We start from the raw sequence: 69701 nt of genomic DNA on the forward strand, positions 1-69701 counted from the left end.
ACCCTGGAGACTCCGACGAAAGCCTAGCAGGGGAGGATCCAAAGCGTGAATAAAAGCTACGGGAAATACACGGAGGGACCGACCTAGCAGGGGAGGATCCAAAGAGAAGAAACTCTAAGGGTCCGCCTGCTAGGGCGCCAACTATATACTGGTCGTCCGTAACTGCCGACATAGAGCGCAGAAGGCCTGAGCGGCGTCGCAGGCTCTGTCCCAAGGTGATCGTTGGGAGGGTCTTGACGGATCGGTGATTGTGCGGGCGAAGGAGGCCGTGGACGATGGTCGGGGTGGGTCGGAGCGTCCGAGGGGGCGCCGGTCGGATGCGCCTCGGATGCGTTCGGAGGGTCCGAAGGCCGAAGCGGGGGTTCCCCTGACAATCATATAGTTTCCCCCAGCAGAGTTTCCCCAAAGTTCAAAGTCTTCCTCTTCTTCTCCCTCTCTGGTTGTGCTGTAGCCTTTGGTTGCAGTTAGAGCAGTTTGAAGGGCTCTTGCTTTTCTTGTTCTTTCTCACACCAGTGGGAAAGCTTGTCATTATGTCAGCAGAGTAGCTTGTTCAATCTGGTGCTTCTGTCAGGGGAACCCCCCCTTTCGGCGCCTCAGAGACATGTCCGATTCTGGTCCGATTCCGATGGCGTCTCCGGTCCGGCCCTCCATCTCACCCGCACAATCACCAATCCGTCAGTGCCCTCCCAATGGTTGCCCTGGGACCTCGCCTGCAACACCGCTCAAGCCTTCTGTGCCTGACAGCGGCAGCTACAGACAAGCAGTATATAGTCAGCTACCTAGCAGACGGACCCTCAGAGTTTCTTCTCTTTGGATCCTCCCCTGCTAGGTCAGCCTCCTTTGTATTTGCTTACCAATGTTCACGCTTTGGATCCCCCCCCTGTTCGGCCTTGATCTCAGGCCTCCGGGGTTGCCCTTACAGCTTCAAGTACATATACTCAGTGTTTGTTTATTGCGCTCAGAAACTGAATTTAGGAACTAGAAGGAACCATATAGGAACTAAGGAACACATAAAGGGAGAGATCAGGAACAACTACCAAACATGGACAAACAAGACCAAACAAGCAACAACAAGCCAAAGGCTTATCAGTGTTTGACATCGGATCTGCATATGTAAGTATCTGCACTTCAGGTTATTCTTCTAATATCAGATGGCAGGTAAAACACTAGGCAAATAGTTGGGCAAGGCTCTGGGCAAGTGAATATCTTATTGCTTGCCTAAAATCTTGCCCTAGAAGATAGCATAGTAGGGCAATAATAATAAACTAAATATATTACACCTGTACCTGGATTTATGTTATGCTCATTGCAACAGGTGATATCTAATATATAATTCTTGCCCAACACTCAAATAACCCTTGCCCACTAAGCTTTAGTATGCAAAACCCAGAAATGTTTTTTTTAATATTTTCCTTGTAGTTTGTTTAGCTGTTTGCTCAGCCCACCATAAACCTTCCTATTCTTTTTCTTTTAAAAAAACTTAAAAGTGAGAAGTGGTCATGAAGAGATAGAGAAGTGAAATTCTGATTCATTGAATATGTAGGCATGATTCTTGTCTCTCTATCAGAGAAAAAGTTCTTGCTAATTTAAAATAAATAGATTTATTGATCATGAACCATACTATAGATATAAAACCTTGCTTGATGATGAGCTTTTTGTGGCTCACTGCCTTATCCAGCAAGTATCAAATCTATTATTGAATCCAGTAAGAAGATTACTCTCAAGTACTGTCCATATAATAGGCAAAAGAATTTTCATATATCATTTACAAACTGGGTGTGTCTGGATTTGAACCATGCACCTTATGAGACCATCACATCATTGGCCAAGCACAGCACTACCAAATCGGGACGGCTGAAAAAAATACGGTGGATCAGAGACGTCTAGCACAGCAAATTAAGATGACTGACTAATACACTAATCGAGACGGCTGATCTTCATATTCTTCTAGAGAGACAAACCGAAAGGTTCGTCAATGAATGTTCACTTGCTGATGAATCCCCTCCAGAGAATATACATAAAATAGCAGTATATATATATACTTATAGCTATCATGATTCACAAACCTAGAAATAGGCAAACATTGGTAAAATTACATCTGTATATTTATGGTATCATGTTTTTTTAGTGCAAAACAACAAGTATAAATCTTCACAACAATATCATAATGTAATAGAGTACCTGAGATTGAATCAGAAAGTTCAGATAGTGGAGGATTCTAAATCAAAGAAATCTATTTTAGTGCTTTTCAATTCAAACCTTTTATTGTGGCCCTTGTTGATAAACTAAAACAAGGAGCACAGATGAGATAAATGATAACATAGTGATTGGATCATCAGATGTTGATGCTAATGTTAATTGACAGTGAGGACTTGAAGATATGAGGGAATAATGATGTCACTCCTTCTCATTACAGATAGTAAATCCATATTAGTAAGTAGTGGTATATGTAAATTTAGTAGATTTTGTCTTGTACCCCAGTCTTGAAATTGAATCATCTTTACAACAGCTTTTAACTAGGATACTCTAAGTAGTGATTTGGGCAGTTCAATGCACCACAAGAAAGAGCATGAGAGTGCTCTGCTGCAATTCCAATGAGGACCAGTTGTATAAATACAAAACAAGAAGAAAAAAAGACAATGTCAAGGGAACTTGAACCTCCCTTTTTGACCTTTGGAGACAGAGTCATCTTGGATCCGACTTGGACTCCTAGCATAAGTGTGTTCACTGTTACCCCTGCTGCCTGGCAGTCTTCCGGAAGGTCCCCCCAAGACTTGGCATGCAACACACTGGAGGCATACTGCTCACAGCATTAACAGCAATGATCACTCTTGATGCATCAACAATGACAGTCACCCCCTTTGTGACTCATCTGGGGGACCTGGAAACCTTACAGGAGTTAAATGGTCACTGTTTCAAGCAGAAAAACTAATAGCTGTCTAAAGTAAGTATGATTTCCATGATAATAGTTTTATTTTTGATATGTGTTGGTGCACCAGTAGCTTCTTCCACCTACCATATAAATCTCTGTTAAGATGTTTGGTATTTACAGGATGGGATATGTCACTGGGGGCAATGGTTGTAGCAGTTGGGAAATGGGGCATCTAATGGGATTTGCATAGGAAATGAAGAAATCTTTGTTATGAAAAGGGGAAAAAAAATCCTTTAGGTCTTCCTACAACCTGTCATTTGCCCTCTGCTACAAGCATTGTACCCAGTATGTCTTGACATAGCTACAATAGTTGAAGGAAGCTAAGAGATAGATTTTTAGTCATAAAAAGGAATATTTATCATGATGCAAGCTTTTTTTTGCTAATCATAATGAGCTATCACCAGCTCACCTGAGCTCTGCATTAGCATAATTTGGCTGTATCCATTGCCATCTAATTATATTTTAGAAAGGAACTGAACTATATTTAAACTGATTGATCCTTTTCTTGAGCACTCCAGGGGGCTACAGAGGGCTCCCTGATCCTGTTAGGTATATTAATTGAATTTAACTCATTATAAAATAGGTGACCTAACAGGCCTTATGGCATAACAGTACTTAGTCTGTAAGATTTTTGATACCGCAAAACACTTTCCCCCCTTGACCATTGCTGTAGATACAACCATTTTGAATTTCAAACTAGAGGCGCCGCGGCATTGCCCCGGATGTTATCTGTATACAGAAACATATGCCATCAATGTAAATCTTAGTATTTCCCTAATTTACACATTACTCCCACAAAAATCATTTAGCTACCATAATCCCCAGGACTGAACTGAACTCAAACAAAGAATATTCAAGACAAGGCGGCAAGTAAGTTCAAGGTAGCCTGAAATATCCCGGCTTGCCAGACAAATGATATTATAATCTTCTTCTAGTACTAGTGGTGGGTACTTATATATGTATATCGTGTATCATGTCATAAAATCAAATGCGACTCCTTCAAATGTGACCGCATAAGCATATCCTTGACTACGAAGCATCAGGATACCAAGCTGAAAGTTGAATATTAACGGACTTACTCCCTGCAAGGACCAACGTCGTTGTCTTAGCTTCCTAAGAGTAATGATGGGTGAGTAACTGAGGAAAGGTTGGGAGGGTTGACTGACGATTACATGGGTAAGATGGCAGTAGAATATCCGCGGGACGGGCGACTTCTGCTTCAATATAGCACCTAGCGGGCGATCTCAGTCACCACGATGCGATTCAGTTGTGGACAGCTCACCGAATTGCTTCTTGAGAACTACACGATGACTGTTCAAACCAAAGCTCTGGAATACTGGGATTGAGACGCACATTTACTGGCACTGTCGAAGTCGTTTGGCCGTCGCCCATAGGCCGGGTAGAAATCGGCAAGGCGGACACCTGCGGCGAGCTTCGCCTGCATCAAGTCTATCTTGTTCATGAACAGAATAATATTGGTCTTCGCCAGCAAGGGATGCGTGATGACCTGGGCCCATAGATCGAGCGAGTCCGCCTAGAGAAGATGAGCACGACGGAGGTCCGGGCTCCCGACAGCCACATACCAGGCGGTTCACTCGCCTGTCCTCCACAAGCGCCTGGTCAAAGGCGGATATCGGGGCGAGGAAGATGATGGCGTCCATGTCGTCGAAGTACGGCACCCAGCGTGCTGTCCGTCGAGTTGAGCGTCAGTCACTCAGAAGCAGCCTGATGTCAGGCGTAGACGGGAACGTACGTCGCTAGAAGTGAGAGAAGGAGAAGAAGCGTCAGCTCGACATGCTTAATTAACGGCGGCATACGAGGACGGGGAAAATTCAGCAGGCACGAGGCCCCACCGAATATTAATGGAAAGGGGAGCGAATGAAGCCGGAGCCGGGACGTGACACTCACCATAGATCGCTGCCCACCGACGTCGAAGATCCGAAATTCCCGAGTAATGGCGCCGTCTGTGCAGCACTTCAGTAACTTGAAGTAAATGACAATATTGAGAATGTTCTTACTCGGGTCGTTCAATCTCATACGATGCTCCGAAACACCGAGAGTCTTTAATCTCGCACGCAATATGTGCTCTTACAAAGATTAAGTGGGCTAGAACAGCACATGATGATGACTCACCGTCGGTTGGCACGTATCTTGGAGCAGTAACTTCCTTCAACTCGTCGAGGAAACTTGAGTCAGAGTCAGCTTGTTTTAGACGACATGCGTTGGACACGAACAAACCCGATTCCTCCTGCAATCGCAGTCCTCGTCTTGCTAGCACCTCCTTCACCGCTGGATGAGCCCATAATCTTTGTAAATCGTCGCTTGACGCATGCAACAAGGCCCCGGGCTCATTGGGATCATCCCAATCCACCATGTGTTGCGTGTCCAGACTGGCGCGGTCGGACATTGTGTTGTTCCGTGAGTGGAAGAAGGTGCGCTTGCTCGAATTCAGATTTACGGCCACTTCCCTCTCCTTTTCTTTCCCTGCGCGCCGACGAAAGCCTGAGAACGGAGATGGCGGGCTTAAACTGCGGGCAGTGGATGGCGTTTCGGGTTGCGTCGCGTCCGGGTCTGGGTTGGCAATTTGGCGCGTCAGTTCGTCTTCAAGCGCGAGTAGAGGGACCAGTCTCGCGCGGAGCGACATCAAGTCCATATCTGGCCTGCTGTTGATACTTGATTGATAGCTGTTCCGTCCCTCGGAGCCAGATATCGAACCGGACGCGTAACTTGAGCGTGGGCTGTCGCCGAATGCGGGAATGATTGGGGAGGAGTTGATTTGTGCATGAGCAAGTGCATCGAGGATAATGCGGATGGAGCGAATGACGTTGAGATGTATTATCGCGCGCCATGAGGCTCGTTCGGCGCGAAAGGCCTGTCGATCATGGCAGGTTAGAAGCAGGATGGGTGTCAAAGGCGACCACACACCTTGGGCTCGCACATGAGCTGAAAATCTATCCCCGTGAGTCAAAATGAAGCGCCAACATGTGTGTCGACGTACTTTTGAGGGTGGTCGATTTTCCTGCGCAAAACATGCTCAGTCCGAAAGAGGGGGGATTTGTGAGGACATACCTGATTCGCTCTGGCCTGGCCATCGTGCAGTTGTCAGCATGGCTCCTAACCGCCAGCCCCAAACGGAGACGACTCACCTAGCAACAGGATCTTCACTGGTTTCCCCTGCCTCCGCGCGTCCCTCTTCTCCCGTCCGATCTGCTCGTCGATGTCATCTGAAGTTTGCTTCGCCACCCTTTCCTGCACCATCCGCGCCTGCCGCTGCGCCGGAGATTCGTTTGCCGGAGGCTCGAGCGCAGCCGCAAACGGGTCCATGTCACCGCCAACGGTTCCTCTGAAGACTCTTGCAGCCATAGTCCGAGCTCTGGGGAGAGGGAGAGGGAGGAAGGAGAGCCGACGACGGGGGAAGCGCAGTGAAGGAAGGGAATCAGGCGAGGGGTATATAAGGCGCCGACACGCAACACGACGCGCAGGTCCGACTTTGACGTCGACATCTCCGCTGCCACAGCGTTCTGACAGCAGAAGCACTGGGAAAAGATTAATTAAAACCGCGGCATCGTCCCGACCTCCGGGTCTCGGCCGGCGAAAGGCACTCCCACTTCGAAGTTTCGAAGTGGGGTTAGTGGGGCGTAGTGGGACATGGTTATCTGTCTTCAAAACGGACGGGAAGCAGGCTTGAGGAATGCCCCGGGTCTCGGTGCCGCGGACCGTTTGATGGTTCAGTCGCGAAGCTGGAAGCGATAGGAGCACTAAAGTAATTGTATTGTGCCGTCAGTACTAAACAAGCTTAAGTGTAGAAGCAACCCGCCTTGCCAGGTGTGGCGCAACACCAACACACTGAGGGGGTCGGGAGTCGAATACATCTATATCGGGGAGAATGTCGACTCGTTGCGGATGGCATCGTAAGTAATCAACCCAAGGGAGGGACCTGAGTTCACCTGAGTTCCAGGTGGTGGCGAGAGAAAAGAAGCAATCGAAGCCGATCATTGCGGCTGTCAAAGCATAACGTGATTGTTAGATGACGCGATTTTATTTTGTTTGTGTATAGGAACAGGTAGATGAATAGCAAATTACAAAATGAAAAAAATAAAAGATAAATCTGTGCTTTTATCCAACAGGAAAACCCAGAGTAGAACTGTCAAATAGATGTCACATTTATCTGTTGGTTGAAGCTGACATTTATACAGAGGAAGAATCTGGAGACAAATCTAGAATATAAATTAGTCAATAAATGCTGGAAAAAAGACAGCTGTATCCGAAAAATTTCTTTGTGTCAAAAGCAATAATTTATATAGTAGTTTTATCACAGAAAAAATAGATAGATAAATCTAGGATTTACTTTTGCCTTTATCCTATAACTGTAAGGGCAACCCCGGAGGCCTGAGATCAAGGTCTTAGCAGGGGAGGATCCAAAGAGAAGAAACTCTGAGGGTCCGCCTGCTAGGTAGCTGACTATATACTGCTTGTCCGTAGCTGCCGCTATCGGGCACAGAAGGCTGGGGCAGCGTCGCAGGCAAGGTCCCAGGGCGACCGTCGGGAGGGCGTTGACGGATCGGTGATTGTGCGGGCGAGATGGAGGGCCGGACCGGAGTCGGAACCGGAATCGGACCAGAGTTGGACGCGTCTGGATCCGAGGGGCCGAAAGGGGGGTTCCCCTGACATCACCCCCCCCCCCCTTTGAATGCGGCGTCCCAATGCATATGTCACGGATAAGACCCGGCCCGTCCTCTCTGGCGCTGGTGTAGGGCCACCGCGGGCCTGTAACACATAGCATGTGACAACGGGGAACATGCGTTCCAGTAGGAGGAATGCACACATGAGAAGCACGTGACCGAGAATGACGCGTCGAGCCATTGCCAAGCCCAACTCGACACCAGGGGTTGGGGAGGAGTGCTAGGAGGTTAGGAGTAGCGCCTGGCCCGCAAGGGATGTCCGATCGTCCCCCTCTGCGGCCAGGAACGGGGGAGAGAGGAAGAGGAGGAGAGGCCAGGGTGTCCGATTACCCCTTTGCGGGCCCGCAAATATAAGGCGCGATAGTGTACCATGTACTCTATCGCTTAGATCGTCTGAAGAACCACCTTACTCTGTGCAAGGAGGCGCCAGCGACTTATCGGGCCCGACACAACCCGATTCGAACCTTCGACCACTGCAGACAACAAGGGACCGAGTTCACAGGCCCTTTCAGTTTCGATCTACCCCGCTCGCCATACTCGCGGGCCCGACTATCCCGATAGTAGAGGCGGGCTGCTCCTACCGCATCGACCGTCGTATGACACTCCGAGAAGTGGGCACGCTTTTCGAGGGTGTCGATGACGACCATGATCGCGTCGTACCCATGGGCCTTGGGGAGTTCGACGATGAAGTCAACGGAGACGGTATGCCAGCGCTCTGGGGGCATTTCTGTCGGGTGCAGCTCTCCGTGGGGCAATCTCTGGAGGGCATTGGTGCAACAGCACAGGTCACAGGTCGCGATGTACCGGCCGATATGGCAAGACATCTGGGGCCACCAGTAGTTCTGGGAGACCAACTCCAAGGTCTTAAAGCGACCGGCATGTCCGGTGACTCAAGTGTCATGGCAGAGCTCGATGATGCGTCTCCAAAGGTCCTTGTCCTTTGGTACAACAATCTTCCCTCGGAAATGGAGAAGACCGCCGGAGACGGCCCACTCGTCAGAACGTGATGAGCGGGGGCCTCGAGCTTGACCTTGGACCTTAAGAAGTTGCCGGGCCGCTAGTGCAACGGGCTCCTCCAGGTCAGGCTCACTGGAGAGGGCATTGCGGATGTCACCAAGGAGTTCGGAACCGGGACCGGAAACAGAACGGACATGGAAGAGTTCAGGCCGCAGAAGGACAACATCGGAGTTGTCGGAATCGACTCCATGATCGGGTCTCTGAGAGAGGGCGTCAGGTCGACCCATGTTGCGGCCAGGCTTGTGGTGCAGTGTGAAGTCGAACCGGGAGAGGTAAAGTGACCACTGGGCCTGTCTCCGGTTGAGGTGCTGCGTCTTCCTGAAGTACTCCAAATTCTTATGGTCAGTCCAAATCTTGACGGGATGCGCGGTGCCCTCGAGGAAGTGTCTATACTCCTCGAGTGCGCGGATGATCGCGAGCATCTCCTTGTCGTGGATTTCGTAGTTGCGCTGGACATCATTTAAGCTTTTGGAATAGAATGCTACAGGGTGCCACTTCCCGTCTGGGGCGGATTGTGAAAGAACCGCCCCCGTCGCGTAATCAGAGCTGTCTGCCTTGAGTCGGAAAGGCCGTGCGTCGTCCGGAATCACCAGGACCAGTTCCGAGGTGACCGCGTCCTTGATCGCTTGGAACACGGAGGCCTCCGCGTCGCCCCAAGTCCACCGCTGGTCCTTCTTGGTGAGCACGAAAAGAGGGCGCGCAAGGGTCGAGAAGTCCCGAATGAACCTGCAGTAGAAATTAGCGAACCCAAGGAACTGCTGAATGTCCTTCTTGTTTTCCGGAGTCGGCCAAGCGGAGACGCCTGCGACCTTGACAGGGTCCATTTCGACGTGGTTGTGGGAAATGATGACTCCGAGGTACTCAATTGACGATTTTTTAAAGTTGCACTTCTCCGCTCGAAGGTACAACTTGTGCTCTCGGAGTCGCCATAAGACCTCCTGAACAATCTGCCGGTGTTTCCGGAGGTCGGAATGGGCGATCAGGATGTCGTCAAGGTAGATCATGACGTCTCCAGAGAGGATGACATCCTGGAAAATGTCATTCATCATCGTTTGGAACATCACGGGAGAGTTTGTCAGGCCAAAATATATCACCAAGGGCTCGAACAGGCCTTGGTCAGTCCAGAAAGCCGCTTTCCATTCATCACCTTCCTTGATCCGGACGTTGTTGAAGCCCCAACGAACATCGAGTTTGGTGAAGTAACGAGGTTGATGAGGTCGTTCATCAGCGGAAGGGGTACCGGTTTTTGACGGTCATCGCATTGAGAGCCCAGTAGTCCTGACAAAGTGGAGTCCGCCATCCTTCTTCTTGACAAAGAAGACCGGAGACGCCATCGGAGACTTGGATGAGCAAATCCGGCCCGTCGACAGCCCTTCCTCGATGAACACATTGAGCTCGCGTTGCTCGAGGGGCGAGATGAATTACACCTTGCAGTTGGTGGGCTTAGCGTCGGGGACAAGTTCAATGGCGTGGTCCCAGGTCCTCCGCTCTGGTAGCATGTCAAAGGACTCCTTGTTGAAGATGTCCTGGAACTCCTTAGCCCAGTCCGGGATCTCAGAGGGTGGAGGGGCGGAGTTCCTGGCAAAGGCTTCGGCCAGGCACTATGAGACAGTGCTGCCTGCGTGTCTTGCTTGCCAAGATGAGTGACGGCCAGTTGAACTCATTCGGCATGGCCTTTGTAGCGCAGGACCAAGTCCGCGATCTATTTGATGGAGCCGGCGTCATTGGGGGTGCCATTGACATTGAAAACCGAAATCAGCTGATCGAGGGTGCGGACCGGAATGCCGTTCCGAGCAACATAGTTCGTGTCAATGAAGTCGGAGGTGGCACCACAGTCGACAAGCCCAGAGAGCGAGAGCTTCAGCACGCTGGTGGTGGACTCTAGCTCCAGCGGGAGGTGGAGGGAGTTCACCCCAGGGGAGGTGGCAACAGTATACTACTTGGGTAGTTTCTTTTCCCAGGCAGTGAGGCGGCGAAGGATGATGACCGGAGTCACGGGCGGAGTCGGAGACGGAGTCGAGGCGGGGGCGGGAGAGGGTGTGTCTTTCCTTTTGGGCTCATTGTAGGGCAAAGAACTGCATTCATCATACAAAGAGGCAAAACGATTTATGGACGCGAACGAGGGCACACCAGTCACTCGTCGGGGGGACAAAATCCTCTCCGGCCATTGACTCCACTGCCGTCTCCGGCAGGGCAGCTGTGTCCATGTAGCAGGCAATCAACTCCGCTAACATCTCGTCACCGAGTTGTTGGATTACCTCATCGAGGATGTCCATTGAGCGGACATCGGCGGGGAGGGGGCAATCCCGGGCGAGATAGTTTGGGTCGCCGCACCGGAAGCAGGTGCGGCGAGGGGCACCCCGAGCCCTGGTGCGATCCAACTCTATAGGGACGGGAGCTGGAGGCGCCGGAGCGGGGCCACGGGCCGCGGGTGGCACGACCGGGCCACCGGGCAGAAGGGGGCCGGAGCCGGGATGCAGTTGACCGGAAACGGAGTCCGAATCAGACTGCCAGGCATCTTGGGGGCGGCTGATTTGATCAGCTTGGCCCGGACCAGGGCCTCATATTGACGGAAGGCCCGGGTGCGCCAGCCAAGGTAATCCCGGAGGTCCGGGGGGTTATTTCAAGACATGATTCCGTTGTTGATCAGGGGATCAAGTCCGTGGCAGAACTTGGTCACCTTGGCCAATGCGTCTTCGAATCCAGCGAGGTCCATCAGGTCCTCAAAGTCGTCAGTGTACTGGTAGACATCCTTTGTACCCATGTGATAGGCGGAAGTCTCCAGCTTGGAGAGAGTGTGATCTTGCTCGTTCTCCTCGACGAACCGGAGTCGAAACTTGGAAACGAACAAGCCCCAGGACAGAAGCGGAAATGGGGCTTTGCTTCTGTGGCGCTCTGCCCATTGCTGAGTGGGTTCTTCTGCCATAAATCATTTCCGATCGCCGTTGAAGGTGAACAGGGGGTTTGGTCGCAAGACCGATTTTGAGGCAAGGTTGATGTCGCCAAAAAGGGCTTCGGAGTCGCCCTGGACCGGAGTCAGAGTCGGAATTGACGTCTCCGGCAATGGTATTTGGGGTCCGCCAGCATTGTTAGCGGCAGCAGCAGCGGCAGAAGCCTGGTTAGTAAGTAAAGCAAGGGCCTCAGTTAGGCTATCAATTTTTGCCTCAAGTGAGTCCAGCCGGGCGTCTGCGGTGGGAGTGACTCCGGACGGCATGACGGGTGCGGGGACCACAGGGGTGGAGGAGGAGGGGACAAGTGGCAGGGGCGGTGACAAGGGCAGAACAGACTTGTACTCCAAGCCTGAGTCAGTGCCGAACCTGGCAATCTTGTCTGGTTAATCCCGTAGAGAGTTTCTTCTGCTGTAAGGGCAACCCCGGAGGCCTGAGATCAAGGTCCTAGCAGGGGAGGATCTAAAGAGAAGAAACTCTAAGGGTTGGTCTGCTAGGTAGCTGACTATATACTGCTTGTCCGTAGCTGCCACTATCAGGCACAGAAGGCTTGGCCGGTGTCACAGGCCAGGTCCCAGGGCAACTGTCGGGAGGACATTGACCGATCCGTGATGGCGCGGGCTGAGCGGGGATCAGACCAGAAATAGAATCAGACCAGAAACGTCCCTAAATGAATGGCTCAAGTTAGTGCCAAATATGTATATACATTCATACAATATCTCCTTAATATCAGAGTGATTAGTATACCTAGAATGAATATCTTGTATTCTAGCAGCCATGTGGTCGATTTAAATAATAGTTACAGGTGATTGATAAATAAGTTGCATATCTAAAGCTCCATTTTTGTCATACATTTATTGTGAATAATTAAATCGGAAATCTATACAGAACACTCAGCCAAAAGCAGCAAGTTCTTCAAAGAATTACTCTTACCATCTGGATCTGAGTCCTGTGGCCAACATGTCAGATCATTATATTCACCATATGCTGGTATATGGATTGAGATGCTTGGGACAAGTGACTGCAACTGTACACCCCAGCGTTGGGATGGAAACCAAGATGTGCAGATATAGGCTTCTGTGATCCGACCCTCTATAGAGATGTGGAAATTCTGAATAGAGGCAACAGAGGTATCTGATTGCCGGGCTGAGAGGAATGTGCACATTGCCTTCCAGTCCAATTGCATATTGCCTGCAAGTGCCATGTTGATCTTGGTTCTCAGGACAAGGTGTTGGAGGCCTGGTGATGATTCACAGAGGATACCAAGATTGATTGGGGGAAATGTGAGTATGCCATCATATGAAATGTCTGCATCATCAGCTAGCTCCCATCTGTCCTGTACGTTATCAGAGAGCTCCAATGTGATATCTAGTTTTTGGAGGAGGGGGAATAAGGCAATGATTTGTTTCAGGAGAGGCAGTTTGCTAGGTGTATAAGACCCATATAGGATGAGTTTGCTGATACTAGAGCCAGAGCGCTGGATGAAGAACTCAACAACTCCATTTGGGAGTGTCCATTGGGGCCTGAGCAACATGCCAAGGGTAGTTAGTTGGGGAAGAGTGAGATATTCAAAGATGGGGATCTCTGATCTGGTCATAGATTGCTTAATGGATAATGTTTCCAGCTGCAGCCCCGCATAGGGAGTTTGTGACTCTGTTCCAGCCATTTCGACTGGGCCTGTGAAGTGAAGAAGGGCAGGGAGCTGCCTGAATAGTTTGCAGAGAACAGAGAATAAGAGAGGAGGCTCCCAGTACTCCTGGATGTGGAGGCTGGTGAGAGTTGCAGAAGAAAGCTTGAGGGCTTGGGTTTCTGTAAGATCACGGATATGGAGACTGGTGAGGTTGGGAGGCAGGGAAATGATTGTGTCCCTTCTTGGAGCAATGGCCAGGTGCTGAAGGTTGTTCAAATGTGCACCAGAGAGGATGATTTGGTCTAGAGCGGAGTCTGACATGTCCAGTTCAAGATGCTTCATAGAGGACATGCACTGCATGAAGATGTCCAATTTGAGAGTCTCTGGCTGATATAAAAATGAGTTGAAAAATGTGGTGTTTGAGATAAACTTGAATGTACAGACCTTGCGGAATTTTAACCACTGTCTGACAGTCAAGGACAGTGGCTGGTTATGTGCTCGAGAGAACCACAGGGTGAACAGGGATGCATTGCCTGGGACCAGATGCCCTGAGCTATGCCCAGGCTTGATATGTGTCATTATCAGATCTAATGAGCACCACAGCTCTGGGGTGTTCAAAGCAATACTGCGCCAGTGACTGCAAGTCTGAGATATAGATAGTGGAGCACTGCTCAGAGAGGGTCTGACCCGACCAGAGGCTGGAAGACAAGAAAGGAAGATGAGACCAGTGATCTCATTGGGAAAGTCCAGGATTGTGACTGGTTGATCCTTGCCAGATTGAATATCCAGGTCCGCCAGTGTGAGCAGCATGAGGATATGTATGGATAGTATGTTCTGTTTGCTATGGAAAGTCAGCAGGATAGTAGGCTTATGAAATCGGAGGCTGGCCTGAAGGGAAGGGCAGGGAGTTGGGAGCAATGACACTGTCTTCTCAAATCGAGTTCTTTTGAACCCTTGGATGTCTATTTGTGTTGCTTCTTTCTCCGCTGATATCAATGGCGAGGGGCATCAATCCGGGACTCGCGATCGTTTCACCCCAGTCGGCGCTTCGACTTTCCTCCGCCTGTGGCTGTGTCTTGAAAAATATTCCACGCCCGTCGATCACGTCGGCAGCGAAAATAAGCGCCCGCCGCTTCTCTTCTCTCCCGCCGCCACGCGCGATGTCCCTCGCAGCGCTCCCGCCTGAGCTGCTGGAGCATGTCTTGTGCTGGCTCCCTGGGGTACTGGCATACGCACCGGTGTCGCGCATGTTTGCGCAGCTTGCGGCGCGCGTCCAACTCGCACAGAGTCGAGAACAAGCTGGGGGAGAAACGATGCAGTTGACGGGGGCAGCGTTGAGCGCGCTGGGCTGGTATGTTCCTCCCGCGTTCATTGGCTCAGTGGCGCACGTGAAGGCGCTGGAGTGCGTGCTCGAGGGGCGGGCGGAGATGCTGCGCCAGACACGTGTCCTCCGCACGCTCGTCCGCGCCACTCCAAACCTCCGCCAGCTCGACGTCACGTTCTCCGTGGACCCCTTCCTTGCGCCCGGGCCGAGTATCCGCAGGACGATCTTCGACGCGATCTGTGGCGCACTCGCCGACGCCGCCGGACGCCACGCGCCGAAGGAGCCGGTGTTCATCGTGCTGGCAGGCGCAGTGTTCAGCTGTCGGGCGGCGGACATTCGGCGCTGGCGGTTGGACGTGTTTCGCTACCATCCTTCTTGGCTTCCCTCTGGATCTGTCGAATATCCGGGCGACACGGTCCGTTCGAGCACCCACCTCCGCACCCTGGGGCGATTCCCTACTTTGCGCCAGCTCAACTCGTTGTCGCTGCAACTCATCCCTGCAACTACGAAATCCTCGGCATTCACCCTGCTCGTGTTCAACCCCGGGGACATCGTCTACCTCTCCTTCCCCTCGAGCCAGGCGCGTGCCCTTGCTATCTATCCCAACCGCTCCCGCATCCTCCGCCATCTCCACCTCCCGAATCTCCGCGCCGTCCGGATCTGCGACGAGTTCTTCAAGCCAGACGCCCTGCGCCACTTCCTCGAGACGAACACGACGCTGCAGCTGCTCACCTACGACCCGCAAATGCGCGCCGTCTTCTCGATCTACCGCTCCCGCCGCTCGCCCGACGCCGCTCGGTCTATCGTCGCCTGCCCGCCGCTCCCGCACCCCAGCCTGCGCTCCGTGCGGCTGATCACGTCCAACTTCCGCGCGTCAGCGGGCCACATCCTCGGCACGCTCGCAGACTCCCCGCCCCTCCGCCGCGTCGAGCTTCTCTTCAACGTCGCCACGCGCGGCCCGCGCGCCGCGGAGCTGGTCGTCGACCTCGCCGGCCTGGCGCGCCGCCCCGGGCCGGGCGCCGTCACGCTCAACCTCGTCGACGCGGGCGTGTACTGGTGGGACGTCCCGGGCCGCTGGGCCGCGTTCCGCACGGCCGAGGCGTTCTGGGCCCGGACGCCGGCGGCGCTCGGCGTGGCCCCGGCGCTGCACTGCGTCGGCACGGTGTGGCTCGCCCCGCGCACGTTCGCGCTGGCGGAGGACATGCTCCCGTTCCTGGCGCTGCTGCCGGCGCTGCGCCTGCTTTCGGTGGCCTTCGTCGTGCGCAGGCTGGCCCGCACGCGCGATCGGCGGAGACTGGCCATGCTGGGAAGTGGCAAGCTCGTGGTGTTGAAGGTGCCGGGCGGAAAGAGTCGGGAGAAGACCAGGGCAGAGGTAGAGGCAGATGTCCAGCACTTTTTGCAGGATGTAGTGCGACCAGCGTTGCCAGCTGTACCAATGATCGTGTATAAATTGTGGTAATGGCATCGTGGCGCAGCCTTTCGTTCCTGATTCATGAATATCCGCTGAGCAGGAAAGAGCACGCGCCTTGTGTGCGTTAATGGTCCCAGCAACCGTGACAGCGACGCCGGCGCTTGCATTCAGACAGCTCTTCACCGGGCCACAGGTCGGGCGGGAGATACGTTAGGGGATGTTGACCAGCCAACACGGCTACAAACAGCTGGTTAGCACAAGCCTGGTGCGAATACACATCACGCACCTTCAGTATGGTCATTGGTGCCTCAGCGGCCGCTCAGGGCACAGCCAACAACAGCGCTCGATGCCCGTCGACAGCATAAGCACGGGCCTGGGCCGCGGATCCGGCCACGACTGCGACGACAAGAAAGAGACGGGCTGAGGCGTCAAAGAGGAGACATCGTGGGAGGCGCACAGCCCGAACCACGTGCTACCGATCAACTACCACTCCTTCTCTCCTGTCAACCCCGCGCTCACCCGTCCAGGCCCAGCCCGCCCCGGGCAGCGCCGACCCGAGCTGCAGCGGGGGCATGGCCACGGGCAGCCGTTGCCTTCATTCAACGGCCAGCCGGCGGAACCACACAGTACTACTGGTAGTACTAACGCTACAACCCCCGCCAATACGTCGCGCGAAGCCTTCGAGACGCTCGCAGCGCGTCTCCAGCGCTTATCGCGGCCGCAACCGCCGCCGAACAAGCCTCGGTCGGCCAGCAACACCGTTGGAACCCGCCGAATGAATGGCAACTTGAATCAGCGGCCGGTTCGGCGAGAGCGCAGAGCCGTGTTTGTGCGGCGAGCTTTGGGCGTAAGTCGGCCCGCTCCATCTGCTGCGGGACTGGCGAGTGGGGGGAAGAACGCGCGTGTCTGGGAAGCGGTGAGTCGCCGAGTTCAGTGTAGTAGAGAAAGAAAACCCCGCCAACAGCGGCCATAACGAGCCACAACCAATGACAAGTCAACCGCAAGCGCAAGCGCAAGGCTTGGGACGGGTCGCGTCGTCACACTGGCAACACCACCGCAAAAACGGATACCTGGGCAATAACATCGGCTCACTGGCAACACCCCCCCTCGGCGTCCCCCCGAGTACAAAATCTGAGGATGATACTGCCTATGGTGTTTGCTCAGCCTCGTTAAGACTGGAGACGAATCGGGACATACCTCGAGCAAGCCAGCGAAAACTCCTGCCGTGTTTGCAAGCGCGCTCCTCGGCAACAAAGAAGTCAGCGCGTCTGTGGCGGAAGTGATTAACAAGCAGAGAAGATGGCAAGGGCTGTACGAGAGGCAGACGAAGCACATGGCGTCAAACCCACCGTATGCTTGTCCATCGTGATGGCGCGCAACGATTTGGACTCAAGCGGGACGATGGGACTGTTGCAAGGGTAAGCACTCTCGAACGAGAGGCGGTACCGATCGGCTGACGGGCACAGTTAACGGTGACACTCAGGCTGCCGGACTTGCTGTCCGCGAGTGCGAAATTCGAATGGAATGTGAGTCTTCGAATGCAGTGGGAAAAACAACAACATACTCACCTTGGAAGACCGAGACCAGCGATAACCAGCACGGCAAGCAATCACCCCACGGTCCACAATGAGCGCTACAACAACCGTCAGTATGGACCTGCTGTCCGCGCCAGCACTTACTACGACGCGACGATTGCCCAAAACTGCTTACAACGAGCAAGTCAGCAACAGCAGGACGCTAAAATGGGATTCGACGACGCACCTGGGACCCATCCATTCCGTGTCGCTCGCTGCTCGGGAAAGCGGCCGGTAGTATCGGACCTGATACAACTGAGTGAGCACGAAGGTAAGTGAAACGAAGGCTCGATGACGCACCGGACTTCAAGACCAACAACGGGCGCAGCCATCCCGCAGCGCAAGCCACGCCCATGCACCCGCCAACAACGACATTAGCGGGGGCGAAGAGAAAAGCACAAGACTGTGGTCACGGTTCTTATAGCTCGGGTATCCGGGGCGGTGCGGAGCAGTTACTGCCGGCTGTTGCGAGGCACGAGCAAAAGGTGCCATCAGCAAAAATGGAAGAAGGCCAGCAAGAAAAGAGGGTAAAACACGAGCAACTGAGCAAAGAACACATGGCTATGTCCAGCGGGAGGGGAAACATGTGCTCGGCTAAGGCACACCACATGGAACCATCACTGCCGATGTCCCGACGGACCGGACATCAGCCCATGTCACCACGCAGGACACGGCCTGATCACGCCGGTTGCCATGCACTCATGCGGATCGCGGGTAAATGGCTTGCAGATGACACGGCCGGATCCTTAAGCTTGGCTATCCGTCCCCGACTACGCATCCGGGAGGACATGGCGGCCACATCGATGCTGATGGTCCGGGCATGCAGTGCGTGGCCCACCCTGATTGCGCTCGGACGTTGATGGCCTGCCGATATGCGATCCAGATGGGGACATCTCGAGCAACGGAGGATCCCCCGAATCCCGGCGACCACAACATCAGAACACGGCTCGTCACCCGCCATGTGTGAAATCGGCTCCCGCGCAGCAACAGGGCGATGGCCCGCCTGATTCCCGACCAGGAAGACATCGGCGCACGCCTCCCAGCCTCACGCTATGGCCACGGCTGACCTTACATCCGGATGCCTCATACCCCGGCTTGTCATCCGCCATATGTGAAATCGGCTTCCCGCGATGACCCGCATGACAACATGCGGTAAGAGCCTGATTCCTGACCGGGGAGACCTCGGCGCACGCCTCAGCCTCGCGACTGATTCTGCCCACAAGCCAGCTTCTGGGAGTGGGGAAACAACCAGCTCAGCGGGGGGGGTTAACAGCCCTGGCAAGCGCAGGAAATCATGCGCGGCGACGGGGCCGAGGCACATGACGCGAGGACCGGGCACCGGGAACCGGCGAAAAACCCAACTGGGCAAAAAAGGAAGCAGAGAGACATAGGCGCCGGGGCAGCAAAGGGGTGAGGAAACAATCACAGCTGAGCCAGGGAGCAACATGCTGGAGGATCTGACAGTCCCACATGAAAGCAGTTCAAAACATTTACACGTGATATCAGTGTTCTCCAGACGGCTGGTTCAGGAGCCCGACCGGGTCACCATGGGTGCATGATTGCCCACGAGACACGGCCAACATTCCCCGCCCACGCACCCGGCGCTGCCTGGCAATGCAATGCACAATCACATGGGGCGGCGGCTGCCGCGCGCCGCAACTGCCGGGTCGTACGGAGCCAGACATCAGTGCAGGTACCCGGTGCCTCTGGCACCCCCCCGTCAACCCGTGCCAAGTCGGGTCCCGGCCCCTTGTCTCTCGACCGATGGTCACCACGCGTGCAGGAGAAATCAAGAACGGCTGATCTTCAAAATCCGTTATCAAGTTGTCAAACCCTGGCCAGATGATGTTAGCACCGGACCGTGGCCTATCGGGGAGTCTAGACAGAGCAGCCGATCTGATGATTACGTAAGCACCCAAATAGTGAAGCAATATTGGTTCCCAGTGCGACATACTGTAAATATGTATGTTGAAGTTATACTGAAAATAATACCTTTTTATCCAGTTTAAGCACTTAAACTCCGTCTAGATTACTGTCCCCAGAGGCCGATCTGATGATTATGTAATCAATCAACTGACTGTCTTTCAATGACCTGTAGCTATAAAAGTTACTAGTATATAAGTCATGGTAAACATTGAATTTCCTCTCTTTTCTTTGCATAAAATTGCTGAACGATGATATTCATGTCACAGCTGTCTGATGTTGTGATGTGATCAATTTTCGGATAAATATATCTCCAGCATGTCAAAGATTTCAATTTCTTACATGAATTAGAGTTGAACATATTGAGCATTTTTTTTTATCACCAATGTTGGAAACTTAAATTTAAAGAAATGACTCAAATTTAATTAACTCAACTGTAAATCTGAGTTTTGCATTTTTTCATTGCACTTACTGACAATATGTCCATTTTCTCCAAGATAACCTAAAATCAACTGATAATTTCATCTTAGCGCTATTATGATAAGTCTGACACCCAAATTCAATTGAAAGTAAAAAATTGATTTTATGTTATTTTTTGTTGTACCTTTTTTCATACTTTCATTGTAATCAATAATTATTTGCTCTATTTAATTTTCTCTACTATTTTCATCTGCACTACCTGATTGATTTTTGGATAAATATATCTTCAACATGTCAAAAATTCGTATTTCTCCTATGAATTAGACTTCAACATATTGGGCAATTTTTTTTACTGGCTGTATTATCACTGTTCTCTTAAATGAAAAAGAATTAACTCTTCATGTCTTTATTGATGCAAACTCAATTTTTAATACACTTACTGATAATATGTTTAAACATAAGATACATTTGTATTTCTACCATTCTTGTTGTGCATTCTCCAAGACATTGATCATGTTATGCTACCTAGAATCAACTTACTAAGTCTAACACCTGAATTCAATTGATTTGAACCATTTGTTTTGTACTTTCTGTTATACTTTCATCATGCTATTATCCAAAATCAACTTGTCCAATAACAATTTTCCTTACATATCATGTTCCAAATCTGGTAATGTTACCATCATTGTCTCTCTGAAATGTTCAGTTTTGCCTGATTTGGAAATTTGACCATGTCATCATCTGGGAGCCAATGGGTTGGCCTCTGCTTTACTTTAGGGCTGTCTTTGGCTGGCTGCCATTGCACAATCACTTTAGGGCTGGCTTTGATGAAGGATAATCCCAATATGGATGGCAACATGACACTAACACAAGTCCTAGATTTGTTGACACTACTTTAGGGCCGGCTTTCATTAGTCACAGTCGGTTCTAACATCTCCGGAACAAATGTCATGGGTTCTGAATGATGGCAACATCACTTTAGGGCCGGCCGCACTGGATTCCCGGAATAAAAGCACATGCTTCTGACATCAGGATCATGAATATCAGCTGCAACCGGCCGCACTGGATTCCCACCTCTCCGGAACAAAAGCACATGCTTCTGACATGATGAATATCAGCTGCAACATGTACTCCCGGAGATGACAGCAAGAGGGGGGAAAAAGCATAGACATTGCCAGTCTTGACCAGGTCCTGACTCTCAGACTCACTGGACTAGTCTAGTAGCCTCAGTTATCCAATGCAAATTAAATGCACCCAGTTGGGGACAACGGAATTAACTGATGTCCCTGCAGATCCATTGATATACCGTGATATTCTGTGCTTCTTCCGAATGCGTAGGTAGCCGTGAATTTTAACAAGTTAACAAGGCCAGATCCGATTTTTCTTCCGGCTGTAGTTAAGTGAAAAAGTTTTTTTGATTTTATGTACAGCCACAAAAACGAGGTATTTAATGCCCACCTGGACGCGAGACTTGGCGAGCGGAGCGCGACTTAGCGTTGGGACGGGCGACGTGTGTGGGTATCGTCAATGAAATTATATAAGTACCCTTCTCTTCTCTCGCAGCGCTCCCGCCGGCATACGCGCCGGTGTCGCGCATGTTTGCGCAGCTTGCGGCGCGCGTGCAACTAGCGCGGAGTCGTCTTTTGTCGCGGGAGGAAGATGAGAATGCCACAGCAGCGCGGGTTAAATCGCTTAAGTGCGTGCTCGAGGGGCGGGCGGAGATGCTGCGCCAGACACGCGTCCTCCGCACGCTCGTCCGCGCCACTTCAAGCCTCCGCCAGCTCGACGTCACGTTTTCCGTGGACCCCTTTCTCGCGCCCGGGCCGAGTATCCGCAGGACGATCTTCGACGCGATCTGTGGCGCACTCGCCGACGCCGCCGGACGCCACGCGCCGAAGGAGCCGGTGTTCATCGTGCTGGCAGGCGCAGTGTTCAGCTGTCGGGCGGCGGACATTCGGCGCTGGCGGTTGGACGTGTTTCGCTACCATCCTTCTTGGCTTCCCTCTGTCAACGATGGATCTGTCGAATATCCGGGCGACACGGTCCGGTCGAGCACCCACCTCCGCACTCTGGGGAAGTTTCCCACTTTGCGCCAGCTCAACTCGTTGGCGCTGCAACTCATCCCTGCAACTACGAAATCCTCGGCATTCACCCTGCTCGTGTTCAACCCCGGGGACATCGTCTACCTCTCCTTCCCCTCGGGCCAGGCGCGTACCCTTGCTATCTATCCCAACCGCTCCCGGATCCTCCGCCATCTCCACCTCCCAAACGTCCGCGCCGTCCGGATCAGCGACGAGTTCTTCAAGCCAGACGCCCTGCGCCACTTCCTCGAGCTCAACACGACGCTGCAGCTGCTCACCTACGACCCGCAAATGCGCGCCATCTTGTCGATCTACCGCTCCCGGCGCTCGCCGGCCCGTCGCTCCCGCACCCCAGCCTGCGCTCCGTGCGGCTGATCACGTCCAACTTCCGCGCGTCAGCGGGCCATATCCTCGGCACGCTCGCAGACTCCCCGCCCCTCCGCCGCGTCGAGCTTCTCTTCAACGCCGCCACGCGCGGCCCGCGCGCCGCGGAGCTCGTCGTCGACCTCGCCGGGCTGGCGCGCCGCCCCGGGCCGGGCGCCCTCACGCTCAGCCTCGTCGACGCGGGCGTGTACTGGTGGGACGTCCCGGGCCGCTGGGCCGCGTTCCGCACGGCCGATGCGTTCTGGGCCCGGACGCCGGCGGCGCTCGGCGTGGCCCCGGCGCTGCACTGTGTGGGCACGGTGTGGCTCGCCCCGCGCACGTTCGCGGTGGCGGAGGACATGCTCCCGTTCCTGGCGCTGCTGCCGGCGCTGCGCCTGCTTTCGGTGGCCTTTGTCGTGCGCAGGCTGGCCCGCACAAGTGGCAAGCTCGTGGTGGTGAATTCGAAGGGGCCGGGCGGAAAGAGTCGGGAGAAGACCAGGGCAGAGGTAGAGGCGGATGTCCAGCGCTTTTTGCAGGATGTAGTGCGACCAGCATTGCCAGCAGTACCGATGATCTTGTATAAACTGTGGTAGTCGCCATATTGATGTGGTCTCTTATAGTAGTCCGGCTAGTCCAGTTTCACTGATGATAGCAATTGTCAGGCCCGACATATCATTCTCAGTCATGTGCTTCCTCCGTGTTTGTTCCCTCCTTCTGACAGTGTTACACCAAAGCCCTGAGACTTAGGGTACTTCTAAACCCTAAGACTTAAAAATATGGTTTAGACCAAGCCTTGGCATATGACCTATTTTTGCTGTAAGGGCTTAGGCTTCTTAATTGATGGCCTCAGCGGTGGTTGTCCCGACTCTCCTGGTGCAAATCCAGTGTTCATATGACCAGTTCCTCATCAGTGTTTTAGAGTTGCCATTGATCGCAGATCCAGGCCCTAATCAATTGAGTTGGTTTCTCCTGTTTAACCGTCCCTTGGCACTCTTGATCCTTTAGCAAGATCCGAATGTAAACCCGTTACACACTCTTTACCTCTCTATGTCACAGTAGTTACTTCTTGCACCTGTACCCTCAGCATCTCCAGAATATAGCATAGTCTCATTGACTTGGCTGCTGGTCTCCTCAGTGTTTCCCAATTGGCCATTGGGTTTCCACTTTTTTTTCAATCACAACTACGCTATCTACTCCACTTCAGCTACATGGCATCAGAACAACGACACCCTCGACCTCGCCCCACGCTCAACAGCTCGGCCCCGCTTCTCCCTCCCTTGGAGTCCTCTCGCCGTCGCCGGACGCCGTCGGCCGAACCGGCAAGCTTCGCGGAGCCCGAGCACGTGGACGATGCCACGCTGTCGCCGCGTGCTTCTTTTCGCTCCCACCACCCATCCCACTCTCTTGCTGGCGCTTCAGCCCACCCCGCTGCATCTCGCCCAGCCGTCTCGCCACCCGACCACGTCCTCACGTCGCCCACGTCGCCTCCCGCCCTTCCGCTGCTGCCCCCGACAACCGTGGACGCGTCAATTCCGCCATCCAGCCGCCGTCCCACCGTCTCGCGCTTTCAGCCTGCTCGTGACGGGCCGCCGCATTTGAAAAGCGGCTACTTTGCCTCTGCTGCTCCGTTTCACGCGACCTACCGCTCTCACTCGCCTTCGCAGCCCGTGTCTCACTCTCCTGCGCTGTCTCCCCGCCTTTCCCACTCTCCCTCCCACCATCAAACGCGTTCTCGCTCGCGTTCTGCCTCGCTTGCTCATTCCCGCTCCCCTTCACCCTCTCCTCCGCGTTCCCGCCCTGCTCGTACTCGGAAACACCGCACAATGACGAAGCTCGAGTGTCCCAAGCTGGTGGACAAGCCAAATGCTCAGTCTATCGAGCTTTGGCTCGGCGCGTGCGAGGACATATTTGAACATCACAAGGATATGAACCAGCTCATTCACTCAGGAATACTAATAAAACTGTGGCTACTGGTGAAGGGCTGTACTCATAAAACCTGGGGAAGGGCTCAAGGGTCACAAATGTCACACTTTTTAAAAAACCATTTTATTCATTGTTGGGTGTTAGATCATGGTATTGATGATGGAATTGATGGTATCAAGATAAAGTGATCAATGTGGAACGATTTTTGATGGACATCAGTACCATTGATGGCTATGTCAGGATACATCAATTTTAGCCTAATTAGGATGTATACCTTTGCCCTAGATCACAGGCCTACCTAGATGTTTATCCGGGTCTTCGGCCTGAAAGAATAGTGATTTGCCTTTCCATATCTGGTAATAGCTTAGTCATAGCTGTCAAACTCATTGAGATATTCACAATTGATTGAATGTCACATTTTTTGTCACAGAACTCCGGCCATGGCTGGCATGAGCTCCCCCAGGTTTTATGAGTACAGCCCTTCACCAGTAGCCACAGTTTTATTAGTAAAACTGAGTGCACATCCTGTATGAACGACGGAGAAGAATTACGCGACCGCACGAAGGTCCGCATGGCCGGTATGCGTATGGAGGAACAGACAGCGAAGGTTTGGTGGGGCAAGAATCGCGAGGCTCTGAAGGCTGCAACTTGGGACAGCTTCAAAACGAAGCTCAAGGACCGCTTTGTCCAGAGCAATTGGCACATTTTTGCGCTGGGCAACTTCTTCGACATCCACCAAGGCCGCTCCTCGTTTGCCGACTTTGTGGCCCGCCTCGAAACCGCTTCCGATGCGCTCACGACTGCTGGACCTGCATACGCGGTCGATAGTGGCATGCTGAAGAACCATCTGCTTTTCCACGCTCACCCGACTCTTCGTCTCCGCACTTGTGGCTCTCCAAGTTTCCAGTTCGCGTCTATGACGGTCGAGCAGCTGGTGGCAGAAATGACTGTGATTTGGGAAATTATGGTGAAAGAGAATGTTGTCAAGGTGGTTGACTGTTCCGGCGCGACCTCTCTCCCTGCGTCGGTGATGACAAGCACCTCCTCTGTCTCTACCACTGCTCCGCCTACTACTTCCACCTCTGTTCCGAATGCTGCCTTGCTGAGATTGACACCAGCGGAGAAACATGCTCTGAAGGCTGCGGGCGGTTGCTACTTGTTGTCGTCGCTCGCCTTCCAGTCCTGGCTGGGTCAACCACCAGTCGCACAACTGCCCAGGTGACCCCGCCAATGGCATTCCCCCTCGCCACAGTGTCTTCGCAGTCCTCCCGCATCTGGAGTCCGATGATGATAATGGGTTGTGGGACGACTACAACAGCCCAAGTGATGTCGGAACGGACGACTCTGATCTGGCTTACCGTTGATCGCCCTGCATCTGTCTGCTGTCCCTGCCGTCAGCTATCATTTGTTTACCTTACGCCGACTTTAATTCCCTTCTTCTTTCGGGCCCCTTGTTCCCTCTCATCTCTGGCGCAATGGCTGTCCTGCTTGTGGGCGGGTGTTCGAGGATGCGTGCCATCGAGTTTAGACGATATTGTCGCTGGTGCTGATGGACATTTGTTGGTTCTTCATTATTTCTTTTGGACTTGATGAAATGTTTTAGAGGTGGGGAGGGTGTAAACCCGTTACACACTCTTTACCTCTCTATGTCACAGTAGTTACTTCTTGCACCTGTACCCTCAGCATCTCCAGAATATAGCATAGTCTCATTGACTTGGCTGCTGGTCTCCTCAGTGTTTCCCAATTGGCCATTGGGTTTCCACCGAAACCACATTCCATGATGTCAGTTGTCAATACCAACAGAGCCTTATCTAGGAGGTCAATATCAAGTCTCCAGTGTGTACCAAACTCAATATGCCTTTTGGTTTACATTCCCTTTAGGTATTTTGCATAGGATTGGATAGATCCTAGCGAGAAACGGGCTCTGCGAACTTTTCTTAGTCAAGATTTCAGATTGATCATACTCATAATATAATCTGGCATAATATAATTGTGGACAGCACTATAGTCAGGATCCTTACATCAGGTCCATTATATAACACAAATATTAATTAGATGTAAAGTATGTAGGTACAGAGGAGAAATACAATAGGCAGGTATCATACAACACAGAATTAAAGATTAAACTAAGTAGAATCAATTTCAATCAAAACAACTTGAATGCGATGCGACACAGACGATAGCGAGCAAAACAGGATGGAGAGCGATAGCGATGCGATGCAAGACAACGAGCGATAGCAAGAGAGAAGATGGAGATATAGAGAAGGAAAGAGTAGATCTTGGACGCCTGTAGTTCATGGCGAGGCGGAGGCGGCTTTGCGCGCCTTGGCCCGCTCGCGGCGCAGCCTTTCGCTCTTGATGCGCGAGTGGAGGCCGCGGCGCGACTCCGTGGGATACACGCACTGCGATGGGCGGCGGTTTCGGCGAATACATTGCCTGTTGGCGTGCTCAATCAATACAGTAAATAACGGAGCTCGGGCAACGTACTCGCATCGTCCGTCGCCGTCTGCGTCGCGGCCCTGCGGAATCTCCCGCCCGCGGATGGTCCCAGTCGTCTGGTCGACGACAAGCGCGACCGGGCGGCTGCAGGCGATCTTGAGCTTGCGGCAGGAGAGACAGGCGGGGGCCTGGCGCTTTGCGCGGCCTTCGTCGCGCGGCGTAAGCATGAGTCGTTCTGAGATGGGCAAGGAGCGGATAGGACCAGCTACTCGGCTGGCTGGCGTAAGAGGAAGGGGAGTGTGCTCGGGATATGATGTCGGCGGAAGAGTGTCAAATCTATGGGTCTGAGCATGGTCGTTAGATGAAGAGAAAAAGGGCGACTGCAAAAATGGGGCAAATTGGAAGGTGTTGGTCGACCCGGATGCGGTGTGATGAGCCTGAGAGTAATCGGGATATGTTGGATAGGTAGTGAGCAATGGTTCGTATTGCGATGCACTGAAGTCGAAGCTTCCACCGTCTAAAGCGCTGCTGCCTGCCCCGAATTCGAACGAGGGCGGAACACTGGAGCTCATTTTGCGTGGAATGAGCTCCAGGTCGAAGCTGAGCTCGTTGTACAGCTGTGGTGTGGGGGCAGAGATATATTCCGGGTTCCACTCTCCGAAAGGGGAGTTGGCCAGATTCATAGGAGGAGTCGATGAAGGATACTGTTGATAATGAGGGTCGTTCGTCGTGATATATGGGTTGGATAGTGGAGGCTGGTATTGGTGGGAATGGGCGAGCGAGGTCCCTGGCGTCTGAGTACGAGGACGATGAGAAGAATGAGTCTGAGCGAACAGGCAAGCGCACCTCCGATTGTGCACCCCAAGACGCCAGCCCGTCCCTTCGTGCGCTGTGCGTCGTCCGACTAACTGTCTGCTGTCGATTACCATCATCTGGTGGAGACATCCAGGGAGGATACGAGGGTTGATTCGGGTGCATCCAGTGCCCCAGCGCGAGAGCTGAAAACGAAGGGCGGACCGGTGGTGGGCGTAGCAGCGAGAGGGACCGGTGCCAAGGCCTCTGACTGGGCTGAAACAAAGAAGCGGCGTGCTTTTTATAAGGCTGCTAACTTCGTTTGGCGAAGCTTCCTCCGTGGCGGGATGCGCGCCAACGTCAACCGATCGAGTCCACCCGAGAATGGTTTTGTTCTCTTTGTGGATAGATGGCGCGGCGAATCGAAATATATCGCGGGGCCTGCCGTCAATGCCCGACCCGACTGGATGTGGTTACGGCTTCGTCCCTGGACCTGAGGGCAACATCGCTAACTGTGGCCGGCGTGGAGGGCAGTCGCTGACTGGGCAGAGATAAGTGGTCGTGTGGCGCTGGGGGTAAGAAGACGCCGCAGGGCTGGTAATGTAGCGCGAGAAGCACGACGATAGACTGTTCTGTGTTGGCTGACGCCGCCTGTTTTCCCAGCGATGCCGTGTCACCAAGCTCTCGCGTCCGGCTCCCGACCGAGGCGCCAACAAGACGGAGCGCATGTGCGTCGCCATGCCCACGAAAACAAGGCCTTTATGTAGGCGCCACGCCGGCTAAGAGAGGAAGTAAATGAGGCTCCGCGAACCACCACGTCAAGGCACACATTTCCCACGCGGTAGACGGAAGTAAATCGAGTGTGGCGATATCGAGCGACATCGAGCTTGCACCGTGGACGTTGTCAGGGCACCACCAGCCAGACGGACGCCAGACGGAAGAGTCGCACCAAGGCCGGGGCGAATCGCAGAAGCCAATTGCAGGAATCCAAGGACGCCAACGAACGCCTAATAGGCCTCCACATACGATGTACTAGCGTGTCGACGACGACCCTGCGGTTCCGGGCGGTGGCCGTCAAAAAACAAGAGCATCCGAATTAGTCATTGATTGATTGATAATGACAGCATCCGCGTGATACCTCTCGATTTGGGCATCATTCCATCCTCTGATTCCTCATTTGGAAATATCGCTGATCCGCCGATAATGATGCCGTCATGCCACGTTTTTCACTTGACCTTTTCCTTCCACAAGCTCTCTCACTCAGTTGGTTTGTCTGCGAATGTAGAGCATCAGCGAGGCCACACGCCGCCAATGGCCTGCACCCGTCTCATGGATATTCCGCCTTCCTTCTACTCGCTTCGAGAACTTGGCTCTTGATTTGACTCTCCACAAGAGCTTCGCCAAGTGACCACGGGATCTACAAGCCGACGAAACGCAAGGGCAAAGTAAGGGCCGACTCGACTAGTTCGAACCTAGCTTATCGTTCCACAGTCTACTTGATATCTCTCTCCTTCGAGTCTCTCATCTCAGCGCTTGCCCGTTGTCAGCAACTTACTTGTGCAGTCGTCTGACCATGATGACGTCCAGCCTTCCGGCGCCGTTCTTCTTCTTCTCCACCATTATGCAGCAGGGTTGTTCTTAAATCTTCGAGGAGAGGTGACTGAAGGTGTGCAAAGATGCTCTCCCTTCTGCTTCTCACTCACACTGCGCTCTGCGTGGCACTCGCTCCTCAAGGTCCCTGGGATGCCTTTAACTTCGCACCGGCCTCGAAAACGGTGAGACCGGTCTCTGTAAGAGCGGTCCACGGTACTGTCCAAGGTGCAGAAGGCCTGGTAACGGGCTCGTCGTCAAAAGCAGTGTTCACAGCGAACAACTCCTATGTGGTGTTGGACTGGGGCAAAGAGGTAGGTCCACTTATGGTCCGGCGTATTCTCATCCACCGACAGGTCGGGGGCATCTTGTCCCTCACTATCGAATCCGCATCTCCCTCCTCGCAACTGTCCCTCGCCTTTTCTGAGTCTCCTCAATTCATCTCACCACTTCGTTCGGACGACTCCTGCCGGACCGACGCCTCGCAGAGCGTGGACGGCGTGCAAACTTTCCCGGCGCCGCTCGTGCCGGGACTGTTGACGCAAACTGTTGGCAAGCAGCGCGGGGGCTTTCGCTTCCTCACCATCGTCGCAAACGGGTCCGGGGCGCTGGCAATCTCTAACGTTTCACTCGCAATAACGTTTATGCCACACTGGGACGACTTGCGGGCATATTCGGGGTACTTTTTCGCCAAGGACCCTGGATTCCATGATACCGATTTCCTGACCAAGCTGTGGTATGCGGGTTGGTGTTTCAAATATTTTCGTTTGGAGGATCTTACGCTGAGCTAGGTGCCTATACGGTCCAGACGAATACGATTGACTCACATCAAGCGCGGCAGAATTGTGGCCCGGAAGGTCAAGTGTATCCATTGGAAAGAATTCGGCTGACACTCTCTAGGTGGCTGGAACAACGATGCCTCAGGTGGCCCGGTCACGGGCCCGATTTTAGTCGACGGGGCGAAACGAGACAGGTATCGTTGATCCAAACTCTCGAGACAAGAAAAAGTGACAGGGTATAGAAACGTCTGGCCCGGCGACTGCGGGATCTCGAGCCATACGGAGCTCGTCGCCCTCAACGACCTGCTACCTACGCGCAACTCCCTCACTGTCATGTTTTCCACACAGGATCCGGCCACCGGTGCGCTTCAGTACTCGGGCCCGCCCATCAACGCGCACGGAAGTGACACGTATATCTCGTGGTCGCTCATCGGGACGCACAGCTACTTCCTGTATACTGGCGACCTCGACTTCGTTGCCGGTGTTTGGAAGAACTAAACCTATGCGGTGTCCTTCCTGCAGAGCCATGTTGACGATACGGGGCTGGCAAATGTCCCGGCGGCATTTGCGAACGACTGGGGCAGGGACAACGGTGGCGGGCATAACTCTGCAGCCAACGCACTCTTATATCGGGTTGGCACATCCCACTGTCAATGAAGTGGTTCCCGCTCTAATATACTCCAGACGCTGGTCGTTGCGGCCGATCTTGCGGACCATCTTGGCGATGCGATCGGCGGCGAGTATCGCAAGAACGCGACACGCATCAAGACGGCGTACAACGCTTTGCTGTGGGACGGGTCTGCAGGGCTTTTCCGTGACAACGATAGCCCGAATAGTATCCATCCACAAGACGGGAATTCGCTTGCCGTTGTATTCAACCTTACCACCTCTGCGGCGCAGAACAAGGCAATAAGCGGCGGTTTGACGCGCTTTTGGACACCCATTGGGCCGCTTAGTCCAGAGCTGAACGATACTATTATCCCATTCGTCGGCGGGTTAGAGGTATGTTACTTTTTCTGCTCCTTGAAACACCCTTACATTATTTGGACAGCTACAAGCACATTTCATCGCGGACGAGGGCGAGCGGGCCATCAAACTTATGGAGGCCGAGTGGGGGTATATGCTGTACACCAACTTCAGCGTGCAGTCTACCCTTTTGGAGGGCTTTACCAAAAATGGCTCTCTAGGGTGGATTATAAGCTTTCATTGCAGTTTTATACTTAGGCTAATGTATTGCCAGATATCGCGCCGCCGCTGGATACGACTTCGACTTCTCCTATACTAGCCACGCACACGGCTGGTCCACTGGTGCGTGTTCCCACTAAGGATTTCCCATCAGAAATTGAACGGCTCCCAGGCCCTACATCTGCGCTGACGTTCTACCTTCTTGGGATCCAGATCACATCGCAAAAAGGGCAGACTTGGGCCGTCGCGCCTGTTCTCAGCGGGCTCTCTGCCGCAGAGGGCGGCATTGAGACCGTGCTGGGTGCATACCGAGTGAAATGGACTGTTTCTGGGCGGAACCTGACACTGGTAGTGGGGACGCCGCAGGGCACGGTGGGCAGCGTTACTTTACCGGGTGTAGGACCTGTCATGGTAGATGGCGTGGTACAGGCGGCGGGTTCGGTGCAGCTTATCGGCGGACAGCATACGCTATCAAGAATGCAGTCCTGATCTGTGGTTGGTGCCTGGGCCAAAATGTTTAATGTACGATGAGTAGTAGTAGTAGTAGTATACCAACTCTGTGTAAGCTCTCATTGGACTACATTTGCGGACAATGCATAGAGTTTCATGAAACGAAAGCTATTCTGATTACAACGCATAGCGAAACTCATGATTTTGCCGGTCAGTAAGGTCCAAGAATGCCTGCTTCGGCGTCAGGTGAACTCCACAATCAAACAGTACACTCACCTTGTCGACCTTGAGCTTCCCCTCGCCGTCCTTGTCCTCAATGTAGACGTGGTCATACAAAGTAGACGGCGGTTGTGCATCGCGGCGCTTGTTCTCCTTCGCGAGCAGTGCACGAATAGCAAGAAGAAGAAGCATGCAGCTCACAAAGCATGCGATGCAGACGATCCATGGTACGTGATTACGAGGCTTGTAGCGGTCCTAACCCGTGTTCGGTTCAGTTTCAACCAGAACACGGAAGAAGTTCGGCAGACCTTCCACATTTGAGGGCCTACAGCGTTGCCAACACACTAGGAAGAAGGTTGAATAGACAACAGATCTGCAGGATATTGGTTTACATATGCAATAAGAAGAATGGCATTGGTCGTCACACGTTTGGTGTGTCCAGCAGTGACGATGTTAAGCCACGAAACAGCGATCACTGTTAAGATCATCGAAATATATCGAGTGGCAAGTGCATCACGTACCAAATGCTGTAGTACCCCATCCTGTAACCAGCCTTGTTACCAGGAGAAAGCAGACATGTACGGATATATGGCTTACCCACAATCCAGAACGAAAACAGCAGGCCGATCTTGTTGTTCCACGACAGCGTGTTGATCAGCACTGCGCCTACAATGTTTGGGACTTTCCACACGACGGCAGTATAAGCCCGTTGACCCGTCCGAGCGGCAACGTTGACACCAATCAGAATTGTCGTTATTTCGACGGCGCCGTCGACCATGCTGAGCAAGGTCGTCTGCAGCGGCGAGAAGCCGAACGAGCGCACAATGAGTGCCTTCTGGTTGCTGAGGCTGTTTGGTACATTCGTCAGCGCGGAGAAGGCCGCGAAAAGCCATGTTTTTGGATCGAGAAACGCTTCGAGCATCCTGTATGATAAATAAAATGGCTTTCATCATTTGGGTACGTGTAAATCACGCACTGCTCCTTCTTGAAACGCTTATTCTCGATGCCAGTTTGATTTTCTTTGATTCGCAGGACTGCTTTTGCACGTTCGTCGGGTGTAAAGAACCACGCCGTAGCAGGCGAATCTGGGAATAGGAACCAAAAGGCAGCAGCGGTGATGACTGTGAACGCGCCGGTGATCACCATAAGCCACTGCCATGGCTCGAAGTGACCGGTCTTGATATGCAGTGTGCCAAACGAAATGAATCCGGAGATGACCTGCGCTATTTACAACCTATCAGTCTTATCACGCCAGGAAAATGCATCTGTGTAGCTCACCTGCACCATTCATCAAGAACCAGTAGCCTGTGCGGATTGTCTGCTCGCGACGCGTGTAGAACATCGAAGTTACGATGAGAAATCTAACGTGTCTGTGTGAATACTAGTATCATAATCCAAGACACAATGCTTACCCGGCGGTGATTGATCTTGGAAAGGCTGGTGGTCAGCAAAAACGAATTCTTACAACTGCCCACAGACCCTTCACAGACACCCAATACAATTCGCGCAATCAATAGTCCACGAAAGCTTGTGCAGGCAGCATGCGCGCACAATGCAACACCCCAGATAAATATATTGAGACTATCTTAGGTCTTGATATTTTTGTCGAGTTTGACGATTCAAGTACGCACCTAAGCCACTTTGCTACGGGGAATCGTTGGAGTGCGAGGTTCTGTGGTAGCTCCATGACGAGATAGGCCAAATAGAAGCAGGTACTGAGCCTTGCAGACCAGGTGTAAGCTCCAGCTCGGAGGAAGGGTTAGCGGAGTACCAATTATATCTGTGGAGGACTCTGAGATTGGGAAAGGGATGGCAAATGACCTTACTCGTCCGTATTGAGATGAGTGGCCTCTCTACAAAAGGAAGATGAGACACAGAGAAGAGAGACGTGGGAGCGCCGACTTGATTCCGAGAATTGAAGAACTTCCGAGTGTTGCCTTGTCTGCTGGCATGAATTTGGTATATATGCAGGTCGATACAACACTTACCCATGTACTGCACCCAATAAAGGACTACGGGCCCGTTAGCAAAAGTATGCACAAGTGGCTTGACGCCGTACTGCACATGAGCGGGATGATATGGCGATCGATTTTTTGTCTAAGGATAAATCAGCTTGCAGTGAGATGAGCGTTGTGGCCCAGCAAACATACCGAATACGCACTCCCTCCTTTTCATTAAGTGTCTCCGTGGTCGCCACAAGACGTGCACCAGTGTCGACATCGGCATAGGACACAGTGAGCAGGGCTTTCCCGTCGCACGTTGCGGGCTTATCCATGCTTGGGCAACTCATGCTGGCCAATGAATCAGTTATCGCCCCAGAAGACGCATTAAATACGCACTCGAACGAAATCCGCTCTGTTGGCTCTTCGAACAACTTCCGATTGGCTCACAGGAGTAGCGAATCGAGTACACGTGGTCAATGGAATGATTTCGAATCGCGCCACCTTGCGTAACGAATAAGTCAGCGAGGACACGACGGAAGGTGTTAGGAACGCACCTTGTCCCCACTCAATGGTAGACTGCACGCACTCTGGAGTGTCATATTCAAGTTACGTGGCAGCCCCGGGCCTCCGGCGGAGTCATACCGTCGCTGATGGCGTTGTACCCACCACAACGGGGTATCAACCCTGAATTTAGGACAAGAAGACATTTGGGCGAATCGCAAAAGGTCCGAACTCGACATGGGAGTTGGAAGTAAGCCGTGATACCGATTGATCGCATCCTTGCGCGTGATGTGATGTCTTTGGCTTCTTTTCTCGGGACGATCATCGGTCCCGGAATGCGTTCTACGCCAGGCCTGGGCAGTGGGCGGGGAGAGTGGGTTGATCTGTAAGCTTTCACCTGAATTACTCATAGCGCGTTAGCGAAAACAGGAGAGGTCGTGGCGAAGCCTCCGAGGGGGTGCCAGTGTGTGTGTTTGTGAGCGATGAGGGCGATAATTAGAAAGAAAAGAACTGGGTGCGTGGGTCGTTGGGTCCTGCAGCTATCAATGCTCGAGATTTTTTAAAAAAGTAAGTACTCACTTGAATTGACCTACATAGGTACTTATTCAAGTTTCCGCACAACGTGCGCTTTCCACACCTGTCCACGCTCGAAATGACCTCGCCCGAACTTATCTTTCCCTACAAAAGTGTACCACAGTTGTGCTGTATTCTGTCAAAATTTATTCCCACTAACCTGCGCAATCGAAATCGTGTGATTCATAGGCTATGTAGCGATGGAAAACGATGGTGTCGCTATTACTGTATCTGACATCCCTAGCTTGTCGACTCGGGACTGGCGTCACGACAGATTTCTGGCCATGGCATCTAGTAAGTTTCCGCCAGAATAGCAAAAACGATGACACACGAGTGAACAAAGTCATGAAGAAATCCTCAACCCCACTCCCGTCCAGCGCACTCGTTTCGGTGAAAATCATATTGCAACGCGCCGCCAGCTCGGCGCCTTCCTCGGTGGAGACTTCTCGCTGGGCCTCGCGGTCACTCTTGTTCCCAATGAGGTAGAGGCGCACTGGTATCGGGGACTCGCGATCGGAGCCGGGCATGTTTTCCGCTACCTCCCGAAGCCAGGTGCTCTCAATGCTTGAGAAGCTGCGCCGTTTGGAAATGTCATACACCAAACAGATGCTCCATGCGTTGTAGTAGAAGCTGTTTTCAAGGATAAGTATCACATATGTCAGTTACTACGTGGAGCCTACCTCCCCAGGAGAAATCTGCCAGAACTGAGGAGGGATGGGTAAATGGAACAAGAAAGCCAGATATAATGGATCACGCACCTCGGACGCGTGAAGATCTGTGCCGCTATGCGCTCCCCCTCAATATCAAGGGGCCGGACTGCGAAACCGACACCAATCGTCGGACGCTGCGTGGGGTCAAAGACGTTGTCGATGAAGCGCCGCATGACTGCATCCAGAATGGTGAGCATGTCCAAGCTCAGGATAAACGGTACATAGAACGTACGGGATCTGTACGGAGACATCGTGAATCGCTCTGACTTTCCGCGCTATGGCTGGACTTACGCTTTTCCAACGTCTAGGTCACCGACAAGACAGATCTGGAGGTCGTAAGTCTTGAGAGAAAGTGTCATACACGAGGCACGGACCTTGATATTGCGTGTTTCTTGCTCTTGAGAGGACATTGCTGGACGTGAGACGCCGGGAAGAAGAAAGGAGGTGGCGGCTGTGACCACTGGCAGTGACCAAAAGAGTGACGCCAATGACGCCTGCAGAAGAGGCTGATTCAAAGTCGAGTTTGTATATCAGCATTGAATCTACAGCAGGAAGCTTCAGCAACAAGATGGGCAGTTGGCCGGCTCGAAGCAATAACCAGAGGCAGTCGTGGGCGAAACGAGAGTAGCCGCAGCGGAGACGAGATACGCCACACTCGGAGCCGGTGCAGCGGCAGAGCCCTATGCATTCACCGTCGTTGGTGTCCGCGCGTAGTGGATGGTGGCGATCGGGAACAACCATCGTCTGGCCGAAAAAGGAAATCAGCTCTTCCCTTCCTCCTTCATGTCGGCCTCCCCCGTCACTAACACGCAACACCCTCTCCACCGCGTTGCTCTTGGATGAGCTTATAAACAGGCTTGACCAGAGCCTCAAGGTCGATGATGTGGCACCGCTGCCAACACTGACAACGGGAGGCGGGTGGATAGGGCTGGCTGGGGCAGATAGAGTCATCTGAGGGTGCTGTGCTGGGGCTTATGGGACGATTTTCCGAGCTATTGTTGCTCTCAATGGTGCGTTTTATGCTGACTGATACATACACTCACTCACCAGATTGCTTTTCGCAGGCAGAGCTCTCCTCCGCCTCTAGTCTCTCCACACACACACTTCTTCGCGCATATACCATCCGCAAATAGGGAATCGAGCAACCATTCCCACACGTAGACGACGGAACGGTGCAAGGCTGGAACTCGGTTGTTTTGGACCATGACCGACTCAAAATGACTCCTGCGTTGGGCTAGAGAAGTCCATGCGTTTTCAAGCTAAATGGATTCCTTGTGGCGAATCTCGACAATAGTTGGGAGGTTTTTCAAGTGCGTTTTTAGGCCAGCTTTCTGAATTGTCAAGGTCAATTCTTGCAGTCATCCTCAAACGCGCCACCAGCGCTGTATTCTCTGCCGGTTCCTCATCCCCAAACGACCTTTTTCCTCTCTCTCCGACGACTACGTCAGCTCTCGTCAATAATCAAACACCGACTGGCCACCGTTACCGTCGTCTGTCGCCAAATATGGCGCCAACCCCCTGCACGAATAACTTCCCTCGTTGGCCTCTAACACGCCTCCAAACGGCTTCCCGCACCTCATCTCCCATCGATTCATCACCCACCGCTGCCCCAAAACGATTTACTTGCCTCATTATTGACGTCAGCAATGCCCTCCTCCTCCCACATCATATACCGCAGTCTTTCCCCTCTCTGCTGGCCGTAAAATCCTACCAATCGTGTCATAGAGGTCTCTGCCGAAGGCGGAGACTATGTGCGGGCTGCAAAACGCTATCGCAGCCGCGTTCTAGTGAAAACGTCGCTGATACGGCCGATAAGCCTTCCTCGTGGCTCTCAGCCTTTTCCGCCTCGAGCAACGGCCTCCCCAACGTCCATTCACTCCCCTTGACCGCTACCATTTACTCTCTTGCGATTTGACGGGCCCGTTCTCGAGCTTGCCATCCCCTTCCTCGACACCTTCACACTGTCCACATCTCCTGCCACGTTTCTGCTGCTAAAGCCCAACACGAATTTCAGCAGGACAATAGTGATCCGGAGAGACGATATCGGCAGCTGCCGCCGCTGATTTCGCCCGCCCATATCGCGGAAGACAACGTATATTCGCTGCCACCGGTCTTGGCCCCTTGGATCTTAACCAACGCCGTTCCCGAATGACTTTGGCATTTGTTGATCATGCTCGTTTGTTCCACCGCCATTCCGCGGCCCTGTTCTCGAGGTCGTTCTTCCCTTCCTCGCTACATTGGACCTTGGTCCCGTCTACCCGTGTTGCTTCCTCGTTTGTGGCCCTCCTGCACCATGCAGGAAGCTGTTCTTGCTAAGAAGGGCGTCATACGGCCAGCGAATGCGTTTCCTTCCTCGACATTACCATGTCCGGCGCTTTTCATCCCTTTATCCTTGACCTCGCACATCTTCCGCGTCCCTAACCCGTGGAGCAATTTTATCTGGAGCGCAAATCATCATCATTATCATCGTCGTCGCAGCTCTTCGCCGATTATGCCAATGTGTCCTCCCCGCATACTTACTTCTGCTTTTACTCGTCATTTCACTTTCAGCCATCGACTTCCTTGGACTACACATATGGGCTACTTCCTTTTTTGTCATGGTGTCCTTCTTCGGCGTTTCTTCCTTCCTTATTGTCCAATATATACCTATTGAGTACGTGTTTTGTCGGCTGTTCGTTCCTTTCCTTTCCAGCCGCAACACGGAGGGTGTCGGGGTGTCGCCGACGTTGGGCCTACAGTACTCGGCCGATATCCGCCGAGCCTCTTAGCGCCGAGACCAGGAACGAGCCCCGATCGGCTCCGCAGCAACGTCATACTCCACTAATAACCTGTGCACCGCCCCTCACGCGCCATTCTCTTCCTCCTCTCCCCGCCATGACCCATCCGACCCTCCTCCTTCTAACACTCTACTTCGCGCTTCAGCCGCGCCCCGTCGCAGCGTATTACACGTACCACCGCAGCACGGCCTCCCGGATTGTCGGGATCATCTTCGGTGCGTTTGGAGGACTATTCCTGCCGCTTCTTCCCATACACATGTCGCCCTGGCTATCTCGGAGCCGCCTCTGCCCTTCTCTTCCCAGCAGCTAAGCTGACGGGGATATTAACAGCCGTCCTCGCCCTCCTCTCACTGATTGCGTGCTTCGTCATCGCGCGCCGCCGCCGCGCGCGGGCCCTCGCCAACGGCGGCATCATCGGGGTGCCGTATGCCGGCGGATATGCGCGGCCGGGGCCGTTTGCGTTCGCGAGCCCGTGGAATAAGGGCGCGCAGGCCGGCGCGGGCACTGCCAATATGAACCAGCACCCATACTACGGCAACGGTAACCCCCAGCCGGCCCCGCCGTACTCCGCTGGGCCGCAGGTTTACAGTCCCGTGCGTGTTACTTGGCACTTCTGTTTTTGCGTACTGACCGCCAGTTTCAGCCAGCGGGTCCGCCTCCTGCGACAGGCGGCTATATGGCGGTGAGTGTGTGCACAAATGCGGAGGCGTTGATTGACTTGTGTCTGTATTTCCAGCCGCCCCCGCAAGCACATCTCCAAGGGGTGTGTCCGCTTTTGCTTTATATCTGTTGGCCATGTTGACTGGTTTGCATAGGATGAATCTCACGGAAAGAGCGCGTTCCGTCAGTGATTTCGGCGCGCCTCGGTGTATTCAAGACTGGTCACTGTCGTTGTATGAATTGGACCCAAATGTGTATAAATGTAATATTCTGAAGAAATATATACGGAATCTCGGACTACTAGTAGCAGTGTTTCGAATCAGTTGATGTATACATACAGTATCATCATGCTGCTAGCAGGCTCAGACGCAGATATCCCCCTGAACCCCGTTACTCGCTTGGCATAGTAGATGACAACTATGTGTATGGAGCGTATGGTTCGATCCCAACTGGGCCATCGAGCTTCATTGCTGATGTCACACTTTTTGGCGGGCTGCGTTAGATTAGATGATGATATAATGCAACGTCTCGCTGGTTGTCATTACACTTGGGCTATATGTAGGACAGTCATTTATAAATTCAATTTCTTTCATTTAAGTCACGGTATCACATCCTGGCCACTACTTACTGGAGCATCTTTGGTGGACTTCTAATATCAAGTCTTTATTGTTGTCTTGATACTGTCTGGACCTAATGTTTTGAATTCCGAGTCTCAAGGGGGTTCAACACCCTTGGGAAATGTGCCCACTTCTCGGAGTGTCACACCACAGTCCACATGGTAGGAGCGGCTCGCCTCTACTACCGGAATGTCTGGTGCCATCACGGGACTCCGGAGAAGTACGTTTCCAACCACAGCTCCGAGTTGCAGTTTATCACAGATTTCACCAGGAACTTTCAAGCCTGCCACATCCACTGCATACCACCCGCAGACAGACGGTCAGACAGAGTGCGTCAACCAGGAGTTGGAGCAGTACCTGTGGATCTTCACCAACTATCAGCAGGACAACTGGGACAAGCTGATTCCAGCCGCGGAGTTCGCTTGCAACAACCATGTTCACTCCTCCATGCAACAAGTCCCCTTTATGATGGATACAGGATGGCTCCTGCACATGGGCTTTGAACCCAGAGTCCATTCCGCTACAGAGGGTCCGGTATCCACAGATTTATCCGTGCTGGCAGTTATGGACGGCCAGTATATAGTTGGCACCCTAGCAGGCGGACCCTTAGAGTTTCTTCTCTTTGGATCCTCCCCTGCTAGGTTGGTCCCTCCGTGTATTTCCTTTAGCTTTTATTCATGTTTTGGATCCTCCCCTGCTAGGCTTTTGTTGGAGTCTCCAGGGTTGCCCTTACACAAGTCAAGTCAATTTAAGTCAAGTTAGGGCATATTGCGCCTCTCAAGAATCTCACATCCCAACCATCTGCTCTATTGTTCATCTAAAGTGAAAACAGTTAAACACAGTTGTAAAACAGCATCCCAATTATAACTGAGAGCCAATAAGAATATCTGAATCTGTTAGCCATTTCCTATGGCTCGAACCCTCAACACAAACTGCACAAAATTAGGATTTGATTAGTTGAGTGGAAGGTCCTGGTGATCTCCTTGATTGCTCATTTTCTACATGTAGTAGTGGCAGCTACAGATAAGCAGTATATATTCAGCTTCATAGCAGGCAGACCCTTAGAGTTTCTTCTCTTTGGATCCTTCCCTGCTAGGACCTTGATCTCAGGCCTCCGGGATTACCCTTACAAGGCCTTCAATGAAGTCCATAGAAATAGAATACCAAGGGCAAAGAGAGACAGGTAATGGCTTACGTGAACTGTATGGCTTGTGTCAAGGCTTTTGTTGTGCTTGCAAAGAATGCAAGACTGAACATATACTCGGACAAAGGTTTGGAGCTCCGGCCAAGTTTGCTGCACCTGTAAAGGCAACCCTGGAGGCCTGAGATCAATACATTTGGCTATACTAAGATATGTAAAATTCTCAGTATAACTAAATTCTAAAATATATAGTGTGACCACAAGCTCCTTTAATCTACATCCTGATGAATATAAGCCTTATTATCATGATTATACACATCATCCTTATGCTCTGTTGCACTGTCAGACAAAGCCATCCCACAGGCCAAATCACACATAGTGCAGATAAATGGCTTATCCACTATCAAGATATTGTTTCCCCTCTCTGGTCTCAAAATAAGAGACCAGATGGTATGTTGTGTTACTGGTTTGTAGATGACTGGATATTTCTTTTTTGCACCAGCCCTCAGTAGAATGGAAATAATAATGGAGATAGGAGGATTGGTGTTAAGCCACCATGGAACATTTCGGTAATGTAGGGCTGCAAGGAGAGGTGTGCTATACTTCCCTGCAACCAAATCCACCTGTGCACCTGAGTTGAGTAGGAGCTGAACAATATCTGTTTTTTTCCTATATGCAGCAGCTTGAAGAGCAGTTCCATACTCCCCAGCAACAAGATTCACCTCTGCACCTGAGTTGAGTAAGAGCTGGACAACATCTATATGTCCCTCATATGCAGCAGCCTGGAGAGCAGTTCCATACTTCCCTGCAACCATATCCACTTGTGCACCTGAGTTGAGTAGGAGCTGAACAATCTCTGTGTTTCCTACATATGCAGCAGCTTGGAGAGCAGTTCCATACTCCCCGGCAACAAGATTCACCTCTGCACCTGAGTTGAGTAAGAGCTGGACAACATCTATACGTCCCTCATATGCAGCAGCCTGGAGAGCAGTTCCATACTTCCCTGCAACCATATCCACTTGTGCACCTGAGTTGAGTAAGAGCTGGACAACCTCTGTATGTCCCTGATATGCAGCAGCTTGAAGAGCAGTTTCATACTTCCCTGCAACCACATCTACCTGTGCATCTAAACTGAGCAAGAGCTGTATAGTCTTTGTCTTTCCATTACATGAAGCAGCCTGAAGAGCAGTTCCAAAGTACCCCGCGACCAGATCTAGTTGTGCACCTGAGTTGAGTAAAAGCTGAACAATCTCTGTGTTTCCCCTATGTGCAGCAGCCTGGAGAGCAGTTCCATACTCCCCTGCAACCAGATCCACCTCTGCACCTGAGTTGAGTAAGAGCTGGACAACCTCTATACGTCCCTCATATGCAGCAGCCTGGAGAGCAGTTCCATACTCCCCCACCTGAGTTGAGTAAGAGCTGGACAGTTCCTGTTCTTCCCATGTATACTGCTGCTTGGAGTGCTGTTTCATAATGTCCAGCAATCCTATTTATTTGACAATCTCCCTCCAGGAGCAATTGGACAATTCCATTGTTGCCACCTAATGCAGCAGCATGTAATACAGTTCCATAATGGTGACTAACAAGATTCATCACACCCTGGTTGTCCTTTGCAACCAATGCCTTGCACAGCTCTTCATAACCCAGTTCTGCAGCAAAAAATATTCCTGTGTCTGAGCCCTCCACCTGATTTAAAATATATTGTGATAACAGAAGGAGATTTCCTGCTACTGCAATAGATAGAGGAGTCAATCTGGGGCTTAGACGGCACATTCTTTGCCATGTGTCTGACCACCAGTTATACAGGACATCCATCCATACAATATGTTCTAGACATTGAGTCAACTCTGATTGAAGAAATACCTCTGCTAAACCCTTTGCATGGAACAGAATATTCCCAGCATACTCAAGCAGATCATAATTATATATATCCGGCCTGTTCACTAATTTCAAATAGATACACAATATATGTGTGATCCTGACATGTATATCTGGGAACTCAGTGGATCTGATCTGCTCTAGAAAATCCTGAGTAGTATAGTGCACAAGGCGTACAATGTCTGACTCTCTGTCCTGTATGATGAGCCCACAGCATATCTTAACAATATAACCAATTCTAATCAATTGCTTAGAATTAGGCAATTGGGTTGTCTTTGTTGTCATGGCAAGTGCTGTCTGCAGTTCGATTACCCTTAGTGGCCGTTTTGTATATGAAACCCATCCAAGAGCAAGCATTGCAAGTTCTGCTTGATTGGCTGGTTGAAGCTTGATATAATCTATGGTTCTCATATATCCAATACCTAAATCATTTGGCAAATCATTCAGAGCTTGTTCCAGTGCCTCTACTGTTAGAGCAGTACTTAGAAGTTGGAGTTGGAGCTGTACCATCAAGAACCTGAACATATCTAAGCCTGTTGTATAATTATATCTGATTATACTTACATCCCATTGGCCTTGACAATCATCTTGTTAATCACCACCTCTCTAAGATCAATATCCTCAGATAGAAACTCCCTCAGAATTTGATGCTGGTTTATCTGTGTTATAATATATGATCTGATATCTTCTTCATTGGCCTGCAGCTCCAGAATAGCAATAGAAGGCTGGGAGGGCAGAACTAGATGTGGTCTTGACATTATCATCAAGTTCACATTTCCTCCTAGCTGGAGCAATTCTGTGAGTAATGGATGGTATTCACCATATTGATATTCATCTATTGCATCTACCACAATATAAGCAGCTTTGAGAGTAGCAACCAGTGCTGATGTAAGCTGGTGGATCTCAGGTAAACTAGGACGTGTGTGTGCCTTTGGCCCTGTGGAAGTTGTAGAGGTTTCTAGCCTGTGACATATCCTTGTTTATGGTCAGCTGTCTCCAAATAGATGCCAGCAAATTCTTTTCAGTCTGAAGTTCTGTTTCTTTATAGTTCAGATAGACTGAGGCTACTCGAATTTCAGAATTCTCTTCTAGCTGCTGAAGCTGGGCAAGATGGTCTACAACTTTGGATCTGTAAATAATACTTAGTATATAATATTGTTGTGAGAACTGAACAATTACGCAAGCACTGTTTTACCCATACCAGCTGACAACACTACTCAGTTCCTTATCCAAGTATATCATTTGGACTTACGAATTCCTGTACACCAGAGTACACTTCCTATTGTTGACTTCCATTTTAGGAATTCTGGATGCTTCAAGAGCCAGTCACCAGTATTCTTCTTGCGTATTTCAGAAATGGCCTGATGACGGAGAAAGAAGTTGATTGGTGAAATCCATTCAATCAGGGACATGTCTTCTTGGACTGTGATAGATGTTTGTGATTCGAGTTTATGCATATCACTTGCTACACCTACACTCTGTGTTTCCTGCACCATGTATGCTTCAGATCTCATATCAGAATCACATAACAGGGTAAACACCAGTACATACTGGGTATTATCTCCCATTAGATTCAAGTTGATATGAGGGCCATGGCCATCACCTCCATGTCCCCCAGTTGAGCCTCCACCTCCACCAGTACCACCTACAGCAGTCACTAGCAGTCCACCAGCCAGGACAGACCATACCCATGATAGTGACGACGGACATTGCAAGCTGTGAGACGATGGTGGGGGTCAAGAGCAAGATGCTGCACGCGGAAGTCGGCACTTGCTCGATGATCGATCGATATATATTGGGTCAATTGACGCCGGGAATTCTCGGGAATCTGACAAGTGTCCGACGCTGATCTGAGAGTCCCGATTGGGTGATCTTCAAGCTTCTCTCTCTCGCACTGTCACTTGGGCGCAAATAGACCTGCAACGAGCCTCGTGGACCAAACACGCTGTGGCACGCAGACCGACGGGCTCCGGAAGGGGCTGCGAGTACTAGTATACATTTTACTCCCCCCTCTCCTTCGACTTTTTTTCCTTTTTGTATCCAAGTTCTATCTGGCAGTGTGCATGACGACAAAGGACGGGCCGCGGCGTTGTGAGATGAAGTACAGGACAGCGTCGTATGCATATGGTACGTCCCGCCCGTCCGCGTCATCAGTGGCACTGTTTCGCTGCTCGCACGCTTGAAGTCAGTCAGCGCCAGTGAACGTGGGAGCGTAGATGGATCACCGTCCTACTCCACGGCATCCCGTCGCACACGAGCATGCCCGCCTGCGCCACCGCCCGAGCGCTGCAGTCGGCGCACAAGGGTTCTTCATCAGTCCGGCCGACTGGCCTGCATAGCCCCGGCCCCCGGGAAGTCGCCGGCCTGGACTCGGAGGGCGGCGCGACTTTGTTGCTTGTAGGCCCGGGCCAGTGTTCGTCACGGGCCACCCGCGGGTAAATCCGGGGTGGCCCCCACCCGTTCCCGCCAACGGCCCGGGCCCGCTTCGGCGGGTGCGGGTACCCGCGTTTTGGCCGACGGGCCACGGGTGGCCCGCGTTGCACAGGCCCGCAAACTGGGAAAGCCACGCCGCGGCCGCGCTGAGGCATTAGATGTCGGCAACGGCTGTTGCTGGGCGTCCGAACCCGCAGCAGCCCAAGCCGACATCTTCTTGATGGCTCGAATGCCAAGTCTCCGACCGGTGGGAAGCGCCGGAGACCGCCGGCGAGGCCGGGTATCCGGTTAGCCGGGCCCGGCGGGCCAAGACGGGGGCCAGCGGGTTTGGTCCCGCGGAGGCCCGTCCTCACGGCCCGTCGCGGGTCACGCAGCCCGTGACGATCAACTAGTTACCAATGCTGACGGGACAAGCCAGCACGAGTCTTACAGTGGCACCCTGGCACTATAAGATGTACTCGTACACGGCCCGTGCTCGCACTGCCAGTGGCATCTGGTTCTTTGCTCCGCCGGCGGCTCCTCCAGGCTGCTTTACTCCCTTCCCCTCGCCGTCGACGCCCCGGGCCGCCCAGCCGCTAACCTGTCCCAGCTGACAGTGGCATACGACAACCTCGAAAGGAAACTTGGAGGAGATGATAGTATACATCGGGTCGATATTAATGTGGACCCTGGATCCGTGCATCACCGTTTTTTGTTTCCACACAAGTTGCATCAAAAAACGATCACACTGATTACTTATTACTACAGTACTAGTTGCAGTTGCAATACAGAGAGAGTATGGATACAGTATCTACTCACTGGTTCTAAAAGTCCTGCACCGCGGCGTCCTCGAGCGCCATCATCTCCCCGTGATCCAGGCTCATCTGCCCGTCTCCCGCACCCTGGATGATCTGCGCGGCCCACGCGGCGTCTGCGCCGGCCGCGGCGCTCGGGGCGTCGAGGATGCCGCGCATGACGGCGTGCACGGGCGTGGCGGACGCGTACGCGATGTACACGAGCGCGAGCGCGAGCGTGAGGCGCGGCGGGCCGAGGAGGAGGACGGCGACCGGGTCGGCCTGCGCCGGGTGGCGGTGCCCGGGCGGCGGCGGGCGGAAGGAGCGGGCGGGCGGGGCGGAGGCGGAGAACAGCGCGCTGTGATGGGAGCCCGAGGCGGATGCGGGGGTAAGCGGGACGACGGCGAGCTCGTCGTCGGTCAGCGGCGATGCGTAGTCGAGGTCCGAGTCCGAGTCTGACGTGGCGCTTACGTCACCCGTCACCTGCTGATCCCATCGATCCTTATCCGGCGTTCCTGGCCGACCTATGTAGGGCCACCACACCGTGGCCAGCGCGTTACAAGACACAACGCCGCGATGCTCCCCCCGAGCCGCGTCACCCTGCGCTGGGGCCCGCGCTGGTGGCGCACCGACGACGACCGTTCGCGGCGGTCCGCAGACCGCGAGTCTATGCATGATAGGACAGCTTGATGTGTGTATTTTTGCGTAAATCAAAGCGGCACGGGCCACGAGCGTCCTACGCCGGCGAGAAAGCCACCAGGCGTCTCCTTCTGCCAGCGCGTGATGGTGCGCCGATGGCAAGTGACGAGTGACGCCCGCCGACCGTTCGCGACGGTCCCGTGTCTCTACCCTCAGGATGATGCGGATCTTTCCTTTTGCCCTGTGATTACGACAATATTATAATATTAGGGATAGTAAAGCAACATCCACTCCACTAGGGCTAGGGGTAGGTCAATTGTGTGGTGACTTCTGCAAACAGATCACATCACTAGTAAAAGGGACAAGCAAAAAGTTGAGGCAAAAAAGAAATGGCGGTATTGGAATAGAACCCAGGGCCGAACGATCGTCGATGGAAGGCACCGGGGCACTGTAGCATAGGCCGGGGAGAAACTTAAAGGGTTAGCTCCTTGTTGGAGTCCGAGCCCTCCCTTGCTGTTGTGACCCTTACTGGACTGATGAACGCCAAGATTGGGACACGTGAGGTATCTGTTGATGCAACGAGCAAGGAGCGGGCTTGTTCCGAGAAGGCTGTCGTGCCAGACACTAATTGAGCTGGGAACATCATACGGCCAAATGGAGGAGGGCTTTGCTTGGGAGCTAGCCCGCATCCTTCCGTGGGACGCAGCTCGGGAACAAGCACTCATCCGACATACCTGGGCAACTCAAGGTCCCGACTTCACAGAATATCTTTGCGCTCTCCCCCCACCAACTCAGGTCTACCTTCATACTCTATTCATGTTGCTCGTACCATCACCAGCATGGGTACCACAGCTGTGTTTTGTCCTCCCTGGCGGTTTCGAGCCGGTGTACAATCTTTTTGTCCACTGGTTCTGTCAATGGGATGGCTTAGGGATATACCTGGGCCCACCTTCTTAAGATCGATGTTTCTTCCTGTGAACGCAAGATCAAATCGACGGCATTGTTCCATTGGATGGTCAGGGATACATTCTACAACATGCAGGACACTTTTCCTAGGGCTTGGTGCAACAAGAGGGGAGTTATGTTGACAGCCGAGGGCGGCCTTGTTTTGGAGGGGGGCACCTGCAGCTGCTGGGCTGCACAGTAGATTAGCTAGCGATGTCGTAGTCATGTGATCCAAGCCAGCTTTACCGAGACTTCCCACCGAGAGTGCTGCGAGTGTCACAGATAAGACCCGGCCCGTCCGCTCTGGCGCTGGTGCCGGGCCATCGCGGGCCTGTAGCACACAGCACGTGACGACGGGGAACATGCGCCCCAGTAGGAGGAACGCACAGGTGGGAAGCACGTGACCGAGAACGACGCGTCGAGCCGTTGCCGAGCCCAACTCGACATAAGGGGACTGGGGAGGAGTGCTAGGCGGTTAGGAGTAGCGCCTGGCCTGCAAGAAATGTACGATCGTCCCCTCTGCGGCCAGGAACGGGGGCGAGGAGGAGCAGGAGAGGCCAGGGTGTCTGATCACCCCCCTTTGTGGGCCCGCGTATATACTGTAGTAATTAGACCATAAGTTCGAGTAATGTGTAAGAGACCTACCTGAACTGAACTTCTGTAAATGTGTAATGTGTAAACATGGAAATTATGCATCAAAATCTGCCAAATTTGACAGATATCATCAAAAATCTGCGGCCGGCTATCGCCGGCATACCAAATAAGGAAATTGATGCGCTGATCATCATTGATGAACTTGATTGTAAATGAAATAAATGTGTAATGCGTAAGATGGTCTGAACTTAAGGTCTAATTACTACAGTAAGGCGCGATAGTGTACCCTGTACTCTATTGCTTAGATCGTCTGAAGAACTACCTTACTCCGTGCAAGGAGGCGTTATCGACTCATCGGGCTCGACACGACCCGATTCGAACCTTCGACCACCGACAGCGACAAGGGACCGAGTTCACGCGTTCTTAGGAGAGGTCCTTGCACGGCCCGACCCGCAGTCTGACAGCGAGCCTCTTGGGCATCTCCAGCGAGCGGGTGTCAGGGGAACCCCCGCTTCCGCCTCCTTCGGACCCTCCGAACGCATCCGAGGCACATCCAACCGGCACCCCCTCGGACGCTCCGACCCACCCCGACCATCATCCACGGCCTCCTTCGCCTGCACAATCACCGATCCGTCAAGACCCTCCCAACGGTCACCTTGGGACAGAGCCTGCGATGCCGCTCAGGCCTTCTGCGCTCTATGTCGGCAGTTACGGACACCTGTTTAGCCCACAAAACACTGTGAGTTATAAGGCTCAGTATTTTCAGAACATCCCCTGAGGTGAATAATTGCTGGGAAGAGGGGTGAATAAAGTTGAGCTCTAAGGCAAAATTCGTACCAAGTCCAGTATGTAAGGGGTGAATAAAGGTGAATAATACAATATAGGTTATCCAAACCAAGTCTCCCGGAGGCACACTATATGACAGGTGACACAGCGTCCTAAAAAGGAACTTTCATCAATAGAGATTGGAGTTGGTAGTTTTAGTGGCTATGTCATATGGTTATATACTGTAACATAGAGTGATACATATAAGAAATTTCCAAAAAAGGAAATTTCCACAATTATCGCAGAATGTCACAAATTGTCACAAAATGACAGTTCTCTATTTTGACTGTACAAACAACTTTTATTAAGGGTCTGAAAATACTGAGCCTTGTCAATGGCACCCCGGCGGGTTACCACTGATAACTTACAGTGTTTTGTGGGCTAAACAGGTGGTTACGGACGACCAGTATATAGTTGGCGCCCTAGCAGGCGGACCCTTAGAGTTTCTTCTCTTTGGATCCTCCCCTGCTAGGTCGGTCCCTCTATGTATTTCCGTAGCTTTTATTCACGCTTTGGATCCTCCCCTGCTAGGCTTTCGTCGGAGTCTCCAGGGTTGCCCTTACAGTGGGGTAGATCAAACCTGCTCCTCCTCGCCCCCGTTCCTGACTGCAGAGGGGACGATCCTACATCCCTTTCAAATGTCATGGATAAGACCTGGCCCATCCGCTCCGGCGCCAGTGTCAGGCCGCCAAGGGCCTGCAGCACGCAGCATGTGACGAATCACAATGGAAAACAGGCGCCCCAGTAGGAGGAACGCACACATGATTTGATTACTAGCTACCAGTAATTACTCTTAAATCAAGCAGATGCTGTGTGAATGTATGTGCATGTTTGGCACTGGTCTTAACAATGTCTTTTTCTTTGCTCCACATTTCCATTTTTTGGCCACTGCTGTTAAAGCCCCAAATTGGTAACAAAAGCTGTGAAATATGACCAATCCTAATCAGAATACAAAACTGTACACTCCTGCACCTAGTACCATAAAAACACTATATCTAGAGCTATTTACTATACTCAAAGCTATGTGTCTACTAAGTATTCTCAATTTTCCCATGAATCAATAAGTAAGTATATAAATTTTACTGACTTAGGTTGATAATAGTAGACGAGATATATAAGAGGGTTATTGTACACCTGTATGTTATTCTGCAATTAGTTGGATTTTTTCATTTAGAAATTCACCTTAATCAAGTAATATCCAACGCTGGGGCAAATACACTCCGGAGTTTACTGTGAATTCAGTGCCTAAAAGTTGGTCTAGTTTTTGTTCAAATTTCATCTTTACAGAAAAAAAAAATAGTTTCCCCAAAGTGAAACTAGTTTACAGTTAATTTTTGCTTTGCGAAAACCATGTGTCTTATGTCAGCTATTTTTTTTTTTGCAACCTCAGTATTCAGCCACAATTGTCAACTATAATTTATGTAATAATGTATGTTTTATAAATATAATTTGGGCTCATATGCTATAGCTACAATCCAGTCTTTCACATTATATGATCATTTCTATGAGTAGTAATATAGCTATAAAATTGATTGGGAGTAAACAATCTATTATTGATTTATTATGCAGTTTGGACATGTCTTTGGATGCAAAGGCAACTGTTTATCCATCAATGTTTTGTGAGCAATTGCAACACATTGGGAGCTTCTCAGCCATACTCTTCACCTGAGGTGGGCAACACTGCTAGCGGCAATTTTCCTTTGCAGGTCCATTTGTCTTACCCCTTCAAGTTCGTGGTTGCGGCGCGCTGGCGCTAAATTTGTCATCGTTGTCGTCAAGTTGTTCCGTCGCCACGGCGGCGTCGTCGTTGCCGTGCCCAAAGTCACTAAAAAAAGAAGGGCACCGCCTTCTCTCGCAGGTCACACCGATCACCGCGTGGAGCCACATCACATCAATCTATAATTACGTCGGTCACTTGTATTCCTGTCGGTCGGAACTCGCCACTGCTGCGCAGCACCAAAGAAAGCACAGGAGCGGCAAGCACTCCCCGTCCTGCGAGGTACAGGCCTGTTTACGCCTGCCAGCAATGCATATGCGGCGCGCGCGCAGTCGTTCTATAAATACTCGGCTAATAAGGAGCAGGGTCCATGACGGCAGCTGATCAGACGTGTGACGACTCCCTAGCCGACCCAATTCAAAAGGCCCGTCACGTATCACGTCACAGCACAGCCCTTTCCTTCTTTTCCTCTCCTCGCTTTTCCCCCTCCTCACAACCCACCCACGCAAAACGCAATGTCGGCCACTCTTTTGTCCCTCACCCTCCTCGCCACAAGCGCCGTCGTCCGCGCGGACTACTTCTCGACGAACCCCCTCGTCAACAAGGACGTGCCCTATGACAAGATCGTGAGTCGGCCATCTTCCTCCGTCCTCCGTCTGCTTGGCCTCCGTCTTGGGGGCTTGGGCTGGCTGGGCGGAGCTCTGGCTGGGCGTGGCTAACTTTGTTGCAGCCTTACCAGGTCATGACGGACCGCGACGACCCGCGTGGCTTCCAGACCGGCTACAACCAGTGCAACTCGACCACCGAGAACCAGCAGTCGATGTGCCAGACGATGTTCGTCAACCATATCGACGGTACGTTGCCCTCGCCCTTGTTTTCTTCTTTCCCGCCTGACACGTATACAGACTTCTGCCTCTGGGCCCCCGCCGTCGCCGGCCAGACGTAAGTCGCGCCCGCTGTCATCGCCATGCCAACGCCACTAACGCCGTCCCAAGTATCGCCGAGTCTGAAGGCGAAGAGGTCGCCTGGTGCTCGAAGAAGGGCCACGGAACGCGTCTCATCCCCAACGGCGCCATTACCTCCGTCCAGTTTGTCCAAACCAAGTCCTACATCCAGATTGCGGGCACCTTCAACCAAGCCATGCTTGGCATCGGCGGAACCGACGGCGGTGAGCTCGACTCGGGAGGACAAGACGGCGAGGGCAACCCTATGGGCGGCCTCGTCTACACCAACTCGTTCCCCGCCGCCAACGGCAACAACGCGACCTTCATTCAGGCGCGCCACTGGTCCTTGTGCGTTGTTATCCTTCCGCGTGTTATTTACAAGTCTGACCCGCGGGTGTAGCTTCATTGGCAACAACTACTTCTGCGGCAAGGTCTGCGACCAAACTGGCTCCAACCCGCAAGGTCTCTGCAACAACATCTACGACCGTCTCGGATGCGACTACAATGCCCCCGCCAATGTCCAGGCCGGCACCTTCGAAGTCGTACGTCTCTTTTCCTCCCTGACATCCATCTCCCTCGATACCCATCGCTACCGATCATGCCGCCTGTCCCTCATCTTTTTCGTTTCCCGCCTCATATTGACTTTCTTTCCAGTGCAAGGGTGACGACATGATGCCCGTTGGCACCTATGTTGGCGCGGATGGCGCGACCTCTACTTATCATCAGCCCCCCTCGGAGAGCGATCCCATCGACTACGCCCATCTCCCATACACCCCCACGCCCGCCCCCACGTCATCTTGCACGCCATATGCCTCGGCCGCTATCTTCACCGACATCGCCAACGTCGCCGCCGTCGGCAGTGCCTCGGCTGCCCCGACAGGCTCCCCGAGCGGCAGCGGTGCGCCCAGCGGTAGCAAGAGCAACCCGACGGGCTCCGTTAAGCCGGGTAGCCCCACGACCGGCAGCCCAAGCTCTGGTGCTAGCAAGCCTGCCGGCTCTGGCTCAAGCGGCGCCCTGGCGTTTGGCGCCTCCGTCGGTGCCGTCATGGCTGGGTTCGCTGTTGTCGTTGCCGCGCTGTAAAGGGCTCAGCGCATGGTTTTTGGTCACGACCGCGACGCGAGGCATGATACCTGCGATGGACTTTACCCGACGTACCCCACACAGACAGCATACATACCTATTACATATAGACCCGCGCCTTGATAGCTTCTTTTAGTTTTTGTTTCTTTCGTGCTTGGATTTTGGCAGTATGCACCGACCAATTGTTGGCGGAGGCTGTTGGTAGTCTCTTGGTCAATGGGATCCGTTCGTTTACATTGCCCGCGAGTATGGCTGTTCGGTATGCTTCTATTCATATTTGCGAGTTCCAGTTCCATCAACTTATGTATGTTGTGGCGGGTGATGTTCGATTACTATAGACATATTGTAGATTGTCATATAAGTATCTGCTACTATCATCAATGCATCATTGTTATATTGAACCCAACAAAATGCAAGAGCAAGGCAGAGATGCAGATAATAATGGCAGGTTGTATCCAACTACACTAAAAAGGATACAGATCTATACAAAGTTCCACATCACTTATTTTTATGCAAAACTGATCCCATAATTCACACTTTTGTAGGATATCATTACTGTATAAGGCAGAAGGAAGATCAGCGACCCTTGGAATATATTGCCAATACTTATGATGGGCTTAGAGAGCCAGAATCACAACTCAGGGAAGAAGAGGAAATAAGGGGCCAAAACAACCACAACTGGAGCTCTTGGTATAAGCATAAGCAGGCAGGGCTAACCAACCATGTCTGTTACAATCACAGGCTGTGCCACCAACACAAGACCATTCCCAACTTGGGCCTGGCATAAACAGCAACCAGGTACCAGAACAACAAGAAGAAGAAGGGGAAAGACCAGAGGATGTTAGGCTTCAGGTCCAGCCATGCAAGACTTCTCCTGAGAGCCCGGAACAGAGCAGAAGAATCATTGGGCCCCGCACACAAAGTAAGTGGAGTTGGCTTGAAATAAGAGGGCCCGTTAAAGTAGTCCCTTAGCAATGTCAGTATTGGGGTTGAATCAGGTTGTCCTATACAGTTCCACCTATTTAGCCCACGAAACACTATGAGTTATCAGTGGTAACCCCGCCAGGGTGCCATGGACAAGGCTCAGTATTTTCAGAACATTCTCTGAGGTGAATAATTGCTGGGGAGAGGGGTGACTAAACTTGAGTACCAAGGCAAAATTCGTACCAGGTCCAGTAGGTAGGGGTGGATAAAGGTGAATAATCCAATGACCAAGTCCCTCCGAAAGTCCTGCTATGTGACATGCGTGACACATGGTGCCCAGAAGGAAATTTAATTGATAGACACTGCGGCTGATGTTTCAGTGCCTGCACAATGCTGTTTTACAGCATATAGAGTGATGAGTATATCAGATTTTCAAAAAAGAAAATTTTCACCATTTAACAGTATGATCATCAGAGAATGTCACAGATCTTCACAAAATGATGGTCATTTATTTTGACTACATGAACAGCTTTCATTCCGTAATACTAGCAGGGAACCCATGCTTTGCATCAGGGGTATGCAAATTTATCTTTTTTGGATAACAACTGAAATGTCAGACAATGTACAGTAAGTATGCATAGTGACCGAGCTCAATTTGTCAATCACCCATCTCTCAACCTCTAAAAGTACTTACACTAAATGACCTTTGATTCGATTTTGACATTAATAATTGTTGGGATAATATTTAGTGTCCAAAGCAGTATATAGAGAATCTGTTGGATCTATGAATGGTCAGGAAAGAGAACAATGTACCACCACAGTTAGGATCTATATTCAGCATATAATTTGCCTTCTCAACCTTGCGACGCAATGATTAAAAGAGGAATTGTGCATTCCATGTCCATTTATGGCTCCATGATGGGATCTGCATGTTAGCCTTTGTCTCTGAGCCTGTTGTCCTGTAAAACGCTTTAGATAAATGGTATAAATGGGAGCCTGCACAATAAGAAACCTAAACATTGATTGAAATTGTAAGGGCAACCCTGGAGACTCCGACAAAAGCCTAGCAGGGGAGGATCCAAAGCATCAATAAAAGCTATAGAAATACATGGAGGGACCGACCTAGCAGGGGAGGATCCAAAGAGAAGAAACTCTAAGGGTCCGCCTGCTAGGGCGCCAACTATATACTGGTCGTCCGTAACTGCCGACGTAGAGCGCAGAAGGCCTAAGCGGCGTCGCAGGCTCTGTCCCAAGGTGATCGTTGGGGGGGGTCTTGACGGATCGGTGATTGTGCGGGCGAAGGAGGCCGTGGACAATGGTCGGGGTGGGTCGGAGCATCTGAGGGGGCGCCGGTCGGATGCGCCTCCGATGCATTCGGAGGGTCCAAAGGAGGCCGAAGCGGGGGTTCCCCTGACAGTGATGTTGGTAAAGGTGGTTCCTGTGCATTTAACCTGTGCTAAGAGGGTCGGAGGCATTAGGGAGGCAGTTTAAGGGAGTCTTGGGAGCTTCCAAATGTCTATAGCTAGAGGGGGAAGTGGTGTTGACTAGCTGGAGAGAATTAGGTATTACAGGTAACATGATGTCGCTACACAGAAGATTTTTTAAGCAGTAGTAAAGGGTGCCTGTGTACATTGTGCCCTTGCCAAAAAAAGACACAGAGAATAAAAAAGTGTCAAGAACACGGGGCAAGGTGATAACAAGGCACCTAATAGAGATAATAGCTGAGATTCACTACACAACAATCAAATGTGTGATTCCTGCCCTCACCGCATCAAAGCATTTATACTTAATTCTCAACCTTGATAAGCTTACAGTTAAAAATGTATATTTCTGTTTCTTTAATGCTATCCCCTAACCATAACTGACTAAAACTGAAGTTACTCATATCAGACTTAGGCCTCCTCTGATGACTGCAAAGCTATCTTCTTATTTATAACCCTCTACCTTTACCATTAAAACCCCTGTGAGACTGCAGGTCGGGCTATGCAAGGTCTTCTCCTAAGAATGCACACCCGGAACAGAACAGAAGGATTGCCGCAAGCAGAGCGAGCGGGTAGATCAAAACTGAAAGGGCCTGTTAACTCGGTCCCTTGTCGCTGTCGGTGGTCAAAGGTTTGAATCGGGTCATGTTGGGCCTGATGAGCTGGGTAACATAGGCAATCTTAGTATGGGAAAAGCGGGGAATGCTCTATGGCAAAAACCTACTTCGATGAATTTAATTTAGACCTTGATTAACAGGACCTCAGTTATTTAAATAGATTTGCTGCTTCTATCAGCTTCTCAAACTTGCAGTCAATCTAGAGGGGGGGCCGGCGGGTGTTGCAGCCAAATGAAGAAGTACAAGGCCTGATGCGGACCATAAAGCAGAACATATAATAGTCAAGAAATAGGACTGACTAGAAAGTCGTAGGAGGGAAGAAAGGTTTGTTGCCCGAGAATAAGGATAATTATTTTTCAAATAGGTCTCAACCTCATCTAAAGCTTGACATTCAACGAAATATTGACTATAATGTAAGGAGGCTAGGCAGGGTTTTTCTGGTTATGTTTCTAGAGCAATTAAGAGAATATTATTAGTCAGCCTGTAATGTTATTCCTAAACCATACTACGTCCTTAATACAAGTGTAACTTCCCTTCATGAAAATTATCTGAAGGATTAAAAGTGTGACTTCCCTTTTATAGAAAGGTAGTCATAGATAATAGACAGTTTTGCGCAGAGCCACCAGAAGCCACCTGGTGGCATTTTGCCTGTGCGCTGCCCGGTGGCTCCGGTGGCTGTGCTGGCTTTAATCCGATAACCTATCTTGCTTCTTGCTGCCATGGAGCGACTCATCTTACAGTCCTCCATTGGGTTTTACTCATTGCTCCAGGATGTTCTGGAGCAGCAAGATCAGGAATGGATTGCCAGGGAAGGACGCTTCCGCCCTGGTGGTCGGATCAGTCTAGATGATCTCGGAGACGATATCTGGGTAGAACAATTTCGGTGAATCTCTATTTAAGTCATCAACACATCCCACTGTAACATCTTGATCTCATACAGATTCCGCCGCCATGAGATATACCTGCTCTCTGATATCCTCGATCTCCCACCTGTCATTGTCTGCAGTCAGTCCCGTGTCAAGGAGGACTCCGCCTCAGCACTCTGCATGCTTCTCTGTCGCCTTGTCCACGTTTCACGCCTGGTTGATGTGGAGATGCAGTTTGGCTGGGAAAGGTCACGATTTTCGCATCACTCGGACAACAGCTTCATTAATCTGGAACCGCTGGAAGCACCTCTTGCGCTTGATCCCCACCGATTGACCCCCGAGAAGCTGACTTATTTTGCGACGGTCATGCAGCAACGCGGAGCACCCCTTGACTGTGTTTCTGCTGTCATTGATGGGACGCCGCAAGATTGCACGCCCAATCACTAATCAGCGACTGGTCTTCAATGGCTGGAAGAGAATACACTGCCTCAAATACCACTCCCTCATCACTCCCGATGGCATTGTTATCCACATTTATGGCCCGGTTGAAGGCAGGCGGCACGACGAGACGGTTTACCAGCAGAGCGGCCTGAGTGCCCTCCTCGAGAAACATTTTGTTAAACCGGATGGCAGCCCACTGTTCATCTATGGTGATCCGGCCTACACTGTCGCAGGCCGCGTCCTTGCCGGCTATAAGGGTGCAGCTCTCAGCCCGGAGCAAATTCAATTCAACACCTTGATGAGCCGCTGCCGAGAGCCAGTTGAATGGAGTTTTAAGGAGGTGGTCCAACAATTTCCGTTCTTGGACTTCTCCCGAAATCATAAGGTACTCCTCTCTCCTTGTGGGCTTTGGTATCTGGTGGCCATACTCCTCGGAAATGCACACACCATCCTTCACCATCCACAAATTCCACAATATTTTCAATGCCCACCGCCGACCCTTGAAGAATATTTCACAGGTGGGCCAGTCGATGATGCGGAGCTTGATGCATGGTGCCTAGATAGTCCATGGGTTCAAAGAGATGAGCAGCAAGATGATACAGATTCAGATTCAGATGTGTAGAAATAAGCAATATACATGAAAAGCTAGTCGGCACTCTTCTTCATCATCGCCATGAGCATCATATTTGTCCGCTCTGCATCTGCAAGGCGACGCTCGGTCTCCTCCTGGCGCCTTTGAATCTCATCCTCGGCATTCCTGCGCTGCATATCTAGCATCTGAGCCTGCGCCCGTGCAAGCATGTCCATCCCGCCAGCGACCTTCTCCTGCAGCGAGACTCTTCTCCTGATACTTGAGATTCTGCTTGTGGCGTCTTTCATCGACTGCTTGTGCATCTTTCAGGAGCTTGGTGTCGTGCTCTCGACGCGATTGTCAAGCATTTCCATGAGTTGGTTACGGCGGCGGCGCGCCGGTGCCACAGAGCGATCGCAATCATTGCCTGAGCCAGCAGAGTTGTTCTCCTTGTCTGAATCGTCATCTGCGGCATGGCGCCGTCTATACCAGCATCGTCAGCCATATGTTTACGAAAGCTGAAATACCAGTCACTCACTTGAGTGCCGGCGCTGTCCCTGTTTCTCCCGAATTGTTGACCCTTCTAGCTTTGCGACATCTGTTAAGCCACTCCCCGGACAAGTCCACGCATCGCAGCATCACGCATCTCCTTCCCCCCGACATCTTCAACAGCAGCCTTGGTCCGCGCAGCACTCGTTTTTTTCACCTTTGATGTTTGTTGTCCATCGAGGAAATCGACTATGTCGTCAAGAAGCTACGTTGAATGAGTGGGGAGATGGCTCATGGAGAGCGCAACAATAACGCACCTTGACATGCTCATCCACATCCTCCACCGCTCCGGTAAGTTGCTTTGCCCTTGTCTGCTGTTTCTGGAGGCATATTAGCACCGAAAAAAAGCCCGAATGAACGGACGCACCCTGTGTGCCTTGAGGATGAGCCGGAATCGTCCTCTGCAAGCCTCACTCGTCCGATTCACCGCTGTCCCGTTTGCTGTCGTTGCTGTGAACAGCTCCACCGCCACGCGTTGCCAAGCTTGAGCGGTATCGTCACCACGGTCGGCCTCGAAAGGCCGGACAACGTCGATGGACTGGACAAGTGCCCTGTCCTGCCATGGGAGCCATCGAGGCGAGCGAGCATTGCTCACAGCTGTTGTCGGCACCCCTCTGTCGGATGACAATTGCTCGTCGTCATCCTCTGACCCAGACATCCCTTCGGCCTCAGCATCTGGGCTGGACTCGCGCGAGCCACTATCGGACGGGACAAAAGGTGATAAGCGCTCCTCGTCCGGAGTGGGAAATCCGCCGCTGGGGATGTCCCAGTCAGGGCTATGGCGTGCTGGCGGGGTGATGACAGGTGGGTCTAATGACGCCTCCATTGTCGGTTTGGTGGCGGTGCGCCGATTTCGCGGGCTGGTGGGTGGTGTGTGTGGTGTTGGGGGGCTTGCAACGCCCGCTGCGCGTCTCTGTTTGCGTGTCTGTATGGGCATATGGTGGTCGGTGGAAGAGAATGGGTTGATGATGTCATGGCATCATCTGATTAATTTGGCGAAGAGCCACCGGCTCCACCGGGCAGCGCACAGCCAAAATGCCACCAGGTGGGTCCTGGTGGCTCTGCGCAAACAGGCTAATATCAATTCTTCCTACTTCGTCTAAATCCAACTTTACATCCTTTGTTTAAAACAATATTTTACAGTTATAGACGCTCTCTTGCTTAATTTTGCTTTACCCTTCCACTCCTATTTAGAGTAACCCAAAAAAGTTCTAGGAAATTCCTAATAGGGCCATGCCTCTTTTGTTAAGGGTCAGTGCTTCTAGCTTAATGACTTAATAAAACTGTCTAGTCTCTCCTTATCACTCCAAGCTTGAGTGATCTGTCATGTTTTACCTTTTAAATATCCAGCCCTGAGAGAGGCTTATGGGCCCTTTCTATGTTTTATGCTCTCTTTCAACCTACTCCCACATTACAGCTCCTCAGCTAGGGAGAACAACTAGTAGTCATTTGGAGATGCATAAAGATCATCTCAGTGCTAAATATCTTCTCTGCTTCAAGTTATTCCATCATAGCTGTAGCTTTTTGGAATGCCTCCAACCTTAGATTGTTTTTTTCTACAAGATTCAAGACTATATTCAACTAGGTGAGAAAGACAAATCCACTATCTCTGCAACAATAATAGCCTCAGTGTTTATTTAACTGTTTGGTTCTTTCCTTTGCTAATCTTCTGTCTAGAACCTCTTCTTTATTACGGAGAGTTTAGACCTTCTGTTCCTTTGCATCAACACTGTTACATTCTCTAAATCAACATTAGAGCTATAACCCCTCATGGAATTAATTGAATCTATACATGGCTCTCTCTTTTGTGGGACAGAATCCATTTTAATTGCTATAGGCTTATTAGGAGTAGCTACTATTAATTATTTTATATAGTGCTTGAAAGTAGCCAGTTGATAAAACACTCTGGTCTTATGCACTTTAAGCTTAGAAGGATTTGCGGGGCTGGATATATTAACATTGATGCACTATTTCCTTTCTTATGTAGAGTCTACATTACAACTGGAAATCTTTATCAGGAATTGATATATTGTTTCCGGTCCGCCCCGGCCTCCGGCCCGTGATAACAATCTCCATGGGAGTTCCGGGAGTGTCAGCAGGGACATTATAATTATATATATACTGACATCTCTTTTCCGTTACCCCTCAGTCTTTGATCCCATATAGCAGGAGACTGAGGGTATGTTTCTTTACTTACTTAGCTTATATAAATACTTACTGTACTTAGTTACTGCGCCTTCTGTAGCTATCATTCTCTCTAAAGATCCTCAATATAAAGCTCGAATATAATATATAAATCGAAAATATAGTTTTATCCGAGATGACTTGGTCCGTCATAGAGAGTGTGAAGTTGTTTGGTATCCTACAGAAGATATGGTGGCAGATATTTTCACCAAGTCTCTACCCCATGCTCAGTATTACAAATTCTGTCTTGCTATAGGACTATGGCCTAGGTCGAGTGGGGGTGTCAGGAATTGATATATTGATTCCGGTCCGCCCCGGCCTCCGGCCCGTAATAATAATCTTCATAGGAGTTCCGGGAGTGTCAGCAGGCATATTACAATTACATATATACTGGCATCTCTTTTCCTACTGGCATCTCTTTTCCGTTACCCCTCAGTCTTTAATCCCATATAGCGGGAGACTGAGGGTATGTTTCTTTACTTACTTAACTTATATAAATACTTACTGTACTTAGTTACTGCGCTTTCTGCGCATTTACAGATTTTGACAATCTTTACTACCTCCCTACTACTTTCTCAACTTATATCATAGCTTCCTATCAACAATGTCAAACTACACTCTCAAGTTCTACTTAGGTGCATCAGGATTATTTCTTATCCTCAAGGAAATCTTTTACTTCTTTGATTGTTAAAATCTATATCGTTCCTTTCCTATCTTGTTAACCTAGACACCAAAGCTTTAAAAGACCTTCATATACTTCTAAAATTATGTTTCCAATATCTATTCCTACCTGCACTTCTTTGTTGCAAAGTCTTGAAGGCATTTTAAAATGCTTAGCTTACTGGGCAGTTTTATTAAAACCCAAATATTTTTTTCTCAAACATCCTTTAGGTTCCCAGTTGGGAGCCACTCTTAAAACTAGTATAGACGAGATCTTATCAACTTAAGATTTATGTAGAAATAAGACTCAGTCGGGACACTAGTAGTGGATGACTAAAAATATGCTCCGGAGCAATATAGGTGTAAGTGTGCAATCGAGATAAGGGCTTGGCAAATGAAATTAAGAGGGATGTGTGTAAACACATCTCCAAGGAAGATGCGCCAGCTATATGGTTAGCCGTGCCATACTTTAACAATTTACCTTTCTTAACCACGCATTAGACCTTTTAAGAGAACTAGACAGGGCTGGGGCTATGCCCCAGGTGTAAACTTGAATATTACTTGAATAACATGAATTTCTAAATTAAGAACATTGCCACTAACTACAACATAGCACACAAATGCGCAATAGCCTTCATACATATCTATTGTTAGTATATGTTGAGTGCAACCCAAGTCACTAACATTTATATACTTATTTATCAATTTGTAGGAAATTTGACTCTTGAGAATATTTACTTGTAAATAAGCTTAGATACAACTTGTTTATAGTACTGTGTGCAAGTTATTACTTACAGCTTTGCGCCCTAATTAGGATTGGTCACATTCTACAGCTTTTCTTATCAATTTAGGACATTCACAGCAGTGACCCCAAAAATGGAAGTGTGGAGCAAATCAATTGTTAAAGCCAATGCCAAACATGTGCATACATTCACACAACATCTGCTTAATATAAGAGTAATTTGTGGAGCTACATTAGTCTGTGTTTAATATTACAGAAACTGTTATCATATTGACTAACTGTCTTTCTAGTGTAACCATTTTGGAAAACTGAAGTCTTGTAAGTGATATCAAGTTCTCAATTATTGTTCCAAAGCTTGCCAAAAGAAAGACTTGAATCTGAGCCATTAAAAGGCTTGTAAATTATATTATCTAGCCCATACCAGTTTGTTATCTTAACATTTGTCTCTTATCTTATGTCTATATGACATGTCAACTGTCCTTTGTATAATAGATATAATAGCAGCTGAATAATAGTGCTAGTAAAATTCTATGTTTAGTTTGTAAAACACTTTAAAGGTTACACTTATGGCAAAGCTAACGGCAGTTGGAGAAGGGAGGTCCAATAGGAGTTTGAAAGCAGATTTTTTTTGCTTTGTCTCAAACAAAGAAACCTTTGTTTGCCTTTCTACTCCCGTTGGGCCTCTCTTTGACAAACTGCCATTGGGTTTGCACCCAGTGTTAAGCTTAATTGTTTTAAAACAATGATACTAAGTAATTTATAGAAAGGTCTTAATAAGTAGATTCTATTACTATATTGGGATATTCTAAATCTGTTGGTTGTTTCCTGCAACTCAAACTCCTAAACACATACACATACATAAACAAATAGTGGATTAGTAGATTAATAAAGTCAAAGTCTTGATTAAGCTAAGGGTGCTAATTGCACTAAGCACTGGTCTTTGGAAGAGAAGATGCTTAGATGAAGATTTACTTAGATGCCCTGTGTCAAAGGCTTTAAGAAAACTCAGATCTATTGTTCGTTTTTATTAGGAGGAGGAGGAATAGCCTTACTGTACTCCATAACAGCAGCATGTTGGTCATAATGAGCTATTGTTGTTGACTTAACTTGACCATTAAGGTCCATTATCGATGGTCTCCAAAGCCTGCACAATTAACAATCTGTTTAAGACCCTCCCTATAGTTGTCTTGGGACAAGGCCTGCAACACGGCCTAGGCCTTCTGCGCCCAACAACATTACAGATAACTAGTATATAGCAGGCGCCCTAGCAGGCAGGCCCTTCTCCTTAAATCCTCCTCTGCTGTCACAGATAAGACCCAACCTGTCCACCGCAGTGCTGTCGAGGACCTATGACACACAGCACATGACAACAAGATTCATAGGGAAGGTTTTCCCCAATGTAAGTACTGTATCCACTCTATACTAGGACATTGGTTTTCATTTCCTTTCTTCAACAATTCCTAGAGGTAATTAATCACTGGGGAGATAGTAATTATGGTTGAGCTCAAAATCAGTGGTTTCAGTGCTTATGTCATACTGTGTCATACGACCATGCAGTGTCACATGGAGTGATAATCATTTTCTTACTGTTTGTTGCTCATGTAGGCTGTCTCAGGCAGGAGTCCTTGTAGATGACCTTGCATCAGGGCCTAGGCCTTATACAAGGTCCCCACGGCGTCCGAAAGAATATATTGCTTTTCTGATGCTGCTATCATATGCGGATGGCGACCAGCCATCACAGTTGTTCCATCGGCCTGATGGTCTAGTAGTATGATACCTTGTTAGGGCGTTGGTCATTTCGAGGTGGTCCCGGGTTCAATTCCCGGTCAGGCCCGTTGTGTTTCAAGCTCTTTTTGGCGCCCTAGTAGCTCATATCATCCCCCGTACCGCGGCTCTACATAGCACTACCACCCCTTCTTCAACCACAGACACACCCGCGCAAGACGCCAACGACCTCTCAACACTTTGGCCACTAATAGATGATCCATAGAGCAGGGTCCCTCCTTTTCGTTTTTAACGCCATTAATATTATTAGTAGTCCCCTACGCCATCTGGAACACCACCACCTCTGACGCGCCGCTCTACGTCCAAGTGAGTTCATGTACATCGCCTGGAACCAAGGGCCACGCACCTCGATATCCGCGGCCACGATCCAGCGCTCGTCAAGGAGGAATAGGCCAAACTCCTCATCGTTTTCGTCGCGTCCAGCATTGACACCCATTTTGCCCTCCGACTCCCGCGGACGCAGCAGCCCCACAACCTCACGGTACGGCAGCTCTGTGCGCACCGCCTGTGCGAAGAGGCCTGTAACGACCTCCTCGCGCGCGGGATTTGCCGCCAAGTCTAGGTCTAACGCCGAGTACGCCTCCTCATCGCTAGAATACTCGGCCTCATCATCATCCTCGTACGGTTTCCCATTCCCGAAGCACCCGCCGCCGCCCCTCGCAAGCGCATGTCCAGCGGGCAAGGTTACGCATATCGGCACCTGACACCAGCTGGCGCCACAGTGCAGCTCTTCCCCCTCCCTGAAAACTCCGCCTTGTTCAGGGTCCGGATCCGGCAACGCGCGCACGCGCATTACATGCGCCAGCCGTCCGGGATTATCCGCGCGCGGTGCCCAGGCTTCCCCGCCACACGGCTCACAGCGCGGGGCATGCACGTTGAAATCGAGGAGGCGCATTCCGCGGCGCGAAGCGGTGGGCAGCGCGATGGATTCGCCGTGTACGTGTCTGTCTCCCATCATGTGTTTTAGTTGGACATTTATGACGATGATTAGGAGACGCACCGTGGCCACCAATTCGCCATGCCGCGGAACATGCGCGTCGCCCGCGGACCCCAGTCATCCCAATCGAACTCGCGGGCGACGCCGTCAGTGCGCCAGACCGCGGCGAGGCGTAAAAGCGTGCGAACGTGCAGTACGAGCCGGACCGCACCGCCGGGCTCGTAGTGCAGCACGACGGTGACAATTCGGCGGTCATTCGCCTGGAAGTACGCCGCGTCGGGCGGTGGAACCGTTACATAAGGGCCGGCCAATATCGATGTTGAGGAAAGCGAGCATAAATCGGTCGAAAGCCGTGGGAGATAGAGTGTCGCAACGTGTTTTGGCGCCGCGGGGAAGAGCACTGGCGGGAGGGCGTACAGCGCCAGACAGCCGCTGGTTCCTGTGCTGCCCCGGCCCGTGCCACAGGCTACCATCATGAGTCGCGGGCCGAGCATATGACAGTCGAGCACGCCTAGCGTGGCAAACAACGAGTTCTTGGCAAAATTGAGCTCGACAAAGACGCCGGTGCGCCAGTCGGCGAGAACCAGCCGCCAACCGGTGTGGAGATATACCGCGACCACGTCGTCGAGGACCTGCATGCTCATCAGACGCGAGTGCGTCGGCGTGCACGTGAAAAGAATGCGCGCTTTTGCCGCGGCGGGGTGCACTTCCGTCGGGTTCGACAGCCGGCGCGGCGCGAGGAAGCCCATCCCGAAGTCCGGCACGTGCAGCAAAGCGAGCAGATCCTGGCCCGCATCCACCGCAAAGTCCGCCAGCGCCGTCATCGGGTTGCCTAGATCTAACGTCTCCTGTCCGGTGAGTTGTGCGGGCTGAAGCTGGGGCAGGCGAAGGAGGTGAAACAGCGCGCTCGTGTCCTCCAGCGCGAACACGCCCCCGCCAAAATCGTATGCGCGGCCCTCCTCGGGGTTTTCCACATGTATCACGTGGCGTGCCGTCCAGCGCATTGCCCGCCACGCGGCCCGTCGTGCAAGTATCCGCAGAAGCGCCTCCCGTGGCGCTGAAATGTCCCCGACGCAGCCCGGACCGCCGCCCGCGAGGAGGCCGTCCCGCCAGAGCTCCATCATATACACCAGCGATGGCGTCTTGCGGATTATCGCCTCGCCGGTGCGACATATAAGACGGTACTGCACCAGCCGCCGCGGGTGCACAAACTCGCACATCCGCGCCAGCACCTCCGGAGGAACACAGTTTACTGAGGCACGCGGGGCTGCGGGCGCGCAGGGGGTGGTCGCCAGAAGCAGGCAGCGCGGCGCTGGTATGGGCGTCGAAGGGAGGCCGTTCATCGTCGCGGGCAGAGTCAAAGGGTCAGAGTTAGGAGACAGGGTCACCCAGAAAAAAAACGAAGTGGAGCGACATTGATAGCCGTCGATCGCGGATGTAGACATGCCAAGGATCGACCGCGTTTCGGCTGACTACGCACCCACGTGCCAGCGCGCTTGCCGTGGGCGGCGTCGGTCCCTCCCGTCGAACGCGCGGACAGTATTGCCCGATGACTCTGAGACTCAGATGCCCTGCGGCTGGGCTGCGTCATTCGAGCCACGTAGCACCGGGGTGGAGCGTGTTGTGCCGCGAGCTGCTCCTTTTTCAAGGGTACTGGCACAAAAGAGGGGGATCGAACATGCAGTCGGTCGGCAAATCAGGGATTGACAGCTGGTCGGAATCCGCTGGGGATGGCAGGGCGGTCTAGGCGGGAAACGCAGTCGATATGGAAGTAGCAAGGATACAGATGATGTGCTGACTAAGCTACGCGGTCATGCTATGGACGCTGCCTCAGCAGCTCCAGGTTCCCCCCTCCGAGTAAACGGACGCCCTCGTCCGGAAAAAGCCTATCTAGAAAAAAAAGAACTAAAAGACTGTAATGTATGAGAGCAAATGAAGACGAGCGCGCTCATCTTGTCAATATGAGCTGCGGGAGTTGCGCGGGATCGAGCTTCTCTTGCTGAAGAAGTACTCGGCAGCTTGTCTGGTGGGCCACGGGTCCGTCTCGGTCCGATATCACGCTGGGGGACCTTGCCAGTATTGCTGCCGTCGTTGTCGCTGCCCATCTGGGCACTCGGCGCTTGCACTGATAAAGTGGTGATAGCTGCTCCGAGCTTAGGGGTGGTTGTGTTGGTGGAGGGGAGAGAGGGTGTGGCCAAGGTGCAGTTGCTATTGTCCGCAACGATAGCAACTGTGGCTTTGGGTGCAGCATCTCTCATCCCACCAACACCTTTGGGAGTGACCGACAGGTGCGGGGGATGCTCTCTGGCCCGTGCCACATTTTTCTGGCCCTTCGGCACTGGTCGAGGCAATGGGTTCCGACGGTGTTGTGGCGCTGGTCGTTCAGGGTAGCCAAATGCGTTCAAGGACCACCCCGGCGGGCATATGCGAGGAGCCCGTGGAGGTCTATGTGGTTGGTTGGGCCGCCGAACTGAAGGTGCATACATATCCCGACCCGGAGTATAACTGCTCGAGAGGATACTAGGGGCTGGTTTACTTGGTTGCAGTGCTGGTGTATCCACGAGGCGAAGTTGCGCAATCTGGTCATCAATGGCGGGACCCTCCGAGTCTGTTGCCTGGGTTGTTGCAGGGTGAATGTATTCGCCAGTATTGTTGTCCCACACATAGCCATCTTGAATGAACTGGTATTCTTCGATCTCGCACATGTAAAGCTCCCGCAGCATCTCTCTGAAAGCCTCCCGGTCCTCCTCCGCAACTTCGTGGCGGTCGTAAATGCCTTGGAGCTCCTCAAGCGACAGTTCTTCGTACCGGGTGTCGTCAGACCCGGTGAAGTCGAAGGCAGGATGTGTGTCGTCGGAATACGGCTCCTCAAAAGAGCGCCCCACTGCGAAGCTCCCCTGGTCATACTCGCACCCGTCTTCTCGGCCGCCGTAGTCCGCCTCCGAGATATCTCGGGCCTCGTCGTACTCCTCCCAATGTCCTCTCTGACTGAGTTCTTCGTCATCACTGCCCCACGCCTCTGAAACTTCTACCTCGTCTGTCTCCTCCACATACTGCTCCTCCCAGATGTCCACTTCGCCCGGAAATAAACCCTCCCGGGCCGCTTCAGTGTCGTAGTAGTCCTCGAAGTTGTCATCTAGCCCCGAGTTCGCTGAAGGACTGTAGTCAATGTCCTCCTGGTAGTCGTCGTAGTTGTAGGTGTGTGTAAGGGCAACCTCGCGAGGCTCGAAATCAGAGTCCTGAGCAGAGGGGGAATCCTTAGTGAACTACTACAACAGGAAGGGACGCTACAGACTCACCTGAGCAGAGGGGGAATCCTTAGAGAACAAGCCAAGGAGCCCTCTGCCCAGGTGCACTACTATATACCAGTGACCGGAGTAATGATAGAGTGACTGCATAGTGACGGATGACGGATGGGAGAAGTCAGGCATCGCTAATGGACCCTAGGTGAGTGTCGAGTAGCCCTTGAAGCTCCGGAGAGGCAGGTTTGGGACCGTGATGCCAAGGGAGGGGCCCAGGCATCCCTAGAAGGCCTAAGAAGGGCTTCGGGAGGTCCAGGCTGCCTCTGGGCGTCTCCGCTTGTGACCGTGACCGTGACAACCGGAATCGGAATCGGAATCGGAATCGACTCCGGGTGTGTGACCGTGACGTGACGGCCGGAAACGGAGAGGGAAGGCGTGGAGCGGAAAGGGAAGGAGTCTGGTCTAGCCCAAGGGCCGGGAGTGTCGAAGAGGACCAATGGGAATGGCGGCCAGCCATGACCACTGGAGGGTAGCAACAGGGGTCACTCGGAGACGTCCCCGGACGTCTCTAGAGAGGTGGAGGTGTGAGGGCGTGCAGCCTGGGGCGCTGCAGTAGGCACGAGCCTTAACGGCAGTAGGCCTCACCCAGGGGAAGGCCCGATGACGGGGGCCGTGGTGGCGGAGTGGAGAGCGGAGCCATGGCAAGGCTCAGCCATCCGAACATAAGCCCCGAACGCTGACATGGGTGGGGGACACCCAAGAGGTCCAGCAGGTAGAGATCGTAGGGAGACCTTGATAAGTGACAGCCCAGAGAGGCTAGAAGGCCATAGGCTCAAGGTCTCGGAGGGAAGTGGTGCGTCCACATCCGGAGAGGTCTCCGATGGCATTAGTGATCCCTGATGGTGACTCCGCCGGCGGAGAGACTCCCGGAAAGGGGTGGCCAGGGAAGTCGAAGACTGGGGATCACTGGATGTGGGATGTGGTGCGGGCAGTGGAGGGAGAGCGTCAGGGTGCGGAGACGCAGAGACACGAGCGGAGACGCGGAGACGCGAGCGGAGACGCGGCGCTTGATGGGATCAAGTGACGGCATCAGGGTTTCCCCTGACAGTGTGGTTGTATCCATCATCATAAGGGGTGGCATAGCTGTAGTAGATGGCCATGGTGTGGTCTCGCAGGTTGAGTTGCGGTGAAAATTTTTCTCGTGCTGCTAGCACGGTGTCTCGTCAAGCACTCGACGGTCGATCCTTCGGGTTGGATGCGGGGTTGTGCAAAACGCGCACTCTCGTCACCACATGGGGATGGCAGGGCGGTCTAGGCGGGAAACGCAGTCGATATGGAAGTAGCAAGGATACAGATGATGTGCTGACTAAGCTACGCGGTCACGCTATGGACGCTGCCTCAGCAGCTCCACCGCTCGGAATTCAGGTGGATACAGCGGAAGCTCCAGCATCGACTGAGTATTTATAGGCGATTTGCCAGCTTTATATTGAGGATTATCAATAGAATAGACTTTCCTCTCAAGCTCCTGCGAATTGAAAGTATATATATATATATGGAGATTGTAGGTAGCAATTCCTAACTCTTTCTAGAACCTGCATAGAAACTGGCTAATTTTTTACCACTGAACGTTGCCTAGACTTGGAGGCTCAGCAGGACATGTTATGGAATTGTAAGCTCTGGTGTCTTGTAAGCCTCTAGAGAATGTTGTTATCAGGGGAACCTCCACCTTTGCCTTTTTCGGATCATCCAAATCACTTCCAGCTGAAACGCTGAGAACGGGGAGTAGGGCTCCAACCATTTCCATTTGCAAATGTTTGCAAATGTTTAAATGCTTTTTTTGTTTGCTCTTGACCGCACATAGAAACAAATAAAAAACAAACACTTTAAATGGTTTCCAATTTTTTTTTCTGAAATTTACCTTGATTTGATCCTAGGGATGGGCACGGATTGGGCCAATCCGGACGGATACACAGATTGTATCCGGACGGATACGGATATGGGATAGGACTGTGTGGTGACAAAAAGTATCCATGGGTAAGAATTGAGGCGCCGACCTCTGTGCCAGCAGCCACAGAGAGTTTAGACAGTTGGAAACAGAATAACTGAGCTAGTTTAAGCCAATGAACATGACATATAATGCCAGATAGTCCCAATCTGCCGGATTATCCTTATCTGTATCCGCGGATTGCGGATAGGTGGCTGTGCGGATACGGATATGGGTAGGAGTCCGGTATCCACGGATTTATCCGTGCCCATCCCTATTTGATCCT

The 69701-nt window shown here is 51.7% G+C and overlaps 10 protein-coding genes across 10 annotated transcripts; 5 read left to right on the plus strand and 5 right to left on the minus strand.

Annotated features, from left to right (window-relative positions):
- Positions 1-3908: 3908 nt before the first annotated feature.
- Positions 3909-6795, minus strand: MIND_01242400 (uncharacterized protein; the record flags this gene model as incomplete). Its single annotated transcript, XM_037368913.1, has 14 exons — positions 6079-6795; positions 6002-6016; positions 5931-5951; positions 5858-5883; positions 5167-5804; positions 5066-5118; positions 4951-5019; positions 4750-4896; positions 4516-4619; positions 4286-4466; positions 4215-4232; positions 4099-4163; positions 4012-4045; positions 3909-3961 (listed from the first exon to the last, which is right to left on the minus strand). Exons 1-14 carry the CDS (start codon positions 6293-6295, stop codon positions 3909-3911), a joined length of 1641 nt encoding a protein of 546 aa, XP_037214881.1. The 5' UTR covers positions 6296-6795.
- Positions 6796-14369: 7574 nt separating this feature from the next.
- On the plus strand, positions 14370-15992 carry MIND_01242500 (uncharacterized protein; the record flags this gene model as incomplete). Its single annotated transcript, XM_037368914.1, has 1 exon — positions 14370-15992. One exon carries the CDS (start codon positions 14370-14372, stop codon positions 15990-15992), a length of 1623 nt encoding a protein of 540 aa, XP_037214882.1.
- A 13143-nt stretch (positions 15993-29135) lies between these two features.
- MIND_01242600 (Glycoside hydrolase family 78 protein) lies at positions 29136-31502 on the plus strand (the record flags this gene model as incomplete). The annotated part of the gene is made up of 10 exons (XM_037368915.1): positions 29136-29363; positions 29406-29793; positions 29841-29906; positions 29950-30022; positions 30071-30311; positions 30351-30461; positions 30513-30830; positions 30880-31016; positions 31069-31136; positions 31186-31502. The coding sequence occupies 10 exons, from the start codon at positions 29136-29138 to the stop codon at positions 31500-31502; spliced, it is 1947 nt and encodes a 648-aa protein (XP_037214883.1).
- A 138-nt stretch (positions 31503-31640) lies between these two features.
- Positions 31641-34365, minus strand: MIND_01242700 (MFS general substrate transporter; the record flags this gene model as incomplete). The annotated part of the gene is made up of 19 exons (XM_037368916.1): positions 31641-31694; positions 31740-31937; positions 31991-32026; positions 32075-32157; positions 32204-32224; positions 32280-32605; positions 32659-32905; positions 32961-33043; positions 33095-33109; positions 33162-33263; positions 33314-33354; positions 33399-33462; positions 33509-33535; positions 33585-33624; positions 33671-33694; positions 33742-33779; positions 33833-33973; positions 34022-34067; positions 34212-34365. The coding sequence occupies 19 exons, from the start codon at positions 34363-34365 to the stop codon at positions 31641-31643; spliced, it is 1740 nt and encodes a 579-aa protein (XP_037214884.1).
- Positions 34366-34939: 574 nt separating this feature from the next.
- Positions 34940-35819, minus strand: MIND_01242800 (Small GTPase Rab11B; the record flags this gene model as incomplete). The annotated part of the gene is made up of 7 exons (XM_037368917.1): positions 34940-34977; positions 35031-35329; positions 35380-35403; positions 35458-35584; positions 35642-35646; positions 35701-35735; positions 35784-35819. 7 exons carry the CDS (start codon positions 35817-35819, stop codon positions 34940-34942), a joined length of 564 nt encoding a protein of 187 aa, XP_037214885.1.
- A 2452-nt stretch (positions 35820-38271) lies between these two features.
- On the plus strand, positions 38272-39037 carry MIND_01242900 (uncharacterized protein; the record flags this gene model as incomplete). The annotated part of the gene is made up of 5 exons (XM_037368918.1): positions 38272-38401; positions 38517-38779; positions 38830-38868; positions 38923-38949; positions 39002-39037. Exons 1-5 carry the CDS (start codon positions 38284-38286, stop codon positions 39035-39037), a joined length of 483 nt encoding a protein of 160 aa, XP_037214886.1. The 5' UTR covers positions 38272-38283.
- A 2072-nt stretch (positions 39038-41109) lies between these two features.
- On the minus strand, positions 41110-42076 carry MIND_01243000 (uncharacterized protein; the record flags this gene model as incomplete). Its single annotated transcript, XM_037368919.1, has 2 exons — positions 41110-41184; positions 41228-42076. The coding sequence occupies 2 exons, from the start codon at positions 42074-42076 to the stop codon at positions 41110-41112; spliced, it is 924 nt and encodes a 307-aa protein (XP_037214887.1).
- An 8847-nt stretch (positions 42077-50923) lies between these two features.
- On the plus strand, positions 50924-52432 carry MIND_01243200 (uncharacterized protein; the record flags this gene model as incomplete). Its single annotated transcript, XM_037368920.1, has 6 exons — positions 50924-51034; positions 51139-51262; positions 51314-51350; positions 51404-51700; positions 51753-51894; positions 52007-52432. The coding sequence occupies 6 exons, from the start codon at positions 50924-50926 to the stop codon at positions 52430-52432; spliced, it is 1137 nt and encodes a 378-aa protein (XP_037214888.1).
- Positions 52433-56173: 3741 nt separating this feature from the next.
- MIND_01243300 (uncharacterized protein) lies at positions 56174-57383 on the plus strand (the record flags this gene model as incomplete). The annotated part of the gene is made up of 3 exons (XM_037368921.1): positions 56174-56337; positions 56395-56716; positions 56772-57383. 3 exons carry the CDS (start codon positions 56174-56176, stop codon positions 57381-57383), a joined length of 1098 nt encoding a protein of 365 aa, XP_037214889.1.
- An 8692-nt stretch (positions 57384-66075) lies between these two features.
- Positions 66076-68591, minus strand: MIND_01243400 (uncharacterized protein; the record flags this gene model as incomplete). Its single annotated transcript, XM_037368922.1, has 2 exons — positions 66076-67428; positions 68538-68591. 2 exons carry the CDS (start codon positions 68589-68591, stop codon positions 66076-66078), a joined length of 1407 nt encoding a protein of 468 aa, XP_037214890.1.
- Between the last annotated feature and the right edge of the window lie 1110 nt (positions 68592-69701).

This window comes from Mycena indigotica (genome assembly GCF_014461135.1).
Source record: "Mycena indigotica strain 171206Taipei chromosome Unknown Mind.scaff0012, whole genome shotgun sequence".
Classification (NCBI taxonomy): domain Eukaryota; kingdom Fungi; phylum Basidiomycota; class Agaricomycetes; order Agaricales; family Mycenaceae; genus Mycena; species Mycena indigotica.